The following is a 72,089-nucleotide window of genomic DNA, read 5'->3' on the forward strand; positions in this document are numbered from 1 at the left end:
GGGATCGAGTTTTGGTTGCCTCGACACTGTGACACAGACTGATTGTTCTACCTCCACCGAGAGGCCTGATTGAAGATGTTCAGCGGGCCATAGTGAACTTTTTCTGGTCAGGGCAGCACTGGATCTGAGCCCCTGCCTTATATTTGCCAGTGGAAGAAGGAGAACAGGGTCTTGTGGGCATTGCCTCTTGAGTGATGGCCTTTAGGCTGAAGACTGCACAGAGACTGCTTTATCACTATGGTGTGCGGTGGCTAGACACAGGCAAGCTCATCATGCAGACACAATAAAAACTGAGTGTTTAACTCTCGGAGTTAAATTAACACTCAGGAAGTTAAATTAACACTCAGGATTTTACTGTGCAGCTGGTCTTCTAGGGTACAGTAAGCAACTGTTTCTGCTGAGGCTGGAGGACAAACCTCTCACAGGCCTGTTGCCTTTCTATACATCTGTTCTGGATGCATGGAAGATCCTGAAGGCCTCCAGGGAGCCTGCTGCTATGGCTGGTCTGTGGCTGTTTGAGGAGCCACTGTTTTGCAACAACTTCATTAAGGCCTGGATCCGGTCCTCAGCCAGCATAAGATCTTCTCTGAAGGAGGCCAAATGTATAAAGCTGGGACATCTGCTGCCGCTCACGGGGACCCTGCAGCAACGCACCAAAGTCAGACCCAGGTTTTTGAGTCATATTATTGAGGAGGTGTTTGCGTCGCTTCCAGAATACCTGGGGGCATTTATGATGGAGAACCGTGAGCTAGCTGGCCATTGGGAGGACTGATGTGGATTATAGCTTTCCACAGTTGACTGTCTCTCCTAATGTGGGGGAGTGGCAGGAGGTGGAGGGCCAACTCCTTTCTTTCATGACCCTATGGCTGGACAACTTTGAGAACCTGGGGAAAAAAAGTCAACTTACATCCTGTGTGTGAAGGTGAGGCACTTTCAGCCTCTGCAGGCCATGAAAGCGTTGAGATGGTCAGAGTTTTTTGGCCCAGGCTCTTCCGCAAAAGGCTGCTGACGGTCCCTGTACAACCTACCTGTTGAAAATTTGTTAGTTAACGTCCAGTGGAGGATTGTTCACAGAGCGATAGCCACGAACAGACACAGAGCACACCTGGATCCTGATCACAGGAAGGCGTGTCTCTTTTGTTCACAGTGTGAAACTGAATGCATTTATTTGCCCGGTGTCCTAGGTTGCTGAGTGTGTTTGATTTGTTAAGGGGCTCATTATGGGGCTCGGGGGAGGCTTTTTCTTTTCAGTTGTTTGTGTATGGTTCCAAATACCTAGCCAGGAAGAAAGGTATGCACACAATTATAAATTTTATATCAGCAACTGCCAAATTAGCTATCTGGCTGAGCCGTAAGAACCGGGCCCGGGCGGTGGGCTGTGTAGACCCTGTGCTCGTTTTTAAAGAACCTGCTGAAGGCTCGGCTCAGGGTGGGGAGTATGCCTACTACAAAATGGTGGACAATTAAGAGGCTTTCAGCCTTACATGGCAACAGGGGGAGTATTGTGCTCAGTGGGAGATGATGAAGACCTGGTTTTATTTCTAATTTGTGTAACTAGGGTGAGTCCTGGCTGTATTGTTGGCTTATGTGATTTATTTATTTATTTATTTATTTATTTATTTTATGTAAGTTGTGTAAACACAACATCCATTGCATGTTGTCCGACTTGGGAGAGAGATCCTCCTCTGTTGCTCTCGCTGAGGTTTCTTCCTATTTTTTCTCCGTTAAAGGTTTTTTTAGGGCGTTGTTCCTTATCCGATGCGAGGGTCTAAGGACAGGATGTTGTGTTGCTGTAAAGCCCCTTGAGGCAAATTTGTGTTTGTGATGTTGGGCTATACAAGTAGTGTTGACTTGAGTTTAAAACCTGTTTGTTGTTATAAATCTACTCAGTGAGACTTCTTCTGCTTTTCTTTTTTTTCCCCATTTTATGAGCTGGATTACAATACGATGAATACGTTTGAATAGCAGCTGTTGGACTGGAATGTAAACTGAATAAATGTGCTTTTGAAAAATCAAAAAAATCTGCCTCGCTCTCGCTCTCTCTCTGTCTTGCTCTCTCCCTCCCTCCCTCCTAGGGGGTGGTGGGGGAGATGGTGTCCCTGCTCTGGTAGAATTACCATGGTATCCAGAGCCGTCTCTGTGCTGTCATTCTTCATTATCCTTCAGCAGGGAGAGCCTCTCAAGAAGTCTTCCAGGAGGGTGCGAGCGGGGTCAGAGGGGATAAATCGATCAGTATCTTATGAACCCGCTCACTGTTCCAGTCGAGGGGCAGAATTCACCATCCAGACGGACACTGGTGTTTAGTAAGACTGTTTGATGGTCCCAGGCTGTTCTTTCTTCAGCTCCTGGTGGTAATGCCTCTTTTTAGTTGCAGCCTGTTTGCAGCGAGCAATGAATACAGAGTCACCATAGACCATTATCTGTTAAAAACCGGGCTGTGTGAAGGAAAATTATATTTTCATTCATGCTTATTCCTTTTTTGCTACCTCAATGCCAACTCGATTTTTTGTCGAACGTGTAGACCTTTGCTTTGTTCCATTACGACATAATTACATTATCTCAGTTATATTTTCTTCTGATGTTCTCTGGATTTCCTTCAGTTTGCAACTACACTTCATTATTTATTTTAAAAAAAAATTTTTGAATTCATATTTTGTTTTTATTAGTTGACATTTCGTCTAGGCAAAGGCTGTGGGTTGGTTGCGCAGTGGCCTTTTGGTAAGCTGGACTCGATACCTTGTAAGTGGTTGTTGTAATCTCATATTTTATAATAAAGGGACCACCTGAGAAACGTTGCACCACCTCTGCAGTTGATGCTGGCTTGTGACATCCCAGAAACCAACATCACCCAGCCAGTGGCCTTGGAGAAAAAAACCTGACGCTAAAATGGAAATCGAATGATGATGCAACAAGTTCCAAGTCAGCAGTACCTGACAAAACAGACGGCGGTTAGAGGTCTGAGGCTGGACACCACCAGTCCATGTTACTCCACACTTGTTGAGAAGAACACCAACGCCATGCATCAAACGTCACAGCACCTCTGTTGAGTTTTCCTCTAGGAAAAAACAAATCTTTAAGGCTTGACAATATAAAAGATGGACTTTGCTTGAGTAAAGGTAAAGCTTTACGCACACGTGTAACATGAGCAGATTATATCATCATATTAATCATTATACCACCACCATCATTACGTCATACTGAACGCGACACACTCAGAACCAAACTCTAATTGGTCCAAATTGATTGCCTGACAAACCAGCGTCCCCGTGGGCCTAGCTCCAGAATAAATCACTGAGCTGGGCGTCACACATTCACTTAACATAGGAAAAGGTGGGTGGAGAGAGCAGATCAGAGAGAAAAGGTGGGTGGAGAGAGAAGAGCTGAGAGAAAAGGTGGGTGGAGAGAGCAGAGAGAAAAGGTGGGTGGAGAGAGCAGATCAGAGAGAAAAGGTGGGTGGAGAGAGCAGAACAGAGAGAAAAGGTGGGTGGAGAGAGCAGCGCAGAGAGAAAAGGTGGGTGGAGAGAGCACAACAGAGAGAAAAGGTGGGTGGAGAGAGCAGAGAACAGAGAGAAAAGGTGGGTGGAGAGAGCACAACAGAGAGAAAAGGTGGATGGAGAGAGCAGAACAGAGAAAAGGTGGGTGGAGAGAGCAGAGCAGAGAGAAAAGGTGGGTGGAGAGAGCAGAACAGAGAGAAAAGGTGGGTGGAGAGAGCACAACAGAGAGAAAAGGTGGATGGAGAGAGCAGAACAGAGAAAAGGTGGGTGGAGAGAGCAGATCAGAGAGAAAAGGTGGGTGGAGAGAGCAGAACAGAGAGAAAAGGTGGGTGGAGAGAGCAGCGCAGAGAGAAAAGGTGGGTGGAGAGAGCACAACAGAGAGAAAAGGTGGGTGGAGAGAGCAGAGAACAGAGAGAAAAGGTGGGTGGAGAGAGCACAACAGAGAGAAAAGGTGGATGGAGAGAGCAGAACAGAGAAAAGGTGGGTGGAGAGAGCAGAGCAGAGAGAAAAGGTAGGTGGAGAGAGCAGAGCAGAGGGAAAACGTGGGTGGAGAGAGCTGAAAAGGTGGGTAGAGAGAGCAGAGAAGAGGGAAAAGGTGGTGGAGAGAGCAGAGCAGTGAGAAAGGGTGGGTGGAGAGAGCCGAGAGAGCTACCGTCAGGCCATAGAAACAAGCCAACACCTCTAGAGAGATGGGACCGTTTGGTGGTTTCTGATAATGACACTAATGAAACTATGTGGGCTTTGTGGAATATTCGGGGCTCGTGGCAATACCATCAGCATGTGAGGAAAATATTTTATATTAAACAAAAAAAGACGAAAACAAAATTAAACAAAAAGACTATTCGATCCAAGTCCACTTGAATTAATGCCCTCACTAAAAACGAATGCTGATACGGAAGACAAGACAGTGGAGCACCATGGCTTGCTTCGCATGAATTAGTAGTGGTCCATAATCACAACAGTTCTCCGTATTATTGTTTTTAAACTTATGATCACTTAAGACTGAAACACGTTCTGCTAGAACGCTACCTGACGCAGACATGGAACACAATCTAGAAGTGGACCTTTTCTGCCCTCTGGTGGTTGGAGGTGTTCAACGCACAGAAAGACGAGCGCCACGGCTCAGCACGTACATATACATCTACTCCTAGAACCATGACTTCATACTATTATCCACACCACAGACCGGTGTCCCGTCAGAAATCACGCCTTCAAACTGGCAACAGGAAAACTGACTGAAAAAAAATTCAAAGCCTACCGGAGTGACTTCTGTATATAACTAGATATGACTCTAACTAGAACGACCAAGACGGTCGTTATGACCGTTTTTGGATTTTCAAAGTTTAATAATTTAGTGCGTGTGTGTGTGTGTGGGGGGGGGGGGATACAGACCTGCCGCTCCCTGAATTCTCCTAAAATTGCATATATTTGTATTAAAATTAGTTTTAGATCAATCATACAAAAGAGTTACGATAAGATCTACCTAAAACGACCATGGACTCGTCTGTGAATGTTCTCATTCATTCAGGTCATGGTTATCCAAAGGAGTTGAATCAAATGCAACTGGACTTGGTATAGTCCAGTTGCACTTGATTCAACTCCTTTGGATGACCATGGACTCGTAATTTGGGCGTGATCGTGCGCGCGTAATGTCAGTATTTATGACGTGTAGGTCGCGTCATTTCCTTCGTGAAGTTCATTGCGCTGTCCTAGAAACACACTAGTATTCAGGGGGCAAAGGGGTTTTACAGAGACGGAATGTTGTAAAAGGTTGTGCACCAGAAATGATATCTAGGACCTTCTAGGATCCTACCCTGGGTGGACAACCTGGTCAGCTAGCTACAGGAAAGCTACAGGCAGCGAACATTGCCGATCGCCGCCACGGTTTCTGCGCCACCCTTTAATTGAAGGTATTATGTGTTATAGATCAAACCAAACTGAGTTAAACTTATCTGGGAATTTAAGTATTAAGCTGTTACTGGCAAATTAATACGCTGCTATTATTTGTGCAAATCAATGTCTCTTTTTTTACGAAAAATATCCTATTTTGATAATGAAAGAAACAAAATTCCTGGCAGCAAAACATTTCACTTTGATACTTTCTTCGTGGTTATTAACTACAGGTTGACATTGCCCATCAGCAGATATGACACAGAATTAACAGAAGTTGAACACAAAATAATCCTTCACTTGGCCAGAACTAGAAAACGGGATTGCCATTTTAAACACGTAACCTACACTGAATATAAACGTCCAATATTACAACAAATTCTGGTATCCGTGGTAGTGCCATAGCAGCTTTTCTGTGCAAGTTTTTGCTTTCTAGTCATTTTCTGAGTCACTCCTGCTGTCACTGCTCTCAACTGTTGCAGTGTGTATCCTGCTGCATTTGGTTGCCAGTCCCTGGCAACGGCACCCTACGTAGCATGGAACTGCCTTCTTTGCACAGGAGCAGTTCTTCTGGCAGCCTTTGGCACATCCACATGAGATTGTCTTGTTCATCGACACAGGCCGGGCTGGCTGTATAGATGGAACCGGAACTGCATTTCCATTATCCAGAGACCATACAAATTCTGTGCATGAGGGAATTTCTGGTTTGGCGGTGTGTGCATTCTTCTTAATGATGGTTGCCAGAGCAGCCCTTTTCAGGTACAGGAGAAAGTCGTTCTCTGTTGGGTCGTAGTAGCTTTAAGAGCGTTGATCTGTTGTTCACGAACTTGTATGTTCTCAGTTTGCCCAGATCAGAATCCTCAAAGTGATCAGCTGTGGTTGTGTACACAGCTATAGTGAGGTCTCGTGCCTGGTTGAGGAGGTCATCTGTTATGGCATCAGCGGGGTTCTCACCAAACTCTTCAAGTGCAGCTGTGTTCAGACTCATGCTGCTCTTGAACCATGCCTTCTTTCCAGTGAAATATGAGTAACTAGTGGTATCTCTACCACTCAGACTGTGAAGGTCCCAGTGCCACAACCATGTCATGTATAGGCAGGTATGCATTCTGGGCTGTTCTGACCCACAGCTCTGGTAGATTGCTGAGGTGCATTGCACCATAATACAGGCACATGGTAATGATATCGGTGTCATTGGCATGGATGACAACTCTGTCAACTCCTTCATTCTGGACACTGTAGAGGGTGTGGAGTATCATCCTAGTATCAGCCTCCAGAGCAGGAACATCCATAACAGACCCCTCTGTGAGTACCATACTCTTCGTCTCTTCTTTGAATCCACCACCCAGGTAGAGATGAGTTGGGCCAAGAGCAGGCTCCAGTTGCACATTCTCATACCATTTCTCACAAAGGAATCTCAGAAGGTTTGTTTTGTTAGCTGACACGGCAAAAAAAAAAAACTCCTTTGGATCAGAAGCTGTGTACTGCTCACTGACTTCATATACTTTGGCTGGTTTTGATCAGGCAAATCTCTGTCCCTGCTCAGTTGACTTAAAGCTGGGTCCATTGTACCTGTCACAACAGAAGAGTATGATCTCAGTTCCGGCAGGCACATCATTCAACAGCAGGTTTTAGTATCACTCAGTGATGGTTCCAAATCTTTCACCTTTGTGAAAAGACCAGTGTCGTATGGCGCACATAGCATCAATGACTGCTGCTGTCTTTTTGTCATCTTGAGGCAGATCGGGGTTGCTGGTCACTTTGGTCTCCTCTTTCAGGATCTTCACTAGGCATGCCTTGGTACCAGTTCTCATACTGCCATCTTCCTGGAAGAGGGATGGTGGAAAGTCTTTGCACTCGTGGTTGCCCCTGAAGTCAACAATGTTGAGTTCTCCACCACTGGCAATGATCTGTGTCATACACAGAAGGGCAGTAACTTCATTGCTCTTGCCAGGTGCAGAAATTTTCCCTCCGGACTTCTTTGGTTTTGTGTTTTGTGTGTGGAAGGTGATAAGCTTCACAACACTTACCTTCTTCTGATCACTGGACAGTGACTCAGACAGTGCCTTCAGAACCAGTACTTTCACGCTCGTCAGGTTGTCCTTGACTGTGGAATCTGCACACTGTCCAGTTGATATGTTGATCAGGGATGGTGTGGCTGCTGTGAACGGGTTGGTCTCTACTGCTGTCATGACCTTGACTACCATCTCTGCATCCCTGGTGACACGACTCCAACCAGATTCATGGTGTGGGTTGGAGGAATGGAGGTGCAGCATAGACTTGAGCTCTGCAGAGATAGCTACAGTGAGTGGTTTTGTGTAGGCCCACTTCATTCAGGCAGCAGGGTTGAGTGTAATGCCATCCAGACCACTTGCCTCCTTGACATCGGCATTATAAGTCTGCTCCAGAAGCATGTCAGGAGAGACACCATTGTGATTGCCATCTGCTCTCCTCCCAACAAATCCACTCGCCATCAGTGCTTCATGTACCTCTGGGGCTGTTTCTGGCAGTTTCTTCATCTCAGCCAAATACAGAGGCAAAGACTGCTGTCCGTATTTGTAGTGGCCTGCTGCAGTGAGGTAGGGTAGCATTCGTGCTGATTCACAGAGATGTCCTACCCAGTCACCTTCTCGCTGGTAGTAGATAAACCTGTGGAGAATGTTTGACATCTCCAGGAAGATTGACCAGAAAACTGCTGTTGGTTGCTCATTCAGTGATTCCTGGAAAAGCAACATCTGCTCTCACAGGACTGATAACTGTGGACGTGTCATCTGGATGATCTCTAACTTCTGAGTGGCAGTGGTGTGTTTGTCAAACAACATCTTCAAGATATTTTCTACCTGTGACTGCCAGTGTTCTGTTTCTCTGTCTGCTGCCCATGCCTCAAATGCTTCCCAGTACAGGCTTCACATGGCCTCACTGAGGATCTTGAGGGCATGTATCGTTTGGTAATAGTTAGCCTTCTTACTAAAAATCTTCTTGGCAGTCCCTTCCTGACACAGACCAGCTGCAACAAGAAGATCCTCTGCACCTGCATCCCTGATGATCTTGAATTCATATGTAGCCTGATCTCCAGTGATGATAGTATATTTGTCTCCCCGTGCATGCAATGTCTTGACCAGCCATTTGGTCTCTTCTTTCGGGACAGCAGGATCAGTTGGAGATGCTGGGATGAGAGGAAGATAGCCAATGATGCTGACCTGTCTATGTGAGTGGAGGTCTGCACAGAAGGCAGAAAAGCCAGACAGTCCTGCTTCTGCATCTGGAGGCGCATCCAACGACTGTGAAGTTGTAACCATTCTTGCTTGGTACCACACAGGCAACAGGTCTTCAGCCGTACCATCTGAGGAAGTCACCAGACTCTCCAGCTTCTCAATGTGCTCAAGTGACCTGGACCTTTGCCTGTCTTTAGCTGAAATATGACACATGGGAGCAGGTGGGTCAGCAACACCAGAGAGAGACTTTCTTCTGTCAGAAGTGGAAGTGGGGAGGCTGGCGCCCTCCCGCACTCTCTCGGTCTCTTGGTTTTCAATTGTGATTGCAGTGGTGGCATTGAAACTCCCACCTCTAGTGTCTTCTTCCAGTTCAGATTGTCCATGGCAAACCATGGGGAATCTTGCAGTTTTTCGTTATGATCTCTGGGACGTAAACACCATCAGTTTCAACCTGCTGCATGACCTTCTCACTCTGTGCTGTCAGCTGACGCTGCAGACATTCATAACTGATCCCAAGACCCAGCCTGTTGTCCAGCATAATTAGTGATTTACTACGTGTCTGCCTGAATATGTGGTAGGAAGTGGCTATGCCCATAGGTGTTGGTACCCCAGAAACATGCTGTAGGATATGCTGTGACATAATGATAGCTTTCTCTGCTGTTGGCTGATCAACAGTGACTCTTCCATCTTCACTGAGTTACGTCATTAAGCAGCATGGCTGTGAAGTTTAAAGAGTGAGTCAGGAACCATGTCATTAGCAGATGTGGAGGATATCTCAATTAAATACTTCTCACGAGTTTGCCTCTTGCAATTCACACAATCTGCTCAAAGAATCTTTGCCGTTTGCTGCAGTGCATGGTATTTCTCATCCATATGATCTGCTTCTAGTCACCTCAGCTTCTCTAGGGCATCACCCAGGGGTACGCCTGATACATATGAAACCTGAACCACGTGTCTGGTTAAGGATTGAAACACGTGAACCAAAGTGTTGCTGTAGCTTCAGTGTCGGTGTAATCGATTGGTGCTGATCTGCAGTTTTGATGCCAAGCTCCCTCAGAATTTCTCGGTAATGGTCATGCAATTATTTCATTAGGAATCCTGACAGGTCATGGAAAAGAGGAGCCTCCAGCTCTTCCACGAGGCGACTAAATGCAACAGTATACAGGTTCAGCCTTGGCTTTCCAGAATGAACATGCTGAGCCTTGAAGTTGTTCATGCATGGTTTGTGGTAGGCTATATTATTGGCAACCATGTCATGACCTTGCCCAATCAGTCTCAGCGATACGTCATCTCTGCCCAGCTTCTTTGCTTTCTCCTCAATGGCCTTTTGATTGTTTTTTTGTGGAGACCTTGGAGGTTGGCTCCTTTCCCCGCAGCCACTGCTTATTGCAAATGACACAACACCTCTTCTTGGCTTCAAAATTTCAGTGTTCCACATGGTGTGAGGAGCTGCATCCTGGATCAAGCCAAATCTGCTGCTCTTGCACTCACATCAGCAAGACGTTTCTTCTCAGCATACTGGTAGCCCTTCTCATTTATATACCAGTTCCTACATTTCGGGTGCCACTTTGATGCACTGTCTTCCAATCATTTTTCTGACGCAGACTCATGGTGCAGTCTCTGGAAGACCTCATCTTGACGAGCATTCATGGCTTGTATAAACTGGGATTTTGTTGTGGGATGAATGAAGTTCAGGTCTTTAGCAGACTGTCCTTAACATATGATGCACTTTGTGTAGTAAGTGCTTTTCTCTTCTCAACTCTTCTCGCCAGGCTCATGAACTCAAGACACCTCCTCAGTCTGATTAGGCTGATGTGCTGCCACCATTAGGCATGTGCAATATTTGCATATATTTACTCACACGTCACTTTAAACCACTTCATTTTTGTCCACCACACCTTCACTGCATTTTTGCTGATGTTTTTGCACCTCGTAAATTGTATTTTATCGTTAACTGTATTGTATTGTATATCTTATACTGCTTATATTTTTCACTTATATTTAGACTGTACTTTTTTTCTGATTTTTCCCCTTTTCTCCCAATTTAGTGGCCAATCTATCCCTATTTTTTTTAGTTCAAACACCCACGCCTCGTACTGCATGCGTTCGCCAACTGCATCTCTCCGGCCGGCAGTCTGGAAGGAAACGCCTCGCCACTTCCGAGACAAGGCGACTCCAGGCCGAACTACTGCTTTTCCCCACACACAGACGAACACAAGCCGACTCCACCCCCCTCCCGAAGACAGCGCTGCCAATTATTGCTGCTTCATCGAATCCGGCCATAGTAGGATCTGACGAGACCGGGGCGCGAACCCTTGTACCCAGTGGGCAACTGTATCAACACAAAGCCGAGGCTTAGACCGCTACACCACCGCGGACCCGAGACTGTACTTTTGTATTTCTTATCTCTGTTATGTATGCACCATTTTGAGGTCGACATACCTGCAATGTCGTTGTGCTTGACACGATGTCAATGAAGTTGAGTCTTGAATCGGTAAAAGGATAAAGGTAATTTAGAGGAATATTGGGTTTCATATGTAAGGTGTACATGCACAAGATTAAAATGTGGATGAATAAAAGAGGCATTAGCCAAGATGTTGATAAAACATTAACAATGTTGGTCTCCACCGTCCAGTCTGCCCAGTAGCACATGTGCACGTGTGGGTAATGTTGCTGTGCAGGAGATATGAATATAGCACAAGTTAGTGTACTTTTACTATTCCTTGTGCTCTTCATTTAGAATGTCTGTGAATTAAGCTAAGATTTTTATGTTTGTTTTGCAAACAGTGCAAAGAAATGCACACATGTAACTGTTCTTCTATTTTAACTATTTATTGAAATTCTGCAATTTCCAAAAAGTGCAAAGGCGTCAGTGTTTTCAGACTGTAGTGCACATGTAATTCTATTCTCGTCGTACATACTGAATATTTCTCAGTCCTGCACATTTCTGTTGATTTTTCTTACGAGCACGGTCGTCATGTCATGTCCAGTCACATTACTGTCATGTCAGTACTGGAAACCCACTATCTGCAATCCTAAATTCCAAACATTTTTGTTTTTGCACTGTACAGAAGAATTATTCTTGCGTACACTCCTTTTCTTACTTGGCCAAACTTAACAGTATGTCATTTTGTCGTGTGATTTATTCCAATAAACTCTCATATTGTTCCACTATACGAACTTCCTTGGCAGATGGAGTCCTTCAGTTTTACTGACTGGTCAGCTTATGCCGCGTTCCTTGCTCAAACTGAACTGTGAATTCTAACTTAATGAGCTCAAACCTGTGGTAACGGGCAGCAGCCCTCATTCTCACTTTTATTTAATTTTTTATTTAATTTTATTTTTATTTCATTACAAAACTACCACCTTAACTTGACCCTACAAATGAATCAAACAAAACACAGGGAATTGAAAAAAAACTTTAATGTGTAAAGACTGCATTTATAAAAACAGCTGAACAAGTTTTACATAAAATGTAGTGTAAGAACAATATGAAAGCAAATATTTTCTAAAATCTGCATTAACATGAATCAAATACTTCTCATTTCACAACAAAGCTGAATAACAATAATAACAATAATAACATGACCCTTAGTTTATAGGGTAACCCTATAAAGACTAACGAGAACGTTGAATGTTCGAGGTCTTACCGGTCCTGCATCTTCCCCCTTCGTCTGTCTCACACCACCAGAACAAAAACCCCACTTTAAGAAAGAGTCAAACACTTTAAGAGTTTTCAGTCTAAATAGAAGATACACAACTTACAAACACTGAATTAACTTTTTACATTTGTAGCACTAATCTCACATGCGTTTGACAATACAACTGTATATGTCATGTTGACTAGACCTCGCTACTCCCTGTGCCGCTGCAGCCCCGCCTATCACAAAGTACCAGCAAGCAGAGGACCATCACACAGGATGCCGCACATTCACACTTCCCCAGAAAGCTGTGTGATTGGTCATACTTCGTTTAAAAGCCAATTAAAAGTTACTTGTGTTCAGACACCCTAAAATCAACATAGATAAGATTGAACTAAACTCTGGAACGCGCTCCATCTCATCTTCCAGCCACAACACAACCGCTTCTGGAGTACAAGCAAGCAGAACTATAATGCTGAAGAATTCCAGGCCAGTATCCATTACTAGCACGACATCGGGGATGAAAACACCAGAACTTGCAGGACATCTAACTTCTTACATGTTGACCTAAGCATTTGAGATGATCTACTGAAAGACACAACGTGTCCAGTAGTGTCTCTGATCCCTGTCCATTATAATAATGGAAACCGAGTGAGGCTTGGGACATCCTTTGTTCTTTGAGATCGTTTACAGAAACTGAAAAAATCATTTTGTATTCTTAGAGTCGCAGATGAGGGACTGGCATGGTGACATCACGGAAGAATCCATGCACAAGGGCATTTTTGGCTGACAACCTCTTGTTTGGATCGTAGTTCAGCATTTGCTGCAAGAAAAACATAGAAACATTATCTTTAAAACAGTGTGCCCTTCATTTTTTCCTCAATTCTCTAAGTATACACCAGCTAACTTTTGAGCTAAATATCCATTAGAACGTACTGTTGAGGTGAAGAGGATAAGATGTTCACTGGGAGTGATGAAGAGCAGGGCAGGATTAGGAACGAGTATGTTATAGGGTCAGCTCAGGTTGGACAGTTTGGAGACAAAGCAAGAGACAAGATTGAGATGGTTTGGACATGTGTGGAGGAGAGATGCTGGGTATATTGGGAGAAGGATGCTGATTATGGAGCTGCCAGGGAAGAGGAGAAGAGGAAGGCCAAAGAGGAGGTTTATGGATGTGGTGAGGGAGGACATGCAGGTGGCTGGTGTGACAGAGGAAAATGCAGAGGACAGGAAGAGATGGAAACACATGATCCGCTGTGGCGACCCCTAACGGCATGAGACCATACATAAACCCGTAGCTTTCATTTAGACCCAGGTGTACTTTGTACATATTTGAAGTCAAGGGCAGCCAGCAAACCGAGCACTGCCTTTACAGTAGAGGGCTCAGCTAATGGATTCAGTTTCAAATTCAACTTTCCAACAATGAAGCTGTATAAAGCTATGATGTGGACTTTGTGAGCACTGCAAGGGTATGTAACTGAGATGCTCCACGTGTGATGCACTACATTTACAAAAAGGTTAGGTCTCAGACATTACAGAAATGAGTGCGGGGCAAAGAAATGCATCCTTCTAAGCCTATGAAATAACTAATAACTCTGCACAACATGCAAAGATAATGGACCAGAAATTCTATGGATCATATAGAGGCATATTTCACAATTTTTTTTTCCTGACCCCAAGCAGATCTCTTCCATCTTCATCTAGAAGAGGCGCCACTTTGGATAAATCCTGCTGAGCCCATTTGGGGAAAGATGGCTTGTAGTCTGGCATGGATGTGACACCTGGCCAGACGGTGTCGTCTGGTGTACCCAAAGTGCGGAAGATACGGAATAGTTGGTCGATCTCCGAGTCCCCTGGGAACAGGGCCCGCCTGGTGATCTTAAGAAACCAGAAAGTGACATTATTAGCAAGATGCATTACTAAATTCAGCCTCTTAATCAACAGTGTTTTTTTTTCCAAAGCTGAAGGTGAGGGCGTTACCATTTCAGCAAAGATGCACCCCAAGCTCCAGATGTCTACAGCTGTGGAGTAGTATTTGCATCCTAGCAGAATTTCAGGTGCCCGGTACCACAGTGTTACCACCTAAAAAAAATGTTTTTTAAATCAATAAAGCAGCATGAAAGTACTGTTTTACTACTGCTGCTACTTTTGGCTGCTCCCATTAGGGGTCGCCACAGCGGATCATCCGTGAAAGTACTGTTTTAATTGTTCCCAAATGACCTTTTAGACACAAAACAATCACCCTACCTAACTGAGTTTATCTGAACATGGGTTTTCTCACCACAACACTCATGTAAAACTCACATTCTTGAAGTGTAATACTTGCACATGAGGGCAAGTTTCAAGCAAACGTATTGTTGCACTGCATCTCAAAATAAGGATAAAATTGATATGAAATGTGCACAAAGACAGCAATCGGAAAGAAGTCAATATTAACAATTGAATGTTAAATGTCAACTATCAACGTCCCTTTATAAATCAATGCTTTCTCAATGCTCCTGCAACAGTGGAAGTTCTCGCTCCAAACTTATGGTTACTGCTGCCGGGATTGTTTTGGAAATTTAAGTCTCCATAACACCCTAGTTCTGCTGCTCACAACTCTCATCCTCAGGACCCAGAATAGTGGTAGTTTTCTATTCTGCCAGGCATCTAGCCATCTGAACAGGGAGTTTTTGGACCTGGCACAACAGATGAACGTAATTAAATACTTTACAAAAAAGAAAACTCCTCAAGAGTCCTGAAGACGAGTCAGGAACCATCTCCCTCGTCTGACTCCAAATGAACTCTGCTTAAAAGGTAATTACATTTTTTTTACAAACTTGGTCCCATTTTTGTAGTTTTTTCCCATCATGCCTATCAGTAATATCACTTTACACACAAGCTTCATTTAGTAGATTTTGGACCTGGGACCACCGCCAGACAGAGCTTTACACCAGCCTCTATGTGAACCAAAAAAGACCAGGTTGTATAAAAAAAAAAAATTTTTTAAAAGAAAGGGGGGATTATCCTTAAATTAGTTGAAGGGACTTCTATGGCACGCTTCTCTTTTGTTAAGGGTTGGGCCTTTACAAAGCCACTGACATGCATAAGCAAACTCACAGTACACCTTACCTCATGAGTGTAAGTGCGGACAGGCACCCCGAAGGCTCTTGCCAGACCAAAGTCAGCCAGCTTGATCTCCCCCTGGGCATTGATGAGGAGGTTCTGGGGCTTTAGGTCTCGATGGAGAACCCTGTGAGAATGGCAGAATGCCAAGCCTTGCAGCAGCTGGAAGAGGTAACTCTGCATGGGTAAGAATCAAAAAGTAATATGAATACACTTGCACTTCACAAGGCATTCAGATTCAGACAACTTTATTTATCCCAGAAGGGCAATTCAGTGTCATTCAAAGGCATGTCAATAACTCAGGTAAGAAAATCAAAGAAGGTTGAATCAGTTCATCTGGATACAACGTTTATTGAAAGATATGTTGCATACATTGCATTGTGGGAAGATGGCGGCACGAATTCACATTTGCAGCGGGCTCACCCAGTACCGTCAATGCAGTGTCTATGTCCACGTCTGCATCTAAATTTTTGTCTTTGTTTGTTGGCTGGGAGAGCTGGCAATGGATTGGCGGCGAGAGCTTGGTCTGCTGCACTGTGGGCTCAGGGACCACAGCCTTGCCCGGAGCTGCACCTGAGGAGGTAACACCGACGGAGGTCTGACAGGATCCGGAAGCGGGGCAGGCTAAGCTAACTGCTAGCCCATGCAGATCGGCAGTTCCGATAATACCGAGGGCGGTCTGGCGGCAGCCTCACCTGGCGTTGACCGGTGTTTTTGATGTGGTCATGTGGAGTGCGGGGAGGTGTGTCAAGGGTGACTGGCTGGGAGAGTTGGCACTGGATCAGCTGGGAGGGCTTGGTCTGCTTCGTCTGGTTGCCACAGAGTCCACGGCCCTTGACTGGAGCTGCGCCCAAGGAGCTAACTGCTAACCCATGCAGACCGGCAGTTCCGACATTCATCCTGGCTGGCGTTCGTTCCCTTGGACAGTGATTTTTTTTTTTTTTTGCTTAGTTTGGACATATGTGTTAGTTTGAATATGTGTGTTCTTGTAGTTCTTGAATATGTTTTTGTCTGTATGTTGCACTGCTGTGGGCTGGGGGAAACGGCATTTCGTTTCACTTCATGTGCACAAGTACATGAAGTGAAATGACAAATAATGTGTTCCTGATTCCTGATTCACTCAACTGACTGCAGGTATCCCACCCTTATAAACAATACTGTTGCATAACGACCAAACCCAACGACCAGTTTCACATGCAAATATGGATGTGACAATTAACAATGCCATCTTATAATGCTGTGATTGCAAACATTCCCAAATCCTCTGTGAATAGTACACATGGCCATTGAATCTCTAGTTAATGGTCAGCTGGTCGTTGGTTTATGTCGTTATGCTACTGTATTGTTTATAAGGGTGGGGTACCTGCAGTTAGTTGAGACTGAAGAGGTCACTTAGATGATGATGAAACGTTTCTGTCAATAAACGTTGTGTCCAGATGAACTGATTCAACCTTCTTTGACTTCACAAGGCAGTTTGATTTTCCTTTTGGTTTCCAAAGGTATACATATCACACTAGCGATAACATGAACAGAACAAAGTATGTCAATGTAGATTTCTGTTTGTCGTCCGTAAGGTGTCTTTATGTATGCTCAAAAATCCAGGTAAGAAAATCAAAGAAAGTTGAATCAGTTGCAATGACTTGTACATTGGGGAAACCAAACAGACGCTGGCCAAGAAGATGACACAACACAGGAGAGCTAACACATCAGACCAGGACTCCACAGTCTACACCATCTACAGGCCAGTGGCCACTCTTTCAGGGATGAGGATGTGACCATCCTTGATAGGGAAGAACGCTGGTTTGAATGGGGAGTCAAAGAGGCCATCTATCTGATGAGGGAACGACCACCCCTGAGCCGGTGGGGGGAGGGGGGGGTCTAAGAGTACATCTGTCACCATCTTACAATGCTGTGATTGAAAACATTCCCAAATCCTCTGTGCATAGTACACATGACCATTGTAACTCTAGTTAATGGTCACACCATATTTGCATATGAAACTGGTCGTTGGTTTGGGTCGTTATGTCACTGTATTGTTTATAAAGGTGGGAACACCTGCAGTCAGGTGAGACTGAAGAGGTCACTTAGATGATGATGATGAAACGTTTCACTCAATAAACGTTGTGTCCAGATGAACCGACTCACCTTTCTTTGATTCAGGTAGTAAATTAAACACATAGTATGTATCATGTTTGTAACAGGATAAGAGTCCTCATGTTTACCTTAACCAGAGGTAAAGGGATACCAGTGACAGAGGAGGAGTCCATGAACTTCTTAAGGTCCTGATGGAGGAATTCAAAAACAAGGTACAGCTTGTTTTCAGTGTGGATGACATCACGTAGCCTGAAAAAGTATAAAACAGATCATCAGTGTGTTACAGTAATCTCTGACATACAAAAATTAACATGATAATCCTAGAAACATATTAGCTACAGTTTTACCATTTGGTACTTACTTGACTATGTTTGGGTGACTAAGTTCTTTGAGGAGTGAAATCTCTCGAATGGCAGTACTTGGTACACCTTCTGTTTCCCTGAACAAAAGACATGGCAGAATAAATTATCCAAGATCAATATTCAATCCCCTTTTTATAACAATGTGGAATATGGATTTGATTAAACTTGGCTTTTATGGTCAATTTAGTTTTCTTTTTGTTTGGTTAACAATTCCACAAAATTAGCCTTTTGTGGATTTTTTTGCTGGTCAGTTCAGTTCTTATCATTCATGAATGCCCATTTTTACTTGTATTACATTTTTATAAGTTAAGAAGAACAGTTAATCAGAATCATGTTTATTGGCCATGTGTGTCGCATGGATGTGAATAATTGGCACATGGCCAATAACATGTCCATGTTTATTGGCCATGTGCACATACATGGAATGTGTCTCTGGTTTCGTGGCTCTCTCAGTGTACTTAACACAGAATAACAACACTACAACACAACAATCTTCACATGTATACACAAGGATTGACTTATGAAGGTGAAATAAGAGGTGCAATGGCGCAGAGAATATATCAGAGATGCTGAAATAGATGTTACCAGTTAAGACCTAGCAGATAAACTAAACATTACTAAACGGACATCAACCAGTAAGAAAATAAACGATGAATTTGTAAACACCTCAGCTCAAACACCGGTGGGTGCGTGGGGAGGTTTCTTCGCTCGCCTCGCAATAGTGTTCAAATGATCAGTTTACGTTTCCTTGGCTAATACTACATATAGATCCATCCAAGCCCTGCTCTGGCAACAGGCCAGCGAGTGGACCACCCCCTTCTGCGGGAGGCATGACTGCAGAAGGTCCCTCTTATGAGCTCCGAGTAATTCTAGCTGATGGAGGGAGCGCGCTCAGACGGCTCCGTCAGCGTGTCGGAGCGGAGCCAACTGTCAAGTGAAGGGCGGGGCTACCGCTGCTTCTGATATGCCAACCGGATAGCGCGGCCGTCTGCTGGGCGCGTGAAAATGTTAACCAACTCAAGTGCGCTGTTTGACAGTTGCAAACACCGTCCCAGATATCGATTAGTTGATTTATAAACGTAATGCCGATTTAGGCTAACGGGGGGGGGGGGCGTGACGACGCTCGAAGCAGAATGTCCACCTGTAGAGCGAAAGCCCGGTTCGGCTGAGCGAGAGCGCGAGCGAGATCATGCCGGGTTGGTGTGTTCAGGTTAGCCTAGCTGCCCGCCGACAGCCGCCACTTACGTGTCTAGTCGGATTTTCTTGAGGGCGACCGTCTCTCCCGTGACTTTGTTCTTGGCTTTATAAACCACTCCGTACGTCCCCTCTCCGATCTTCTCCACCTTCTGAAACGACTCCATGTCCCGCAGCTGCCGGGCGGCGGCCGGGCTCCTTTGTGCTGAACCGAGTCAACTCACTCGCCGACAGCACGAGCGTTATCTGGGGCGCGCGTCCCTGTGGGATGTACCAGAAGAAGAAACGCGAACTAAGCACAGAACAAAGCGGGGCAACCGTCCCCGAGTCCCGAAAGGCTCAGCTTCAAACCGGCTGGTCCGGCAGCGGCAGCAAGACCCCGCCACCTCTAACGCTACGCTGGCTCCGAACAGATTCCCGCCTTACCGGCGGGGCATTCGCTTTCGGGTCGAGCGACACGGGCACTCCTAAGCGGGCGGAACTCTTCTCTGTTGAGTCTGGATTTTCTCGTCATCTCCGGTAGCATGTCGTCCAACCCACCGGGCTGCCATTGTACGTACAGACACGGTGTCCGTCTAGCAGCGTGTCCTATGGACAGTTGTCCAAGTGTGTAATGTTTTGTGTTTTAACTGTAACGCCACAACGCGCCATACAGCGGTACGTCCCGGGCTTAGAAACAGGCGCCCAATAACACTGACGCTGCCATGTGTTGTGACGTCACTGCGCATAGGACGTGCGTCCCCGGCTTGGAGATGCGGGACGCGCGGCAACGTCACGCTGCGCGATTCCGTTTCTGCTGAATTTCACAGCGGCAGATCAAAATGGTCCGAGCCCAAACCTGCTCTCGTCGATGTCTTGCTGAACCCCAGCAGTATGGCACCTTCATTGAAAATGCGACGAACAAAAAAGCTATAAAGTCTTTCGATATTTTAAATAAAGTACATTTTATTTGAACTCTGAAAATACTTAAAACGAATGGAATTTGAACTCCACTGTGCTGTACTCTCCCCCTGTATGACAATATACCGTAACGTGCATGCATAAGAAGAAACGCTGGCCGCTGGCTGGCTGGCGGGTCTGACCCTTTAGTCGAGCGGTTAGCGATGCCTCCTGCGGTGCGGGCGATACGGGTTCGCTTCCCGGCCGCGGCAGTTCCTGTAGTTGCGTTGTCCCCCGAATTCGCTACAATACAATGGTGGTAAATAAAAGTTTTTGGAGAGATAAAAACTTCGGAGACTGGGTGGACGCATTTCCGCACGTGCGTCGAGCTGACCGGGTTTCCGGTGCGGATCGGACACCGACTTGTCGAGCACAAATCGTGAGAAAGAGCAGTGAACAGAATGACCTGGAGACCACCACGGATCGGATCCCGGACCGGACTGCTTAGCCCGGACCCCAGGTCGGATTCTGGACCGGACCCCGCTGCGTGTTCTTGTCCAGTGTCGGCGCAAGAACAAATCTGACGGCCGGGCCTACGGTTTTCACGGGGGGGGGGCATGAGCATTAGGGCTGTCAAATTTACATTCTATATTTTCACATCATCACTGGGTAATTGGCAGGGGGGGCACAACTTTCATTTGGGGGGGCGAGGCCCGGCCAATGCCCCCCCCCCCCCGTAGCGCCGACACTATTCTTGTCGCAGTATTCGGCGTTAGTCCGCCCAGTGTAGTTTAAACGAGGTTCCTTTCTGAAGTAGGGTAACAACGGGTTTTCATTCTAACATCATGTTTAACCAACCCTAGGGTTTCTCTACCCTTTACACTGAAATTTGAATTTCAAATGTCTTACATTTTGATCTAACATTTTACATTTTACTGAGACGTCGATATGTCAGGTGCAGAATGAAATACTGAAGTCATATTGTGATGGTGTCACACCTGGCTTGGATCAGCTGAGAGGACAATGTGATGTTGGGCTACACAAATAAAACTGACTTGACTTGACAACGTTGTGAGTATGAGCGTCACGTGATTTCCTTCCTAGAAGTGGTTTGCAAAGGCTGAAACAGAGACATCGCCTCTCCCAGTGGAGGCTGTCTGGACGATGTGAAGCTTTGTCTTTGCCTTGCTTTCGTCTCTACATGGCAGTGGGAATGTGGCGTTCCGGCTGCCTGGCCGTGGGAAGGGCCCCCTTTGCAGCCCTGTTTGCAGCTGGGTTGACCTTTCCACCCCGCGTGTGAAAAGCCACCTGCAGTTTGATTTATTTGTACCTTTAATGTTTTGCGGAGCCTGTCCTGTCCGTGTTTTACGTGTCCTCGGCAGGAGTTTTATGACCTCGTCCTCTTGCAATACACGTATTAATGTTTAAATCGTGTAACTGACAATGTGTGTGTGTGCAGGCAAGGCCACACTTGGTGTTTTGCTGGGGATGTCCGACATTGCCACCAGCAGCGATGGTGTACAAAGTCCACTGTAAACACTGGGGACTCAAAGACCCCGCTTTTCTCCCCGGTCCCCGGTGCGCATGAGGGTGGGGATCAGTGACCACTCAGTTTAACATGACGGGGACTTTAAAGTAGTGTTGCTCACTGACGACGGCAGAGGTCAGTTAATCTGCAGAGCTGAGACGCACTCTCCGGCAGAGGAATGAGAGGCAGTGGTTTTCATAATCCTGCTTCAAGCCCACACTGCTGCCATTAAGTGTACGTGCCAGAGCTGCACACTAGCATGTAACGCGTCCACCTTCATGCTCAGGTGGAACCGGGAGCACATCGGTGAAATGCTTTTTGCTGGGAGTAAATCATTTTCAGACACTGAACATTTTCTCATTAGGCTTCAAATAAAATGTCCCGTTATTATGCTCAGTGGCGCCCCCAAGGGGTGGCCAGGGGTGGCCACGGCCATCCTGATATTATCCCTGCCCCCCCCCGCTGGCCCCCCCAGCCACGACTCGCATATGCAGAATATGCTTCTGATTATGCATAATATGCTTCTATCTGATATCTTACATTAGGTGTTGTTCATTTAAATCAATAATGTATATTTTTCTTAACTCTCATATTGACAGTTTTCCACTAGCCTATACAGTATACTACAACAGCAGCATAAAATTCCCCAAATTCAGTCATGGCTTTTGGTTTTGGTGTGCCACCCCAAGATTTTCAGTGGCCCCATTTGGCCACCCCTATGAAACATTTCTGGGGGCGCCACTGATTATGCAAGCTCAACGGTTAATAAACCCGCTTCTAGTGGATGCCTGCCACAGCAAGGCCCATGAAGAAGTTGGAGGGTGAGTATATACAAAGCTATGCTGAAGCTTTGTGCGGTGCTGGGTCAGGTGCTGTGTGCAGGGATTTCCTCAGCAGCTCTGCTGGGAGCACACGAGGCATCACATGCGCTTCAGCTTGGACGGTCTCACAAACAGAAGACATTTTCAGTCAAATATAATAACTTGACGGTATTTTTTTTTCAAATAGAAAATATAGTTTATCGTCCAGCATCATTATCATCGTGCGGACAGTTTTGGGGCAGAATTATAAAAAATCATTGGAACCTGATTGAATCTTTTACAGCAGAGCTTTTTTTTTTCTTAGTATTTTTTTTATTAATACATGGACGCTACATCACCTCTTCAGTCTGATGAAATGTTTCTCTCAGTATGAACTGATTCAACTTTCTTTGATTTCTTTACCTGGATTACTGAGCATGCATCAGGACTTCGATACTATATGTAGTATAACTACACAGGGTTTGAATTAAAGACAGCCCCTCTCCAGGAATTTAGTACCAGAACCATGTTACGTGCCAAGGTGAGCCCAACTAGATCTAGTTGGTACCATGTTACGTGTAGAGGTGAGCCCAACTAGATCTAGTTGGTACCGCTCCACCTCCCACACCAGCTCAGGCTCCTTCCCTGCCAGAGAGGTGCCATTCCACGTCCCGAGGACCAGTCTGCGATGCCGGAAGTCGGCACGCCTTGGTCCTCGCCTTTGCCTGCCGCCCGGCCTGCATTACACCCTACCCCAATGCTCATCCCAACGGGTGGTGGGTCCATGGGGTAAAGGATGAGGATGCCTGGGATGAGAGTCACTACCTCTAAGTCTGAGGCCATGTTTCTCTACCGAAAATTGGTGGATTGCTCCATCTGGGTTGAGGATGAGTTGTTGCCTCAAGTGAAGGAGTTCAAGTATCTCGGGGTCTTGTTAACGAGTGAGGGTAAGATTGACAGGGGTGAAGAGGGAGCTGAGCCGGAAGGCAAAGCTCTCAATTTACCCGTCAGTCTTCGTTCCAACCCTCACCTATGGTCATGAGCTTTGGGTAGTGACCAAAAGGGTGAGATGGCAGATACAAGCGGCTGAAATGAGTTTGCTCTGTAGGTTTCTGGGCTCAGCCTTAGAGATAGGGTGAGGAGCTCGGACATCCGGAGGGAACTTGGAGTACAGCCGCTGCTCCTTCGCGTTGAAGGGAGCCAGTAGTTGAGGTGGTTCGGGCATCTGATCAGGATGCCTCCTGGGTGCCTTCCTTTGGAGGTTTACCGGGCATGGCCAACTGGGAGGAGACCCCGGGGTAGACCCAGAACTCGCTGGAGGGACTACATATCCAATGTGGCCTGGGAATGCCTTGGGATCCCCCAGGAGGAGCTGGAGAGCGTTGCTGGGGAGAGAGACGTCTGGAGTGCCCTACTTAGCTTGCTGCCACCACAACCTGACCCCGGAAAAGTGGCTGATGATGAGATGAGATGAGATGAGATGAGATGAGATGAGATGAGATGAGGGTCTGCATTATGGGGTGGCTGAGACCCCCAATATCCAGCCATAGCCCCTCTAGATCTGCCCAAAATGAATGGGGGGGGGTGTCTCAGGGTCATTGTGTTGGGGAAAGGTACTCAGACACTTCTGATTCAGAAGTGTATTGCTAAAGTACAGTCTGTGTGATTTATGCCAGAGGTGTAACTTTGTAGTCAGTATAGCACAGGCCAGGTTGGTGCTGCACGTGGCAACTTTAAATGGTCTCGAGTTGCTTTAGCTTCTGTTATTCTGAGTAGTCATGTTTCAAACGTGGGGAAAGTTTTTGGTGCGTAATAGTCAAGCATTCACATCCTTAGTGATGCCATGCTTGCATCACAGACTAGGATCCATCCATCCATCCATCCATTATCCAAACTGCTTTTCCTGTTCTCAGGGTCATGAAGATGCTGGAGCCTATCTCAGCAGTCATGGGGTGGCAGGCTGGGAGACACCCTGGACAGGCCACCTGACCATCTCTAACACACACACACACACACACACACACACACACAGACACACACACACACACACACACACGCACACACACACACACACACACGCACACACACACACACACACACACACACACACACACACACACACCTAGGAACAATTTAGTACGGCTGATTCACCTGACCTACATGTCTTTGAGTCACCTGACCTACATGTGTTTGGACTGTGGGAGGAAACCGGAGCCCCCGGAGGAAACCCAAGCAGACACGGGGAGAACATGCAAACTCCACACAGAGGACGACCCGGGGCTCGTACCCAGGACCTTCTTGCTGTGAGGCGGCCACACTAACCACTGCGCCACCGTGTCACCAGGAATGAATTAAAAATAAATAAATATGGATAAAGGTTTCTTGATTACATTTCTTTCTGATTTTTACCCTTCCTCACAGAGGAGATTCTTTTTTAAGTAGTTTGGACTCAAACGTTTTTTCCCACAGGAGTTGGGATTGTTTTATAGTTAATTGGCACGTTGAGAAGTTTCCCCTTCTGGAGGGTAGGCAAACACTCTGTAGATGTAAATGGACTTTCAGTAACCGCTGAAGTATGAAGCCCCAGCCGCACCAGGAAGGGTGGGAGAAATGAAGGAGTCTGGCTGGGATTCTGAGTACTAGTGGGGCCGCTGACATGTTCCTCATGGTGTGACGAGTTACCTGATTCTCTCGTCACTATCACTGTCAAATCTGCTGTGAAATACATTTTAAAGATAGACTGATATGTGTTTAATTAATATATTACTAATCATGAATATTCACAGTTTCTGATACTTCAGCTGAGCAACGTGAGCAGAGTCGTGCTCTGTTTCTTTGTTGTTGTTTTCTTTGTTTCCAGAAAAGTAAATTAACTCATTAGTTTGAAAGCAGTTCTGTTCTCATCTAGTTGCACTCTGGGGATTTGAGGAGGGAACAATGAACACCCACAGACCCACAAAGGCAGCACGGGCGTATCTCCCTGCGCTGATCGCTCAGAGCAAACATTTTTAGACTTATTGTACAGCCTTGGGTAGAGAGCGGGACGTCGAGGAAAGGATGAGAAATAAAAGGATGCTATTGATTTGCCACCCACCAACTCATCTTGTGACCCCCATGCACACATAGCTGTAAGGTCAGACAGCAAAACACACATGACTCCAGCTTTACTCCCACGTTGACTTGCCCATGTCCCTGCTGGCAGCCAGCCCCACGCCCCACATGAAGCAAGCGTTCACTTGCCCTGCATCAGGCACAGTTACTCGGCTGCAACCGGTTACATTACACGGTCATGAAGTGTTCCCCAAACCACAAATCGACATGTTGATTTGAATCATATATAGACCATTTACATAATTCTGCTTTGGAAATCATCTCACCGGTTGTTTTCTGCTTAAGCAAGCGACTTATATGCATTCTTTCTGTCTTCTGGGGACCCATTTTCTGTTAGAGGTCACCACTGGTGTTCAGAGGAGCTCCATTTTCTTACCTACACGAATGTCGTGTCACAAGACTAGACTACTGGTATAAAGAAATACACTATTCTACAGTCATAAAGAACTTTGGTCCTGTGATTGTGTTGCTTGTCCCAGCAGGAATCCTGCAGTCCATACAGAGTCTAAACCAACACATCACTACAGGGGGAGGTTCCCATTTGTACACCTCTAATGATGTCAAAGTAGAGGGGTGTTTATTCAAGATCCAAGACTCTTAAAGCGTGTCACAATCCCATTCTCACTTCTCTGGAGGAGTTGTGTGGGGGTGCAGACTGGGGGTGAGGAAAAGGGTACAACTAATCTTCACTATGAGCACGTTAACACTGCTGCTGCTGCTGCTCGTCTTGGCTGTTGCTTCTGAAACTGCAGCGAGTGAGTACATCTTCCAACTGTTTGCCAAACTTGGATCAAACTTGTGGTTGTGTGTTTGCTTTGCTTATTGTCCAATTCTGTGACAATTTCCTCAATTTCAGTTTTCTAAATGCAATTATGTCCGATAAGCCCACGTCAGAAGAGTCATGCTCTCGTTGCACTTCCATTCTGAGCATGCCTTCTGAGGCCAGCACCGCAGCTCGGCACATTTCTGCCAGAGGCTGCGTGGCAGATTGCTTTTAAGTGCTGTGACTGATGGGAACAAACTCTGCAACATCACAATCGCTCCTCATTTGCAATGGTGCATAGGAATCTTCATCTTCGTGTTTCTTTGTGTGATGTTTTTGTACTCAAGTAATTGAACTGTAAATGAATTGATCTGTGATTTTACGTTAATTTCACGGCCAAAAAAAATCTATTTGCTGCAATAAATCAGTTTTTGAAAAAAATCTACACCAGCCAAATATTTGCTTGGTCATATAATTCAAAGTTCATTGCATTTGTTTCCCTTTTTGCCGATGATGTGGGACTATGTGGCTTTTAGCTTATTGCTCAGTGGGATGTGGAGTGATGGAATGTAAAGAAAGTACTCTGACATAACTGTCACAAGTTCCCAAATCACTGGCTGAGTGAGAGACTCCCCCAACGCGTGAGAGCTCTTATTCATCCAGTTGGGATTACTGGTGTTGGTGCTCAGCTGATAGTCACATGAAAAGGATTGAGGGAGATTTTAGAGATCGTGTGACTCACCCTGCCTAGAACCCCAACATTCCTTACAACCTCTTGTCTCCACAGAAAAAATGGATCTGCTATAACTTCCATCATTATACTCATCAAAGCAGTCCTCTTGATGGTTATGCATAAAATCTGACTCTATTTTTGTAAATTCTTACATCTTTACTTCTACCAGATTGCAACTTCAGGTGTCGTTTGGCAGACTGGAACATGGTCTGGAACTGGAATAGGGGGGAAGTCCTGTTAAGTACATCAGCAAAGACAGCTTGAGTAAATCTCGCAGCTGATGGATGTGATTTTGAGGGAAATATATAGGAATACAAATTTTAACAACTTTTGATGCTTTTTTTATGCAACTTTTAATACTGAATATGCAAAGAAAATCTGTCTCGTCGTTAAATCAAATTACCCGTTGTTGTTTCACTGGAAACAGAAAACCTAATTTTCACTCACCGTTGGAAGTTTAGGAGGATATAAAGAATAATAGGATGTTTCTGATGTTTGTAGTGCTTTATTTTTTGCAGAACCTAAAAGCCAGTTCACACACTACCGTTCATGGAACTCACGTATGTATCCTGTGTGGAAAGATGGAGATTCCAGATTCAGGGACTGCTGGTCTGGTGAGTTTCTACAACTCTCACTTGCTGCAGGTGTGACATTAACTTGGTAGCAAACTCCCCAAACTCACACAGTGTGCAACCTTGTCTCCAGGTGGGCAAGTGACCTTTGACATCAGAAACGATGCACCTGTTCTGACTGGAGCCAAAGCCACCTTCAACATTGACCTTCGTTTCCCACCAAACCAGACAGTGCTGGCTGATGGGCAGGTGGTCTGGGCCCGTAACTGCAGTGTTGATGGTACCCCAACTTCTCAAACCGTTTTACCCCACTGACCCTTCTTAACAGCTGTGCTCGTCCCGTGTTTAATTGTAAAAGGCTGACGCATGTTCCCCGGCCCTGCTGGTTTTCAGGGAGACGGTATCAAGAGGGTCAGGCTGTCTACCAGGACGCTGACTGGAATGGAGTCTTCCCCGATGGCTCATCATTCAACAGGGGGCAGAACAAGAAGCCCCAGTACGTGTTCGTCTGGAAGACATGGGGTAATTATTCTTTTGAGATTTTTGAGTCTCTTTGAAACTCAGGTTGCCCCTCTATTACATTATCGCATTCTTATCATTATCGCATTACAGTTGGTTTGTTTTTGGCTTTTTGTAACATACAATGAGTTGTAATGAATTTTGTGTGCATTTTAAGTTTTTTGTCCTCTCTGGCAGTGGCGCCCCCAGAAATGTTTCATAGGGGGGGCCAAATGGGGCCACTGAAAATCTTGGGGTGGCACACCAAAACCAAAAGCCATGACTGAATTTCAGGAATTCTATGCTGCTGTTGTAGTATACTGTATAGGCTAGTTGAAAACTGTCAACATGAGAGTTAAGAAACATATACATTATGATTTAAATGAACAGCACCTAATGTAAGATATCAGAGAGAAGCATATTATGCATAATCAGATGCATATGCGATTCGTGGCTGGGGGGGCAGCGGGGGGGCAGGGATAGTATCGGGGTGGCCGTGGCCACCCCTGGCCACCCCTTGGGGGCGCCACTGCTCTCTGGTGTCTAATATAAAATTCGTGTTAGATGAGGTGGTGGTTTATATCACATTATGCCTCACCGTCTTCCATGTTTTACTCTGAGTGGGTCATTCCCAATCACGTGACTTTTCATGGCCAACGAACAGCGCCGCCATGTTGGAGAGCAGCCAGGCCTTAGCGACCACCGCTAAACTGGAGTTCTCACCGTCGAGCTGCGTTTACAAGAACGACCTTTTAAGGGAAAGTGGGACAAACGTAGGGGAATAAAACACGGCCGTTGTGACCCACTCTGCGAAAAGCAGTTTGCGAAATACATTTGACAAAGTTCTGGCCTAACAGAAATTAACCACAGTAAACATGGACCCACGACAGCTGTAGTGTACGACTCAAGCCGCGGGACACGTTCTGCCCCTCTGACTGTCCAGAACACGTCCAGCGACACGGATCCATATGCCGCCGCCCCCCAACATGGCGGCTGCGCTGCCGTCACGTCATATGTGACGTAACATGAGACTAACCCCATACCTTCCAGTTAAGATCCATATTAATAAAAGCAAGAATGGCAATGTAACCGGTTATTTTCTTGCCCGGTGCGGGATTCGATACGAGGTGTACTGCACCACAAGGCGACATCACTAACTGCACCACAAAGCGACGTCACTAACTGCTCGGCTAAAGAGTCAGGCCCGTTAGCTAGGGACTAACGTGTCATATTAGTAGTTTACAGTAATAATCAAAATATCATCATGAACTTACTACTACTACTGTATTCATCATCACCATCATCATCATCATCACCACCACCACCACGTTTTTTATTAGCACTATTGTATTTGTAGTGTCATGTTTTATGCAGTTTACATTGAGATTGGTTGGATGTTTCCATAATAGCTTCCCAAAAACCCTTCAGTGTTGACAAAGTCCATCCTGCATGTATTTACCCAACTTCCCCTCGGGGATGAATAAAGTATTCTGATTCTGGTTTAGGTCGATATCGATAAAGATGATGTGGGCTTTTCGAAGGTGATCATCTAAGTTTCCACCCATTTTGTACTTTTAGTTTCAATCATACTGTAGCGAATTCGGGGGACAACGGAGCGACCGTAAGGCCATCGGAAGCGTAGGCGCCCTGAGGCGTGAAGGAGCTGATATGCTTAAGCGCGGGGTTCGCTTCCCGAAGGAGGGGGGGTAGTGTAACGTGCATGGATAACAAGACACGCTGGCTCGCGGGTCTGACCTTTTAGTCGAGCGGTTAGCGATGTCTCCTGCGGTGCGGCGATACGGGTTCGCTTCCCGGCCGCGGCAGTTCCTGTGGTTGCGTTGTCCCCCGAATTCGCTACAATACTGTCTAAAGTGAATTTGACCGTGTGGCAGTTTTGTTGTGTGACGTCTCACCCATGATGACGAGGCAAAAAATAAATGAATAAACCACTGTTCGGTAAGTGAGGAACTTGAGTATGAGACTGTGCATAAGGCACAGTGGCTGATATTGCCGGATATTGACAATACCTTTACCAAACTACAGACACAAACAGAAAAATCAACATGTTTTTTCGGTTAACCATCTGTTGTCTTACGGGTCGAAATGACCCATAAGAGTGTGTAACGGCAGGGAAAAGACTCTAAATGATCTTTATTCAACCTGAAATGTGATGACGTTTCCTAGAGGGACCCCAAATTTAGCAACAGTGAAACACTGTTTTGTTCATATTTCCACGAAAGCCGTACACCAATAGGGTACTAAGATTGTCTTAGGGTCACGTGTGACCCTAAGACATGTGTGGGTCATGTGACCCTATAAAAACGAGGGGTGTCCACTGATTAAATGCAGTCTTTCTGCACCGTGAATAGGGAAAATCCAGATAGTCACACAGTTTGTGATGAATGACAGGTTGTTTCTTCGTGCAAAATAGAGTTGGGGTTTAAAATTAAATTACGTGGCTTTAATGTAGAGGTTTAATGAAGGCGGGTCATAGATGACACTTAAGACAAGGGCAGTATACACAATGTATGGACAACACAAGGGTTAACGCAACTGAAATTCACTTCAAAAACTGTGAAAATGTTATTGCTCTATCCAAGGTCGTTACTGGCAGGTGGCAGACGGGCCCTCCTCCTCGCTCACTATCGGTACAGACAACGTCCCCCTGGGCTCCTACAACATGGAGGTGGTCATCTACCACTGCCGTGGCCAGGACAAGTTCATTCCTCTTGGCTACGCGTCCACAGTGTTCTCGATCACAGGTGACCACATCAAACCATTCTTTGACTGGAGTATTAAAATAAGAATAAATGATTCTGATTCTGATCTGATGATATCAGCTAAACATCTGTTGTCTCTACCATCAGACCAAATTCCTTTCACTATATTACTTGCCCAAGTCAACGATGTCAACCAGAATGACCAGAGCTTCATCCAGAACCGAGCTATAGCTTTCAGTGTCAAGCTACACGACCCCAGCCAGTACCTAAGTGACTCAGATATCACCTTCAACTGGGACTTCGGCGACAACAGTGGAACTTTGATCTCAAGGGAGCATACTGTCACACACACATACCTCTCACTGGGCACCTACAAGCCTCAGGTGGTCCTAACGGCAAGCATCCCGAATGGCTGTGCAAACCCCACTGCTGGTGAGATTTGATTTTCTTTTGTTTTGTTTTGTTCATACATTATCATATTACATCTGCTTGATTACTATCTATCAAAGGCTACAAAGATGCTAAACATCTACAGATGCTGAAAAGACCGAAAAGATGCTAGCAATTCTTCTTACCTATCTCCAGTTGTTCCAGTGGACGCCTCTGCTGTTCCAGAGGTAGTTGTGATTGCCTCCACCCCGGGAGCAGCCCTGACAGCCGACCCACCGGCACCAAACCAGGAGGGAGGTACCACTGCTCCTGATGTGCCTGTTTCTGAATCTGTTCCAATTGATGACCTCTCACTTGCTGCTTCTGTGCAGCCTGCCAAGGGAGCAGCAGGCGTGGATGATGGAGCTGCAGTAGCTAATCTGGATGCGGAGGGGGTGGAAGTGGCTTCGGTGGCCCCTGCGGTAGAGGATGCAGCAGCTGTTACAGTGGCAGTGGTCCCTGCCATCGTCGCCACCGTGGCAGACACAGCTGCTGCGCCAGGGGAGTTAGATGTTATTGCAGACGAGCCCAGCACAGCAGTGGCAGATTCGGCCACTGCCGCTTCTGTTATCCCTGCAACCGAAGAGCCAGCTGAGGTCAACGAAGCTGCTACAGACGCAAATGTGGCTGTTATCGACACTGCTGTTTCAGGCAACCCTGTTGCAGATGCGGAGGAAGCCACAGTTGACCTTGGAGCCACAGCCTCTCCGGAGGTCCCCGATGCTGCCACTGTTGCTCCCTCAGCAGAGGTCGCTGTAGTGCAGGAGCTTGATGCTGCTGCAGAGGTTGTCCAGGCTGAGGCAGAAGTTCCAGTTGAGAATACTGTTGTTCCTGCTTCCACCGAGAACGCAGCTGTTGCCGAGGCAGCCGCTGCTGACCCTGCTGCTGATGCTGAAACAGAAGTGGTGGAAACAGTCAACGAGGTTCCACCTGCTGCAGGTTGACCTTTGATGATCTCTAAAATGCCGCCGTCATTTTGAGGATCTCAGACTACGTCTTGATCCATTTAGTTTTGCTTTAGAGTTCTATGTTGTTGAAGGTACAATATCAATTGAAATGTAATGAAAATGGTTGCGCTGCCAGCAAAACGCAAACCACAGGATTGGAAGGTGCTCTCACTCTCAAATTAATCGAGAGGTATTTCAATACAAGTACGAACATCAAAAACAGCCAAATTCGAATGTCTAACGTTTCCTGAGGCTGTAAAAGGTAAAGATCTGAGTAAAACAAGCCCATATTTTTAGATGCCATCGGTTGAGAAAGACACAAAATGCTTATTTTCAATCTAAAGCTCAAACTCTTCAATTATACGGTCAAATAAATCACGGGTTGGGCCTTTAAATTGGCTAATCTCACACCTTTGATGGAATGTTATCTGAGGATGTATTTGTGGAATGATCTTAACAGCAGTCTTGGTGCTGATACACCATGCTGTAATTGGTTGTCTCTTCCTCGTTCAGGAGAACCTGCAGCCGCTGAGGAGACGGTTGCGGCTGAAGGGGAAACAGAAGCAGCAGTGGAAGTTGAGGCAAATACCAACCCGGCGCAGGTTGCTCTGGTTTTGGTAAAAAGACAAGCTCCAGCGTTGACGGCTGACTGCATGGTGTACCGTTACGGCTCGCTGGCCACCTCCGTGGAAATTGTCCGTGAGTCATGACAGTTTGTTCGCAATACATGATAGGCCTACTCTGATAACCCGCCCGCCACAATTCCGTTATGATAGAAAGTGTGGTTTCAACAGTGACCAGCCCGTCCCTCTTCTCTTGAATTTACCATGCAGAGGGTATCGAGAGTGCAGAAATTGTTCAGGTGGCCAGTGTCGTGTCTCTGACAACTGAAGTGGAGCAAAATGCTGTGGACCTCACCATCACCTGTCAAGGGAGGTAAGAAGACTGACCACAGCCATATGTAGTGTATCCGCAGGAGCGTTTTAGCTTTAGACCATAATAACATGCATGCAAGCGTAATTCTTTTATTATGCACAGCTAGCAAACTCCTGTTCATATCTGGCCAGGACTCTGCTCATTATCTCAATACATTTGCATCCTTCAGTCTGCCAAATGAAGTTTGCACTGTCATTTCGGATGCTGACTGTATCACACCCATGGAGACAGTGTGCAACGCTGCCATTCCATCTCCAGACTGCCAAATGATCCTCCGCCAGTTCTTCAACGACTCGGGAGTATTCTGCATCAACGTCTCTCTGACCAATGACGTCAGCCTCGCTGTGGCAAGTGCCAGAGTCAGCGTGACAGTAGGTGGGCAAGAGATCTGTCTTACAAGTCCGCAAGATTCACTGATCTGAGATCTCTGCTACTACTTTTCGTCACGTGTGTGCTACGTTTACAGGTCCGAGTGGTTCCCCAGCCGGCACTGTAGCTGCAGTCTTGGGCGTCTCTGCTCTCGCGTTTCTTGTTGGTGCTATTGCTCTGATGTACAGGTGAGTGTAGAACGCACCCCTGTGTGTTAATACAGCAGGACAGTAACACGTTTTGACTTGTAGGGAAGGCAGGTGAGCTGAACTGAGGTCCTCTCGTTCGTATTTCTAAACAGGCGATTTAAGCAGTACCAGCCCCTGAGAGAAGACCACCAGGGCGGCTCCACAGTCACATCAGTGCCTCTGTTGTTGTGGAACCTGCTGAGCCGACAGTCACCGGGGGAGAGCCGCCCGCTGCTGCAGGGGCGAGTTGTGTAACCGTTACAGCCAGCATCAGCATCACCGACGAGCACGTTGGCTTTACACACTCATCTAAATACTCCACCAACCGGTCCCCGGCGTCCAAGGACCAGGAGGATGCTGTTTCCATTGCAACCAGACTCAACAGCACGCGCTCACCCACGGGCTCCTGAAAATCTTCTGCTCGTTGTGTTTAATTGGAATGAAATCCTGTATACTCCTGTACAAGCAGCTGGAAACCACCCCTGTAACCCATGTCATGTTACACAACGATGACACCTCCCAGTAGACACACCACCACTCCATGTCATGTTACACAACAGTGACACCTCCCAGTAGACACACCACCACTCCATGCCATGTTACACAACAGTGACACCTCCCAGTAGACACACCACCACTCCATGCCATGTTACACAACGGTGACACCTCCCAGTAGACACACCACCACTCCATGTCATGTTACACAACGGTGACACCTCCCAGTAGACACACCACCACTCCATGTCATGTTACACAATAGTGACACCTCTCAGTAGACACACCACCACTCCATGTAATGTTACACAATAGTGACACCTCCCAGTAGACACACCACCACTCCATGTCATGTTACACAACAGTGACACCTACCAGTAGACACACCACCACTCCATGTAATGTTACACAACAGTGACACCTCCCAGTAGACACACCACCACTCCATGTCATGTTACACAATAGTGACACCTCCCAGTAGACACACCACCACTCCATGTAATGTTACACAATAGTGACACCTCCCAGTAGACACACCACCACTCCATGTCATGTTACACAATAGTGACACACCGCCACTCCATGTCATGCTACACAATAGTGACACACCTCCCAGTAGACACACCACCACTCTATATAATGTTACACAATAGTGACACCTCCCAGTAGACACACCACCACTCCATGTCATGTTACACAACGGTGACACCTCCCAGTAGACACACCACCACTCCATGTCATGTTACACAATAGTGACACCTCCCAGTAGACACACCACCACTCTATGTAATGTTACACAATAGTGACACCTCCCAGTAGACACACCACCACTCTATGTAATGTTACACAATAGTGACACCTCCCAGTAGACACACCACCACTCCATGTAATGTTACACCATAGTGACAAACCTTCCAGTAGACACACCACCACTCCATGTCATGTTACACAATAGTGACACCTCCCAGTAGACATACCACGACTCCATGTCATATTACACAATAGTGACACCTCCCAGTAGACACACCACCACTCCATGTCATGTTACACAATAGTGACACCTCCCAGTAGACACACCCCCACTCCATGTCATGTTACACAATAGTGACACCTCCCAGTAGACACACCACCACTCCATGTCATGTTACACAATAGTGACACACCACCACTCCATGTAATGTTACACAACGGTGACACCTCCCAGTAGACACACCACCACTCCATGTCATGTTACACAATAGTGACACCTCCCAGTAGACACACCACCACTCCATGTCATGTTACACAACGGTGACACCTCCCAGTAGACACACCACCACTCCATGTCATGTTACACAATAGTGACACCTCCCAGTAGACACACCACCACTCTATGTAATGTTACAAAATAGTGACACCTCCCAGTAGACACACCACCACTCCATGTAATGTTACACAATAGTGACACCTCCCAGTAGACATACCACGACTCCATGTCATGTTACACAATAGTGACACCTCCCAGTAGACACACCACCACTCCATGTCATGTTACACAATAGTGACACCTCCCAGTAGACACACCCCCACTCCATGTCATGTTACACAATAGTGACACCTCCCAGTAGACACACCACCACTCCATGTCATGTTACACAATAGTGACACACCACCACTCCATGTAATGTTACACAACGGTGACACCTCCCAGTAGACACACCACCACTCCATGTCATGTTACACAATAGTGACACCTCCCAGTAGACACACCACCACTCCATGTCATGTTACACAATAGTGACACCTCCCAGTAGACACACCACCACTCCATGTAATGTTACACAATAGTGACACCTCTCAGTAGACACACCACCACTCCATGTAATGTTACACAATCGTGACACCTCCCACTAGACACACCACCACTCCATGTAATGTTACACAACAGTAACACACCTCCCAGTAGATACACCACCACTCCATGTCATGTTACACAATAGTGACACCTCCCAGTAGACACACCACCACTCCATGTAATGTTACACAATAGTGACACACCTCCCAGTAGACACACCACCACTCCATGTCATGTTACACAATAGTGACACCTCCCAGTAGACACACCACCACTCCATGTAATGTTACACAATAGTGACACCTCCCAGTAGACACACCACCACTCCATGTAATGTTACACAATAGTGACACACCTCCCAGTAGACACACCACCACTCCATGTCATGTTACACAATAGTGACACACCTCCCAGTAGACACACCACCACTCCATGCCATGTTACACAATAGTGACACACCTCCCAGTAGACACACCACCACTCCATTCTTCAGCTAAACAGAACCAAGAACTCCCCTGTTGAATGAAGTATACAGTACGAGTGGAAGTAACCGCAGTGAAATGAAAGGGGCCAGGTCACCTGACGACTCTCGTGTATCTTACACTGTCTCACTTGTTACTCGAGTGTATTTATTTTGACCTTTGTTACTTGGCAGCACTTGTGGACTATAGGAACCATAGTAATTTATTTCATCTTTTTTGGCCTTTTGAAGAATCAACTGTAACATCTTGTGGCAACATTTATAATTTCAATTACTAGCCCGGTGTAAATCTGAAGGACTAACATCACTGCTCTTCCTGTGTGTGGAAAAGTGGAATAAAGTGGAGTCTTAACCACCCTGTTTTTTACCAGCCTTCATTTCCTTGTCTTTTCTTTTTTGATATATTTTATTAACGCCTGTGGGGCAATTCTTCTCTGCATGTAACCCATGCTAGCTGTGCAGCATCCAGGGACCAACTCCAGTTCATCTTGCCATGCCTTGCTCAGGGGCACAGACAGGAGTATTAACCCTAACATGCATGGGTTTTTGATGGTGATTTTTTTAATGTGATATTCAAATGGTGCCACGAGCATTTGTACTCTTTCACATTTAATATCCCCTAAACATCATTGATTTAGGTAAACAGCTCACAATTCCTTACTTTGTTATAATAAAGTCATGAAAAAACGTTTTTTTAACTTCAGTAACATGTACTATATCAAGTATTCTGTAGCATGTACTATATCAAGTCATACTGCAAAGGAATTTTACTACTAGTATTAAAATACCTTTTTTTTGTCCGGATTAGAGGCACAGAGGCAACAGTGGTGAAGATTCTCAAATCATTTATTGCATATTACAGAAGATGTCCAACACTGTACGATAACCAAGTCATGACATGAATATTATAACATGACACGGATGTGATCACCGCCCATTAGTCACCTACTGGTTGTAAATGTCTAGGAAGTCTAATGTTACTTTACTGGCCAGCAAATGTCAACACAAATTATCAGCTGATCAGCAATAAACGAAGAAAATCAACTGGTGAAATCGCCTTTCTTTTAATGATCCTCTCCCTCTTCTTCTCCTCCAACAGAATCAACACCCACCCCTTCATCATGGCGAGCAAATGTCAACACTACTACTATCAACTGATCAGCGATAAACGAAAATCAACTGGGGTGATTAATTTCTTTTAATACTCCTCTCCCTCTTCTTCTCCTTCTCCTTCAATGGAGTCGACACCCACCTCTTCATAATCTTTCTCTAGGGCAGCCATATCCTCTCTAGCCTCAGAAAACTCCCCCTCCTCCATGCCCTCACCTACGTACCAGTGCACAAAGGCACGCTTGGCATACATCAAGTCAAACTTGTGGTCAAGACGGGCCCAGGCCTCTGCGATTGCAGTGGTGTTACTCAGCATGCAGACGGCCCTCTGGACCTTAGCCAGATCGCCACCAGGTACTACGGTGGGGGGCTGGTAGTTAATGCCAACTTTGAAACCAGTGGGACACCAGTCCACAAACTGGATGGTGCGTTTTGTTTTAATGGTGGCAATGGCAGCATTGACGTCTTTGGGGACAACATCGCCACGGTACAGTAAACAGCAAGCCATGTACTTGCCATGACGCGGGTCGCATTTCACCATCTGATTGGCTGGCTCAAAGCAGGCGTTTGTAATCTCAGACACCGAGAGCTGCTCATGGTAAGCTTTCTCAGCAGAGATGACGGGAGCATATGTAGCGAGGGGGAAGTGGATACGGGGGTAGGGCACTAAGTTGGTTTGGAACTCCGTCAGATCGACGTTTAGAGCACCATCGAAACGGAGGGAGGCTGTGATGGAGGACACAATCTGACTGATCAGCCTGTTAAGGTTGGTATAAGTAGGACGCTCAATATCGAGGTTCCTCCGACAGATGTCGTAAATAGCCTCATTATCTACCATGAAAGCACAATCGGAGTGCTCCAGGGTGGTGTGGGTGGTCAAGATGGAGTTGTAGGGTTCCACTACAGCGGTGGACACCTGGGGAGCTGGGTAGATAGAGAACTCGAGCTTTGACTTTTTGCCATAGTCAACAGACAGGCGCTCCATCAGCAGAGAGGTAAAGCCAGAACCGGTGCCACCTCCGAAGCTGTGGAACACAAGGAATCCCTGGAGACCTGTGCACTGGTCAGCCTAAGTAGAGAGAATCGAAGCTTCGTTATTACAGCCAAATTAAATGACCAAACATTCACAAAATATATTTTAAACTTTGGAGGATACACACCAGCTTGCGGATCCTGTCTAGAACTAGATCAATGATCTCTTTGCCAATGGTGTAATGCCCACGGGCATAGTTGTTGGCTGCATCCTCCTTCCCAGTGATCAACTGCTCAGGATGGAAGAGCTGGCGGTAGGCTCCAGTACGTACCTCATCTGGAAAAAGAAGGCAGTTTTTCCTTTTATCAAGGAGGTGAAATTATTCCACCCTCAAATTGTGTGACAGATGACATTCCATAATGTAATACCCCAGTATCTACCCCTTTCTGCTTTACATTTGTCCATTTTAAGTTATCAGGTAATACAGCTCTTCGCCATGGTAACCAAAGATAGAACTACGAGACAGGTAGAAGTGAGTTTGGAGAAGCAAAATTTGTTGTGGCTAATGTTGCCTTCACATTACCGGTGGAAAAGCAACAGGCTACAAATAATTTCCAATGGACGTCAGTGACGTGAAGTACATGTACACCCAACCTACAGCAGTGATGGGCATGAGGAGCTTCAAAATAAAGTTGAGCTGGCTTCAGCTTACTTCAGTGCTCAACCAATCACAATTTTGAGAAAGGTTTTTCATCATTTCTCCTCTCTCCTGAAAGTTCTTGGTTCTGCCTAAACCTGCCTATTAGGAGCTCAGTGAAATGCTCTTGTCCCAGGGTGGCGGGGATGCAGCTAGCAAAAAAAGTTTACAGGGTTTTCTCTTGCAGCCTTCCCGAAGATTAACAACACGTACATTGTTGCTTCGACGGAAGTTTTCCAGTTGGTCAACTTTCTAAAAACAAAATTTCCTTATTCAACTTGATAACACGAGAGCCCAGCTCCCCTAACCGGTCCTCCGCCTCGGCTACGCAGGAGCTCAGCTTATCCAGCAGTTTTCAGTCCAGAGATGGACTGATTAGTTTCTGCGGTTTTAGAGTCGAGTTTACTGGAGAGGGCTTGATTACCGTTTCTTATCTCTTCAAGAATAAGTGCATCTCCTCTGCTAAAGTGTTCCTGCGCTGCCGTCATTATGCGAGCTCCTTGGTCACCAGTCCCGGTAATAGTTTTCTCTGCAGATGTTGGAAATTTGCTCACTAGCTGACTTAAGTGGTTTGTTCCTTGGTCTCAAGGGCATACTGCAGCTGTCCGACCGAATTAAAAGTGGGTTTGGGTGTTTACAAAGGTTTTAAAATGAACTTGCTTGGAGAGCACCTGGGATAGCATGTATCTAGCTTCGCTGCATTACGTGACCCCCAAGTCAATTTCTTTTCGCCTTTTTTTTTCTCCTAAATAAGGTTTTAGCAGATTTGGATGTCATTTGATTATTAGACTGCAAGGTCTGTATGAACCAATAACCAAATAACAGATCAAAAGAATAGACTAACCGATCTTACCAATGACAGTTGGCTCCAGGTCTACAAACACAGCTCTGGGTACATGCTTGCCAGCTCCAGTCTCACTGAAGAAGGTGTTATAGGAGTCATCGCCTCCTCCAATGGTCTTATCACTGGGCATCTGTCCATCTGGCTGGATGCCATGTTCCAGGCAGTACAGCTCCCAGCATGCATTGCCAATCTGGACACCAGCCTGACCTACATGGATAGAGATGCACTCACGCTAAAAGTGCAGAGGGAAGCAAAATCAGAGTGTTACAAAGCTGCGGCTAGCAGGTTTCTTCAAGTAGCTGACATAGCTGCTGTCATATTTAATGTGACAATTGTACTTATGTCAAGAGCAGCTTGCTGTAAAAAAACAACAAAAAAAACAAATTAGATATGATTTCTGCAACTACTGAATGTCATTTCCAAGTCAGAATTTTAAAACTGCACTCGTCTTTTGGATCATTAATCCAAACATAAAGATGTACTAAGCAAGTAAAGGAAGTAAACTGGTGGTTTGATGCCAAATTTCAGTTTTAACAATCCAAGTGCATGTGATTAAAACAATGACAAGTATGCATGCCTGTGGGCAGTTAATTTAAGTTATAGGTCATAACTGTGTCACACAATGATTATGTGTAGGCCAATGAAATTAGTACACTACTAATGAAAATGCAATTGCCTTAACCAATTCTAAAAGGGTAATAAAAATCAGCAGTTCTTAATAATTTATTCACTTCAGTCCTGAATTTATCAAATGACAGTTTTAATCAAGTTGTTACTGCATCCATCCTCAAATTTTAGTGCAGCGCAGCATTGTTTAAAAAATGGCATTCTCTCGGTTTAGTAAAAGGAAATTGATTTCGACGTGAAAAAAAAATGTTATGACGCACTTTGAACGGGGAGAGCTGGAAGCAGTCAGACCGGAGGAGGAAGTGACGTTGACTTTTTGATTTTAGCACAGGCTGGGTTGTGGCTAGATGGGGTACAGCCACGGACAGAGGTGATGTAAAATCTCGCAAAATATATATATTTTTTAAAAAGATAATGAATTTATTTTGATTTTATGATCTGTTATATTACAGTCTATAAATTAATAAATTATTATGTTGATATGATCTGATGTTTTTGTATATTGTGGAGAGCATGACATGCAATGCCATCCCTACCATCTGAAGGAAAGAGCCGAACCAAAGATACTTATACGTCTGACTCTGGCTGAACCATGCAAGGTATGGCAGTATGTGCAGATATCGGATGGTAATCAATTTAGGACTGTTTTACTTCGAAAGACCACATTAGGCATGTAACTAGCAGGACAAATGTTTGGTTATATGGTGTCCATGCACTGGCGATGAATCTGATACGCTGCAGTTTATTTACCGCCCCTCAGTCCTGGCGGAGCGTGGCAAACAGAATTAACATTTTAAATATAATGTTGGTCTCTATGGATAAATAGCTAGTGTCGCAGACACTAGCTAACGTTAGCTACCGCTTTATAGACTTTGCGCAGCGAGATTTTGCGTCACTTCCGTCCGTGGCTGTACCCCATCTAGCCACAACCGGTAGGCTGTGCAATTTGTCCCACTTTAATCCGAGCGGGACGTACTACGTCCTTGGCTTTTCATTTCTGCATATTTCAATGAAATGCGAACTCCGCCGGCCATGTACAAGCCACTAGCAGAGCAGGTGTATCTGAATCAAATACCGGTTTACTGCGCCTATCCACGCACCTTGTATGGTGTGGTGGTCGTGCTTTCTTACATCCCTCTCTGCTGAAGGTGAATTCCAGTCAGTCCACCATTTCATATTGCACGTGTCCCTGCTCTGTTGCAGGCCCCGCCACAAATAAGACGTCTCCAATCTTCACTTTTCACTTGGTTAAAAAAACAACAAACGACCAATATTCTTTGGCGCAGCAAAAAGAAACGAGTGAGCGGCGCGTTTTAGAAAACGGAACCTTTAAAACAAAAGCAATCAATAAACGGGCCGAAACCCGCCCGCCTCTGGTACTGATCCAGGCAACTTGGGTCCTTATCCGGTCAGCCGCACAGAAAGTGCCGCATTCTTCCAGGGCTTGCTGGCTCGCTGCGGAGGGGGCTGTCTAGAACGTTCCAGCACATGCCCGCCGCCACCTGAAGCCCACATGAACTGAGCCAACACTGACACCATCCTGCACAAAACGAGCCTGTGAAATACCCCCAACACCCAGCTATGCTTCGGAAACCCTTTTCACGACCAGAACCCGGGCGACGCCGGAGGTTACGACGATGGCCGGCGGCTGGATAAGCCAGCGGGCTTCGGCGTCGACTCACGGCCGTTTTAAACGGCTTATCGGCCGTTTCCATCAGATTTGTAGTGTTTTACGAGTCGGATTGACTATAGTTGACTTGACGCTCCGCGGCTCGGCGAGGTCTGTCCACACGTACCCCAGTACCGCGGTACCCAGACCCGGCAGAACAGGCTCGAGCATCCCGCCACCCCCGGCGGAATGCGCGGTTGGCATAACGGAAGGATGGACGGAGCTTCTGTAATGCCGGACCGTTAGCTAGTGCGCGACCACCGTCGCTCTGCGTGGCGGCTGCCCAGCGATGACGGTTTGCTCTTACAGAAAAGAGCTGATTTCACCATAAAATCTGCCTTACTTACCATTTTGAACACAGCAGGTTAAGAAAGGTGCGGGGGGGGGGATAAATTCAAGTTACCCTGTCCGACGGTTAAGGGTCGATGTAGTAACTACTGATGAACGGAGAGCTGCGTCAGTATTTATAGTCACAGCGAGTCGGGTTGCCAGGTCGGACACCCCGTTTCCAGCACACTCGGTACAAAGTGCAACTGAATTAGGAATTTTGTCAGGAAACTAAGAAATTTAATCAATGGCAGCTTCATCTAACGTAAGAGCAAAACAGATCCTTCTGTGTATATAGATTCATGTGCGGATAAAATGGGTTCTGTCCGAACGCTGTAGTGTGTACTGTATATAGTACACACTTCTATATTAAAATGTTAGTAAGCAGTACACACTTCTATATTAAAATGTTAGAAGTTTGGAAAAAATAATATATGCTACAAATGCCTAGATGTATGCTATTGTCGCCCAAAAATATCTAATATGGATCAACTGGGCACAACTCCGGAAGAAAAATGGCGACTTTATGTGGTTACCATGGCGATACGGAGGACAGCCCAAAATTTCTCTACCAAGATGGCGGACATTGAACTGATTCAACAGCCTTTGAAATGCAAGTTTGTTCTACAAGGTTTGTTTCTGGTTGTGGTATACTGACTACCTGTTCATATTATACTTACAGTGGCTTGCAAAAGTATTCATACCCCTTGAACTTTTCCACATTTTGTCACATTTCGACCACAAACATAAATATATTTTATTGGAATTTTATGTGAAAGACCAACACAAAGTGGCACACAATTGTGAAGTACAAAGAAAATTATACATGATTTAAAAAAAAAAAAAATTAAAACTGAAAAGTGCGGTATGCAAAAGTATTCAGCCCCCCTGAGTCAATACTTTGTGGAACCGCCTTTTGCTGCAATTACAGCTGCAAGTCTTTTGGGGTATGTCTCTACCAGCTTTGCACATCTAGAGACTGAAATTTTTGCCCATTCTTCTTTGCAAAACAGCTCAAGCTCAGTCAGATTAGATGGAGAGCGTTTGTGAGCGGCAGTTTTCAGATCTTGCCACAGATTCTCAGTTGGATTTAGGTCTGGACTTTGACTGGGCCATTCTAACACATGAATATTTTTTGTTTTAAACCTTTCCATTGTAGCCCGGGCTTTATGTTTAGGGTCGTTTTCCTGCTGGAAGGTGAACCTCCGCCCCAGTCTCAAGTCTTTTGCAGACTCCAACAGGTTTTCTTCCAAGATTGCACTGTATTTGGCTCCATCCATCTTCCCATCAACTCTGACCATCTTCCCTGTCCCTGCTGAAGAGAAGCACCACCAGAGCATGATGCTGCCACCACCATGTTTGACAGTGGGGATGGTGTGTTCAGAGTGATGTGCAGTGTTAGTTTCCCGCCACACATAGCGTTTTGCATTTAGGCCAAAAAGTTGAATTTTGGTCTCATCTGACCAGAGCACCTTCTTCCACATGTTTGCTGTGTCCCCACATGGCTTCTGGCAAACTGCAAACGGGACTTCTTATGGTTTTCTTTTAACAATGGCTTTCTTCTTGCCACTCTTCCATAAAGGCCAGATTTGTGCAGTGCACGGCCAATAGTTGTCCTGTGGACAGATTCCCCCACCTGAGCTGTGGATCTCTGCAGTTCGTCCAGAGTCACCATGGGCCTCTTGGCTGCATCTCTGATCAGTGCTCTCCTTGTTCGACCTGTAAGTTTAGGTGGACGGCCGTGTCTTGGTAGGTTTGCGGTTGTGCCATACTCTTTCCATTTCCGGATGATGGATTGAACAGTGCTCCGTGAGATGTTCAAAGCTTGGGTAATCTTTTTATAGCCTAACCCTGCTTTAAACTTCTCCACAACTTTATCCCTGACCTGTCTGGTGTGTTCCTTGGACTTCATGATGCTGTTTGCACCCCAATATTCTCTTAACAAACCTCTGAGGCCGTCACAGAACAGCTGTATTTGTACTGAGATTGGATTACACACAGGTTGATTCTATTTAGTCATTAGGTCAACATTCGATCATTCAGCAATCATCAGGCAACTTCTGAAGGCAGTTGGTTGCACTCAGAGAAAAGGGGGCTGAATACTTTTGCACACCGCACTTTTCCTTTTTTTATTTGTAAAATTTTTTTTAAATCATGTATAATTTTCTTTGTACTTCACAATTGTGTGCCACTTTGTGTTGGTCTTTCACATAAAATTCCAATAAAATATATTTATGTTTGTGGTCATAACATGACAAAATGTGGAAAAGTTCAAGGGGTATGAATACTTTTGCAAGCCACTGTACCTGCAGTACCACCCCACACCCTAAGAAGGTACAGTTGACCCCTAGGGTTATCAAGTTGATGAGTTGAGACATACACAGATTAAGTAGTGATAACTGAAATGACAACATGTGAATCTGTAGGCTGTTCCATGAGACTGAGTAAAATCAGTAAACCCGAATCGGGTGAAACTACATCTTTTCATAAAGAACACGTTATCACACTGGTGTATATGAAGAGCAATTGGGTATGTACCAATGAATACAAGCAACTGTATTTGGCCCTGTGATGGCCTGGCGGCCTGTCCAGGGTGTCTCCCTGCATGCCGCCCAATGACTGCTGGGATAGGCTCCAGCATCCCCGCGACCCTGAGAGCAGGATAAGCGGTTCGGAAAATGGATGGATGGACCAAGAAGAAGAGAAAAAAAAACATTTGCCACGTGTCTGTAGGTTTCATTTTTCAACCCAACGTTAACTGATTTCACCACAGTTCTCCTGTGTGTGGTTGAAGGCTTGCTGAGTTGGCTGGTGTAGTGCTGAGTTGGAATGGTAATCTGTCCTTCCATGGGGCATGGTGAAATACCACTGTCACAGATATAGAAGACAGGTAAAAAGATCCCCTGGCTTTGTACTCACAAGTCTCACCAGTAAGAGAATAATTACTCTTAAAATATCAACCACATTTATAAAGCATCGGCCACGGACAGCAAAACCTTCACAGCTCATCAGTGACCTCAAATCACAAGGTGTCAAGTTAGAGATGCTCGACTGTTATTGTCAGTCAGGTACATAACACCTGGGGATCCAATGCTTAGGACACGGTCACATCAACAACCACAGAAATGTAAAGAATAAAAAGTAACAACAGGTAAAGTCACTTTCCCCTCTCACTCTCTCTCTCTGTCTCCATTAACACTCACATTACAAGCACTGGGGTGAAGCTGTAACCCTCAATCATATTACAATCATTTACATTTCCGGGTACTTCTGCCTAATTCGGTACTGTCACTTTAAGAGACCGTGATCTACGTCAGGTTTCTGGGCGGTACTCTTCTGCATTACTTCTATGCGAGCTGGCAGGTCGCCAGTCGTTTCCATGATTGCAAGCCTGAACATTTTTATTTCTTATATTAGGTAAGCATGTGTAAACCTATCAGTACCATGTGTAACATATGTTGTGTTGAATATCTTAAGTACCCTGCAAAGTAAAAGTTTAAATGTCGTGGTTCATAAATATATTTGCAATGTTGATGTGACTAGCCTATGGTTGCTAGCCTTCGCCACACTATGTGTAGCTAGCTAGCGTTAGCCACAGCATGTGAATGTAAGTCTTTGCTATGCTGTGGTTTTAGTATCTTCTAGAGGTTGATGTATTTCGGAAATGTTTACAAATGTTCACATTAGGTTTGTTTCGTTTTGTTCAGTGAGTAGAAAATATTGTTGGTGGTAATTTTCTTAATGTTAATTTCAGTCGTAGTGTGTATTTTGCAATAGCAGTTAAACTGGTGCTCTTCTGCATTACATTCTGTGCAGCTGGCAGGTTACCAGTCGTTACCCTGATTGCGAGCCAGGACATTTTTATTTCTTATATTAGCAAACTGGTGTTTGGACACGGCCCACAACCTAGCCATTAAGGTTGTGTTTTCCCGCCATTCTACGTTGGGACCGGATGTGGCCAGCAGATTCATCCGTCCTAAATCGTCCATCATTGACTGCGTAGCGCCTCCTGTTGGCGAACTGGATAAACTGTGAGCCAGGAAACACTTCACGGGTTTATTCAATTAAGACTGTTCCAGTAGCCAGCCACTTCCTGGATTTATTCATGTAAAACTTCCAGTTAAGGGCCCCAACGAGATATCCTTTTGTTTATTGTCTTGTTTATTTGGGTGTTGTGCACAACAGGGGTATTGCAGCGCTGCAACTTATCAGTGTATAATTCATACTGGTATTTTGCATTTTTTTTGTGTATTTGCGAACCATCATATGAATATTGGTACATACTGGTATTCCCTATCTACATCTATCTAAAGTATAATTCCATGCAACTCTACTTACCTTGTGCCCCGTCCAGATTATTCACACACAGTCAACTCATACTATACCTGACCTTGAGGTAAAATTCTATCCTTATTAAAGAAGGGTTACAGAACCACCAGCTGTTATCTGTCAGCTGGTATTTTTATGCTACATAGAATAGGCTGCACTTTAAATGATTAAGCCACGATGCAAATCACGTGTAGAAAATCTATTTTCTCAAGGGGTGTTTTACCCAATATTCTTGGGAAAAAAATCTTTGAAAAATGAACATATCCTTAGGAAAATAAACTAGAAAACAAATAACACATGACAATGGATTAATCAAAATCAAGAATAAATCATGTCTCAAGATAAATAAATAAAAATGTTCTCGTAGTTGACAGGAAAGAATTAAAGAAACTATATTCTTGGTTATTCAAATGTTTTGTAGAGTTTGCAGGGCTTCAGACCTCCTTTAGGGACTGTGATCGACCTGAAGACACACATCGGGCCCAGTCGGTCATTATTTCTACTCATTTTCTTGCTTTCCCCTATTTAACCAAAACCACTATGTTCAGGGCGGTCAGCTAAGTAACAAGCCCCCGAGCTGCCAACTCACTCCGTTTCTTGCAAACACAATCACAACAGATCAGAATTGCTTGAATTTGCCAGGTACAGTAGGTGCACAGTGAATCTGATATGATTGATGAGTGCGTGCACATTACAAGAGAGTTATACGAGACCACATCACGAGGTTCAGGACAAAATGTGACAAGTCTCCATCGTGTATCGTGCAAACAAACATAAAGACTTATAGTTTCTAGAGCCTGAAGTTATGACAAGGCCGTGATGGGAAGTGGCATGGTGGATGATACCAACCCCTCACTCCAAAACAATCAATATGTGATTAATAATTCACATTATTTAAACAGATTTTTCAGACTTAGAGAGCTGGTGCATTATCAGTAGATCCGCATCGCATATGCTGACACTCGTGTCTACTTTGGACCTTAAAGTGAAATGTGATCTAGGATCAACAGTCACCTTAGAGTTTATCTACCCGAAGTGTATTATTCCTGTTCACTATAATTACATCAGAAAAAGCATGTACAGTTTATTCAAATTCAATTCAAATCTTACTTTATTCAGACACATAGGTAGGTCCATATTTAAAAAAACAACAACAAAAAACAAAATAAAAACACAACACAGGACAACAACACAAAAATATAGCTAATAGCAGCTCTCAAGCCCACAGTGATTAAAAGCTGTACAGGCATTTGTTCCAGTGTTTCCAGAAACAAGAGCCGTACCTTGTGTCACCTTGTGTAGGCTCAGGTAACAGCATTATCATTACGTTCTTGGAATCAATTAATCGGCACATAAATTCCTCAACAAAGCATGAAAAGTGGGAACATTACTAGTCTCAAACACATGACCTGCACTTGTCCATCTTGGAAGCTTGAGCAAGACTCTGAAGGCATCATTATGTGCTGCCTGCAGCTTTTTCGTTGTTGCTTTGCTATAATTGCACCACAAGTGGGCAGTATAGAGTGCGGTACAGTAGGCCCTCAAAAGAGCAGTTTTAACATCATCTGTACACATATGACACGTGCGTGCCAGCATATTGGCTTGTGCATACAGTCTGCAACACTGGCGCTGCACATCATCGTCATCACATGAATCATTCCTGATGATGTGAGCCAGATATCTTACTGTGTTCACCATGGTTACTGCTTGTTCTGCCAAGAACAATGAAGGAACAGTTTAGTTGTCCAGGACAGACTCTTTTCAGAAGGAGAAACTAATCTTGAACCTGTTGGCTTTCCTTTTGTCTAGTTTCGCTTCACTTCTGCTCGATGTAAGAGGAGGTGGCGCAGATCTTACTAATGCTCCTCCTTGACCTGGAGTAACAGAGGTGTTAGAAGAAGGGCATCTGACAGTGTTGTCCTCGAGACTGGCAGATGCAGAGAAATATATCCCAAAAAAGGTGGTAAACTGCCAAATCTGGCAACACTGCAAAGACAGCAGCTGAATGCATAAATGAAAAAAATACATAGATGCATTACTACATGAAAAAATACACATTCATTATTACATGAAAATATACATAGATTCAATACTACATGAAAATACATATTCATTATTCCGTGAAAAAAATACATAGATTCATCATTACATGAAAAAAATACATAGATTCATTATTACATGAAACTACATAGATTCATTATTACATGAAAATACATAGATTCATTACTACATGAAAAAAATATAGATTCATTATTACATGAAAATACATAGATTCATTACATGAAACTACATAGATTCATTATTACATGAAAATATATAGATTCATTACTACATCAAAATACATAGATTCATTACTACATGAAAATACATAGATTCATTACATGAAAAAAATACATATTCATTACATGAAACTACATAGATTCATTATTACATGAAAATACATAGATTCATTACTACATGAAAATACACAGATTCATTACTACATGAAAATACAGATTCGTCATTACATGAAAATACATAGATTCATTATTACATGAAAATACATAGATTCGTTACTACATGAACAAATACGGATTCACTATTACATGTAAAAGGCTGCTTGTTCACCTCCCCTGCTTATAGCAGAACTCACATGTACTTAGTGGCTAACTCCACCCTGAGCACTGGTTAACAATAAAATGCCGTTTCTATTCTTCAAACATGACTAATATAGAATACTCTTTAGTAGTCATTTTGTACATACATACAAATGAAATGTACTCTGCATTTAAGCCATGCTAGCCATGTAGCACCTGGGTACGAACACCAGTTATTTCTTGCTGTTGCCTTGCTCAGGGACACAGGCAGGAGTATCAACCCTAACAGATCATCAGCAACCACATCAAAAAGAATGTATAAACATTTATTGAGAAGGTATCACATATCATATCTCATGGTGCTAAGCTTTAGGCTAAACAATGCCATATATTTTTACTAAACATGTTGACATGAGTAGTAAACCATTTCTTTGTTTGCTGAATTGAAATCTAGCTTTTTAAAATGATCAGAGTGTCAAACCAGACTGGACAAAGTGGGTGAGGACACATCATTTGTCCCATCATCAGTCTCAAATCACTTGCAGGTGTTGGCTTTCCCTGCCGGTGCTGCAGCCTGAACTCAGCTGCTGCTGATCATCTGCAAGCGAGTATAAACGCAGTAGTTGTGGGGTATAAAAGCAGTAGCTATGGACTATAAACGCAGTAGCTGTGGAGTATAAAAGCAGTAGTTGTGGAGTATAAAAGTAGTAGCTGTGGAGTATAAAAGCAGTAGCTGTGAAGTATAAAGGCAGTAGTTGTGGGTATAAAAACAGTAGTTTTGGAGTATAAAAGCAGTAGTTGTGGGTATAAAAGCAGTAGCTGTTGAGTATAAAAGCAGTAGCTGTGGAGTATAAAAGCAGTAGTTGTGGGGTATAAAGCAGTAGCTGTGGAGTATAAAAGCAGTAGCTGTCGAGTATAAAAGCAGTAGCTGTCGAGTATAAAAGCAGTAGCTGTGGAGTATAAAAGCAGTAGCTGTGGAGTATAAAAGCAGTAGTTGTGGAGTATAAAGCAGTAGCTGTGGGATATGAAAGCAGTAGCTGTGGGGTATAAAGCAGTAGCTGTGGGATATGAAAGCAGTAGCTGTGGGGTATAAAGGCAGTAGTTGTGGGTATAAAAACAGTAGTTTTGGAGTATAAAAGCAGTAGCTGTGGGTATAAAAGCTGTAGCTGTGGAATATAAAAGCAGTAGTTGTGGAGTATAAAAGCAATAGTTGTGGAATATAAAAGCAGTTGTTGTGGAGTATAAAAGCAGTTGTTGTGGACTATAAAAGCAGTAGCTGTGGAGTATAAAAGCAGTAGCTGTAGAGCAGGGGTGCCCACAATTTTTTGACTCGTGAGCTACTTTTAAAATGACCAGGTAAAATGATCTACTCATATTAAAAATAATAATAAAAATACTCAATACATGTTTTACATATATATGAACATTTATATGCAGTGTGTGTATTTATATACATGTTGTGTTACATATACAGTATTGCAATGGATTTGCATTTATATTGAACCTTACACAGGCAATAATCATACCAAGCATTTGCTACTACACTATGTTGAAATTGCATCACTGCAAGAACCTTTACAGCTGTGGTAAATAGATTTGTGATCTCTACCTCTCTACTCTGAGGATGACCTGCACTGGAGGGAGTCAGACAGGGTTGCACAGTTCGGACAGTAGCTGCTGTTAGCCAACCTCAAGCAGGCCTCCAAATGATCATCTGTCATGGTGGAACGGTATTTGGACTTGACAATCTTCATGTGAGAAAAGGCTGACTCACACAAATAAGTAGAGCCGAATAATGCCGTCAAGGAGGTTGCGCATTTCCTCATGTTTGGGTACTTGTCCTCTGTAAGTAAGTTCCAAAACTCTCCATGCGCCCTGGACTTAAGCTGAATGTCAGCCTGTACTGTCAGCATCTCATCCTCCACTGCAGACAAGTTCAGGTGAAACAGTGTTGCCATTTTTGAGGCGAGGGAATCCACCTCTGTATCTTCCCCAAATGGGTAGCACATAAATGTAGCGATTGGCTCAAGCAAAGCAAAGTCTTGAAACCGTTTGTCAAAGTCTGACCAGACATTTTCAATCTGCTCTGTGTAGCGTGCACTGTCAAGTTGTGCACACGCCCTCCCTTGCTTCTCCAGCTCTGCTGCGAGGTTTCGCAAGTTTCCCAAATCACGGCGCTGCAACTTTGAGGACAGAAGTTGCATTTTCCGTTTGAAAGCGTTAACTGAGCTGATCATGTTTACCACGCTTTTGTCTTTTCCTTGCAGCTCTAAATTAAGCTCGTTCAACATGTTGGTTAAATCAGTTAAAAACGCCAAGTCTAGCAGCCACTGATTGTCATTAAGTTGCTTGTGTTCCGCATGTTTAGTGATAAGGAGAAACTCCTTAATCTCCGGACAGAGCTCTCGAAATCTCTGCAAGAATCTCCCTCTACTAAGCCATCTCACGTCAGTGTGTAGCAAGAGGTCAGAGTATTTACAGTCGGCCTCTTCCAAATGTGTACCAAACAACTGTCTTTGAACAGACCTCGCTCGAGTAGAACAGGCGATTTTGGTTGCCACATCCATGATCTCTTTCATGTTTAGCATTTTTGCGCATAATGCTTGTTGGTGTATTATGCAATGGTAATTAAGGAAGTCAGGGAAATCATCGTCCTCCCTGCACTTGGCAATAAATCCATTCGAGCGGCCCACCATAGCAGGCGCACCGTCCGTGGCGATTGACACCAGTTTACACACTGGGAGCTGGATTTTATCCATAACGTTTTTGAAGATCTGAAAAATGTCCTCTCCCCACGTGTGTTCCTTCATGGGTAGTATTGTTAACAACTCCTCTTTTGCGGTCATATCTTGAAACACCACCCAAATGAAAATGCACAATTGGGCCATATCACTTATGTCCGTAGACTCGTCCAATTGTAGTGAGAAACACTCGCAGTCCATGATGTCCCTCCAAAGCTGCTGTGTCAAATCATCGCCCATCACTTCACAGCGCCTTGTGATGGAATTGCTTGATAACTGGGGAGCTTTGATTGAAGATATTATTTCTGATTTGTTTTTAAAGTCCCGAAACAACGAATCTGCTGCCTGAAGGAAGGCCTCTTTTATCATCTCTCCATCTTGGAAGGCTTTCTTATGCTTAATGATGGAGTGACTCACCCGTAAAGATGCTTCGGTGGCTGCCTTTGCCTTTGAATGCGGCTGCGTGAAAAGTGACTGCTGGGCAATTAACTGCGATTTTAGTTCCCTCACCTTTCCCTTTCTCAGCTCGCTTTTCGGAGGGAAGTCATTGTCACAGTTTTTATGAACAGTTCGAAAGTGCCTCTCCACATTTCCTTTCTTTGGGATAGCAATGCTAGACTGACAGAGGAGACAAACGCATTTGGAATAAGACATGGTGAAAAAAAAGTCCTCCTCCCATTCCACATGGAAATGGTACGTTTTTTGTTTCTTGCTAGGTCCGGCTCCCCCACGCATTTTTGTTTTGTTTAACTTTTTAGTAGAATTTTTTTTTAGAGAGTTGAACTAGCTAGCTCGATACAGTTCTGCATTAGCTCACGTTGTGGGCATGTGAACTTCAAGGTACGTTAGAGAAGGGCTCTGGTTGTTATGGTAACCTAATGTAACAAAGTTTTAGGTTCCGCTCTAGAATCTTTGGTTTTAGGCAACAGCAGACTGGCCGTCCTTTACGTCAATCAAAAGGCAAATGCCAAATGGAGGACAGATGATAGGCTAATGTCTTGGGAAAAAAAAGAAGTTTTTTTGGAATGTCATGGAGATCTACCAGCACTGCCTTCACGATCTACTGGTCGATCGCGATCGACGTAGTGGGCACCCCTGCTGTAGAGTATAAAAGCAGTAGTTGTGGGGTATAAAGCAGTAGCTGTGGGATATGAAAGCAGTAGCTGTGGGGTATAAAGCAGTAGTTGTGGGGTATAAAGCAGTAGCTGTGGGATATGAAAGCAGTAGCTGTGGGGTATAACAGCAGTAGCTGTGGGGTATAAAGCAGTAGCTGTGGGGTATAACAGCAGTAGCTGTGGGATATAACAGCAGTAGCTGTGGGGTATAAAGCAGTAGCTGTGGGGTATAAAGCAGTAGCTGTGAGATATGAAAGCAGTAGCTGTGGGGTATAAAGCAGTAGCTCTGGGGTATAACAGCAGTAACTCTGGGGTATAAAGCAGTAGCTGTGGGGTATAACAGCAGTAGCTCTGGGGTATAAAGCAGTAGCTGTGGGGTTGTTCGCTGGCTGTAGGGCATCAGGGTGTATATGTGTGCACGACACGTTCATTCATTTGTTAGTTCAAGCTCAATTGTCATCAGTTGAGTTTTTGTCAGTTACTAACGGTTTGTTTTTTTGTTTGCTTTGTTCATTCTTACATGTTACATGTAGCTCCACACTGTAAATAATTTGTATTATATGGAAACAGTTTGAGTTTACATGTAGCTCCACGCTGTAAATAATTTGTATTATATGGAAACAGTTTGAGTTTACATGTAGCCCCACGCTGTAAATAATTTGTATTATATGGAAGCAGTTTGAGTTTACATGTAGCCCCACGCTGTAAATAATTTGTATTATATGGAAACAGTTTGAGTTGACATGTAGCTCCACGCTGTAAATAATTTGTATTATATGGAAACAGTTTGAGTTTGCATGTAGCTCCACGCTGTAAATAATTTGTATTATATGGAAACAGTTTGAGTTTACATGTAGCTCCACGCTGTAAATAATTTGTATTATATGGAAACAGTTTTTAGTTTACATGTAGCCCCACGCTGTAAATAATTTGTATTATATGGAAACAGTTTGAGTTTACATGTAGCGCCATGCTGTAAATAATTTGTATTATATAGAAGCATTTTGAATTCGCCTCCTACATTTTAGCCACTCAGGCCAGGTTTCCCCACACAGACTTCACATTACGCTCCAAACAGCTTTCTTCACCTGGTTCTAGACGAGACAGATAACCACATCCTTCCATAGATGTACTTCAATAGTACTTCAGGAGGCTGGGGTACCCATGTTGTCAGGTACTCCATAGATGTACTGCATTAGTACTCCAGGAGACTGGGGTACTCATGTTGTCAGGTACTTCAGTTTCCACTCAGGCAGGTCTGAGACCTGGAATAACAGGTGCATTTGCAGAACAGAAAACCAGCAGGACAGATGGATCCTGAGGACCGGACTGAGAACCACTGATGTATTCCACAACTCTTGGTCTTACATGGATAATCACAACAGTCCTGCCTCATCAGCAGCCACCAACATCATATATCATTTCTGGTCATAGACCTCTGACTGCTCGGTGCTTGTTGCTTCAGCAGTACTGGGAGGGAGCAGACAGAACTTGTGCAGGAGTAAGTCACAACACAGACTGACAACGTGTGTGTGTGTGTGTGTGTGTGTGTGTGTGTGTGTGTGTGTGTGTGTGTGTGTGTGTGTGTGTGTGTGTGTGTGTGTGTGTGTGTGTGTGTGTGTGTGCCATGAACACAGAAATTTTCACAATCAACCACTGTTGTCCATTCAAAGAGGGAGGTTGCTATCAGGTATGTCAAATCAAAATCAAATCAAATCAATTTTATTTGTATAGCCCAATATCACAAATTACAAATTTGCCTCAGTGGGCTTAACAGCAACACAACATCCTGTCCTTAGACCCTCTCATCGGATAAGGAACAACTCCCTAAAAAACCCTTTAACATGGAGAAACAATAGGAAGAAACCTCATGTTGCAGTGGTCACATGATGCACTGCAGTGCAGAGGAGAGGCTGACATCACTGCAGCAAAACCCCACATGGCAGCAGCCTAATGGGCAGGAAGGAGAGGGAGGGCGGAGGAGCAGGGAATGAAGGATGGAGAAAGCTGTTTCTGAAAGAAGCATGAGCGTTAAATCAACTCTCAGTGGTAAACAGTAGTACATGAAGTTCATGGATGACAACTGCCTCTTCCCAAAAGCTCTGTGTTGCATTACGTAGTGTAAAGCAGGAAGCCCCTTGCTCTGTCATTGTGTTCTGACATGGAATGTGTTGTCAGCATGGAACCATCCTATTGTCCAGGAGCAGAGGGCAGCTGCAGCACCCGGCACCAACTCCACCTCTTCTTTCCCCTGCCTTGCTCAGGGGCACAGGCAGGAGTATTAACCCTAACATGCATGTCTTTTTGATGGTGGGAGGAAACCCATGCAGACACGGGGAGAACATGCAAACTCCACACAGAAAGGACCTGGGACAGCCTGGGGTTGGAACCCGGGAATGTCTTGCCACTGTGCCACCATATATACCTATCTATATCTATCTATCTATCTATATCTATCTATCTATCTATCTATCTATCTATCTATCTATCTATCTATCTATCTATCTATCTATCTATCTATCTATCTATCTATCTATCTATCTATATCTATCTATCTATGTCTATATCTATCTATATTTATCTATCTATAGCTATCTATCTATATCTATCTATCTATCTATCTATCTATATATATATATATATATATATATATATATAGATATATATGTGTGTGTGTGTGTGTGTGTGTGTGTGTGTGTATAAAACTGTGTTAAATGAAACCGTCAACGGAAGGGAAAGTGCTCAACAAACAAGGAGCAACATGATCCAGTGATTCAAGTAATTTATTTAAATCAGGAACACTTGTCCTTTCACTTCATACACTGGTGTAGGTGAAATGATACGAAATGCTGTTTCCCCCAACTCACAACAACACAACACAAACACAACAACACACCCAAAAACTACGAGAACGCACACACCCAAACCAACACACACCCAAACCAGCACACACCAACACACATACCCAAACTAACGCACATACCCAAACCAACACACATACCCCAACTAACGCACACACCCAAACTAACACACACATTCAAACTAACACACATATCCAAACTAACACACATACACAAACTAACACACATACCCAAACCAACACACACACCCAAACCAACACACACCAACACACACACCCAAACTAACACACATACCCAAACTAACACACATACCCAAAACTAACACACATACCCAAAACTAACACACACACCCAAAACTAACACACACACCCAAACTAACACGCATACCCAAACTAACACACACATCCAAGCTAACACACACACCCATCCAAGCTAACACACACACCCAAACTAACACACATATCCAAACTAACACACATCCAAAACTAACACACATATATTCAAACTAACACACACATCCTAACTAACACACATATCCAAACTAACACACATACCCAAAACTTACACACATACCCAAAACTAACACACATACCCAAACTTAACACACATACCCAAACTTAACACACATACCCAAAACTAACACACATACCCAAAACTAACACACACACCAAACTAACACCCATACCCAAACTAACACCCATACCCAAAACTAACACACATACCCAAAACTAGCACACATATCCAAACTAACACACATACCCAAAACTAACACACATATCTACACTAACACACATACCCAAACTAACACACATATCCAAACTAACACACATACCCAAACTAACACACATATCCAAACTAACACACATACCCAAACTAACACACACATCCAAACTAACACACATATCCAAACTAAACAAAAAAACACTGTCCAAGGGAACGAACGCCAGCCAGGACGACTGTGGGAACCAGCGGTCTACATGGGCTAGCAGTTAGCTTAGCCTGCCCCGCTGTCAGACCGCCCACGGCGTTTTCTCCTCGGGCGCAGCTCAAGGCAGGGGCCATGGTCCCCGGGCCGACCGGACGAAGCAGACCGAGCTGTCCAAGCCGACACAGACGGCACAAGCCTGTTTCATGCTACATGCAAACATCAGCGGTCAATAGAGCTAAACGGCAAAGATTATAACACATCTATAACTGTCTCTCCATGCACATCACGTGAACAGCGTCCAGTGGGGATGGAGGAGGTGCCTACGCTGTGGATGTGATGTTCAGACTTTAATAGAGAATACCTCTTTAAGAGACGCAAGGGGTTATGGGGCAAGTAGGAGGAGGAACAAGCATGTATGCAGGACACACAGCATGGCTGTATGAACGACAGAACGAGAGTGGTAAAGTAAAGCCCCAGTTATTCGTTCACATAATCGTCCCGTGTATTTGTGGACATTACAATGGCGACAAGGATTTTGTGGATTAAAAGGAGCTACCTTGCCATGGACCGAAAGGATTGTTGAGTAGCCTAATAGTGATCAGTGATGGCTGCTAACTAATGTTTAGCATCCCGGCGTGTAAACGGATTAGCTCGCAGCTCAGACCAGAACGTAGCCTACACTCACCGCATCTAACCATCGCCAGCATGCTCTCTGCTACAACTGATTCATTCTCCGTTTTTGACGTTCAGGGTGGAGCACCTGGATCATCAGGATCAAGATGGGGAAGATGGAGGGCTCGGTTTGAAAATTTCCTACGCACCATGGACATCAAGGAGGACACTCGAAAACGTGCCAAGTTACTTCACTACGCCGGGGAACAGGTATACGACATTTCTGTCACATTTCCTGATAGAGGAGAGGATAAGGACTTTAATAAAGCCAAACAGGCTCTTGCTGCTTATTTCTCACCAAAGAAAAATGTGGACTTCGAAGTTTACAAATTCAGACAATCTACTCAATCCGAAAATGAAACAGCTGGGGAATACTACGTTTGCATATGCACACTGGCTGCATCCTGTGAGTTCCCTGCTGCTGATGCAGAAATCAGACGGCGCATCATACAAAGCTGCAGACCACACAAGCTGAGAAGGCAAGCTCTCGCCGATCCCACAATGACACTGACAAAACTCCTGGAAATAGCCAGGCTGAATGAAGCATCTGAACAACAAGCACTTGAAATGGAAAAACAAATAGACACTGGTTTAGATGGTGTTTTAGCATTGCGCCATCAACAGCGAAAGAGCCAGCAGTGAGCCCGGCAACCAACATCAACAGCCCGAAGTGCACGCACACATGAGTGTTTCAGTTGCAGTGGACCATTCCCTCACCAAGACGAGTGCCCAGCATATGGATATGCATGTTGCAACTGTGGTAAAAGAAATCAATTTTTGAAAGTGTGCCAGTCACAACCGAGACAAAATGTTAACTCGCTCTCGTCAGACGGCCCCTCAAACTCTGCCTACTCACCTCATCCCAATGAAGACGGGAAAGGCTCCTCCTCCGTGTACCTCTTCACACTGGGGGACCCAGCCGTCGCAGCGCCAAAACGGACCATTTAGGTAAATGGGTCCTCACTCGAAGTGCTAGTGGATACTGGAGTCTCTGTCAATGTAATGGATTTTAGCACTTTTCAGTCACTACCTAACCCTGCCGTATTGCAGAGCACGTCAGTCAGGATTTTTGCATACAGCTCACACATGCCTTTGCCAGTGCGTGGGCAATTCCGCTCACAGCTCAGCTCCTGAGACAGGGTGGTCTCAGAGACATTCTATGTGGTTGACAAGTCAGCGATTCCTGTTTTGAGTTGTCAGACTCCGATTGCCCTCGACCTAGTCCGCCTGGTCAACAGTGTAGACATGCCAATAAGGCCTCAGGAGAGGTACTATGAAGTTTTCCAAGGCATTGGGAAACTCAAGAACCACCAGGTAAAGATCCACATCGACACGACTGTACAACCAGTAGCTCAGCCACACAGACGCATCCCGTTCCACATGAGGTTGCTAGTTGAACAAGAGTTGGAGAAACTAACGGCGATGGACATCATTGAACGTGTTGAGGGCCCAACACCCTGGGTCTCACCTGTGGTAGTAGCCCCTAAGCCTAAACAACCAGGAAAAATCAGACTGCGTTTTGACATGAGATGTCCGAACGAGGCCATCAAGCACGAAAGACACCTCACTCCCACTGTGGATGATATCCTAGCAGACCTGAATGGTGCAAAAGTGTTCTCCAAACTCAATCTAACTTGAACTCCACCCTCACTCCCGCTACATAACGACCTTCACTACACACATGGGCCTGCAACACTACAAGCGTCTCAACCTCAGGATATCCTCAGCTGCGGAGATTTTCCAAAACACCATCAGAGAGGCACTATCTGGCATCCCAGGTGTTTTGAATGTCAGTGATGACATGCTGTGCCAGCCAACAGGAGCACGATGAGAACCTGGAGAAGGTCATCACACGCCTCAGAGACTGCAACCTGACACTAAAAGCTGACAAGTGTGAATTCAACAAAAACAAGCTGGAGTTCTTTGGCTGTGTTCTCAGACCAAGGCATTTCAGTGGACCCCAAGGGAGCTGCAGCAGTCAAAGAGACCACAGCCCCACAAAATCCAGGAGAGGTCCGCAGTTTCCTGGGCCTTGTCACATACTGTGGTCGCTTCACTCCAGATCTAGCTACCCTGACACAGCCCCTCATAGAGCTCACAAAGAAGGACCAACTGTGGAACTGGTCCCCTGCACACCAGGCCGCATTCGACACACTCAAAAGTACCCTGAGCAGCGACACAGTCTTGGCCTGCTTTGACCAATCAAAACACACAGAGGTTGTCGTGGACACAAGCCCTGTAGGCCTTGGGGCTATTCTAACCCAAACTGACTCTGATGGTAGACTACACACACTCGCTTACGCCAGCAAAACGTTGTCACCTGTGGAACAGAGATACTCACAGACTGAGAGGGAGGCCCTAGCTGTGCACTTTCACAGTCGTTACAGACCACAAGCCGCTCGTGTCCATGTTCAACAAGCCATCGTCCTCCCCTCCTCCCAGAATCGAAAGCTGGTTGCTGAAACTGCAAAACTTCAGCTTCTCTGTGGTCTACAGGGCAGGTGCCGGTAACCCAGCAGACTATTTCTCCAGGCACCCCGTTTCCACACCTGAGTCCAAGGACACACATGCCACTGAGCTGGCTGAAGCCCATGTGCGCTTCATCATCAACCACAATGTGCCCCGTGCAATGACACTACAGGAGATTCATGCTGCCACACAATCTGACCCATGTGTTATGCTCGCGCACCAGAACCTGACCCGTGTGGCGAAACCCAAGACAGACAGACACGAGATGACTTGAACATCTACAAAGGGGGGTTTTATTGTGGGAGGGAAATTTATAGTGAAAAAAGCGTTCTGTTAGTGGGATGTGTGAATAAACTATGTGTGGTGTCCCATGGTTTGCGTGTATAACTACACTACCGTTCAAAAGTTTGGGATCACCCAAACAATTTTGTGTTTTCCATGAAAAGTCACACTTATTCACCACCATATGTTGTGAAATGAATAGAAAATAGAGTCAAGACATTGACAAGGTTAGAAATAATGATTCGTATTTGAAATAAGATTTTTTTTACATCAAACTTTGCTTTTGTCAAAGAATCCTCCATTTGCAGCAATTACAGCATTGCAGACCTTTGGCATTCTAGCTGTTAATTTGTTGAGGTAATCTGGAGAAATTGCACCCCACGCTTCCAGAAGCAGCTCCCACAAGTTGGATTGGTTGGATGGGCACTTCTTGCGTACCATACGGTCAAGCTGCTCCCACAACAGCTCAATGGGGTTCAGATCTGGTGACTGTGCTGGCCACTCCATTACCGATAGAATACCAGCTGCCTGCTTCTGCTCTAAATAGTTCTTGCACAATTTGGAGGTGTGTTTAGGGTCATTGTCCTGTTGTAGGATGAAATTGGCTCCAATCAAGCGCTGTCCACTGGGTATGGCATGGCGTTGCAAAATGGAGTGATAGCCTTCCTTATTCAGAATCCCTTTTACCCTGTACAAATCTCCCACCTTACCAGCACCAAAGCAACCCCAGACCATCACATTACCTCCACCATGCTTAACAGATGGCGTCAGGCATTCTTCCAGCATCTTTTCATTTGTTCTGCGTCTCACAAACGTTCTTCTTTGTGATCCAAACACCTCAAACTTGGATTCATCCGTCCACAACACTTTTTCCAGTCTTCCTCTGTCCAATGTCTGTGTTCTTTTGCCCATCTTAATCTTTTTCTTTTATTGGTCAGTCTCAGATATGGCTTTTTCTTTGCCACTCTGCCCTGAAGCCCAGAATCCCGCAGCCGCCTCTTCACTGTAGATGTTGACACTGGTGTTTTGCGGGTACTATTTAATGAAGATGCCAGTTGGGGACCCGTGAGGCGTCTGTTTCTCAAACTAGAGACTCTAATGTACTTATCTTCTTGCTCAGTTGTGCAACGCGGCCTCCCACTTCTTTTTCTACTCTGGTTAGAGCCTGTTTGTGCTGTCCTCTGAAGGGAGTAGTACACACCGGTGTAGGAAATCTTCAATTTCTTAGCAATTTCTCGCATGGAATAGCCTTCATTTCTAAGAACAAGAATAGATTGTCGAGTTTCAGATGAACGTTCTCTTTTTCTGGCCATTTTGAGCGTTTAATTGACCCCACAAATGTGATGCTCCAGAAACTCAATCTGCTCAAAGGAAGGTCAGTTTTGTAGCTTCTGTAACGAGCTAAACTGTTTTCAGATGTGTGAACATGATTGCACAAGGGTTTTCTAATCATCAATTAGCCTTCTGAGCCAATGAGCAAACACATTGTACCATTAGAACACTGGAGTGATAGTTGCTTGAAATGGGCCTCTATACACCTATGTAGATATTGCACCAAAAACCAGACATTTGCAGCTAGAATAGTCATTTACCACATTAGCAATGTAAAGAGTGTATTTCTTTAAAGTTAAGACTAGTTTAAAGTTATCTTCATTGAAAAGTACAGTGCTTTTCCTTCAAAAATATGGACATTTCAATGTGATCCCAAACTTTTGAACGGTAGTGTATGTGTGAGTGTTTTTAGCCTATGTGTGGTGCGGTATGTAAATGACCAGGAGGTGTTGAAAAAATGTGCGTGCACCTGGCGAGAAAGTCCAGTCCGTGATCCAAGAGGGGTTATCCGAGAAAGTCCAGGTCCAAGATCCGGGAGGTCGAGTCCGAAAGGAGGGGTCCAGATAGAGGGACAAGGGGGGAGATCGCAGGAGAGGTCCGGGGAGAAACGTGAAGGTCGCTGGGGACGAGGGAGACGCGGGGAGCCGTGGAAATCGCGGAGGGAGAGTCTTGGGAGGCAACAGAGACACGAAGATAAGACACTGGGGAATAAACAGAATGCAAGGAACGCTGGAGGGCTTGTCAGAACTTCACCGCAGGGTTCAGTACGTCGAAGCACAGAGAGACGTTCTGGGAGGCTTCTTGTAGAAGGCTGCCTGATTGCCACAGGTGTGCCTGATGGATGATGGCAAACACCTGGTGCAGTGCAGCGCTCGTCTCCTCAGAGCGCGAGCCGAGCGCTCGGATGTTTCCGGCACGTCCGAGCTGGGGGAGTGGCTTGAACGTGCCGGGGAGGCAGCTCGGGGCGGTGTAACCACAACAGGACCCCCCCTCCTACGGGAGACACCGGGCGACCGTCCGATGGCGTTGGGGTGGGCCCGATAGAACTCCTCCAGGAGTGCGGGGTCGGCCAGGTAGGACCGGGGAACCCAGCTGCGGTCCTCGGGCCTATAGCCAACCCAGTCCACCAGGTATTGGTACCCACGCCCCCGACGGCGTACGGCGAGCAGCTGGTCGACATCCCAGACCATGTCACCACCGTCGAGGACCCTGGGGGGTGGAGGAGCTTGGACAGGGGGCTGGTGGCTACCGGTTTGAGGCGCGAGACATGGAAGACGGGATGGATCTTGAGTGAGGTAGGGAGATGGAGACGCACCGCCGAAGGGTTGATGATGCGGTCGATGGTGTAGGGACCGACGTAGCGGGGAGCCAGCTTCCGGTTGAGGGTAGGGAAGGGCAGGTCCCGGGCCTGGAGCCGTACCTTCTGGCCAGGTCGATAAGCTGGAGCTGGCACTCTCCGCCAGTTGGCGCTGCGCCGGGCCCGCTCTGTAGCTCGCAACATAGCGGCCCGGGCGGTCTTCCAAACGCGCCGACATCGGCGGAGATGGGCCCTCGTGGACGGGACTGCCACCTCCAACTCCTGATGGGGGAACAGAGGGGGTTGATAGCCAAGAGAACACTCGAAGGGGGACAAACCGGTAGCCGAACTCTCAATGGAGTTGAGCGAGTACTCCACCCAGAGCAGGTACTTGCTCCAGGAGGCGGGGTTGCTGGTGGTAACGCAACGCAAAGCCACCTCCAGGGCTTGATTGGCCCGCTCTGCCTGCCCATTGGTCTGGGGGTGATACCCGGAGGAGAGGCTGACCGTGGCCCCAATCCCCTTACAGAAGGCCTGCCATACCTTAGAAGTGAACTGGGGACCACGGTCAGAGACAATGTCCAGGGGAATCCCATGGGGTCGGACGACGTGGGAGACGAGAAGGTCCGCCGTCTCGGCTGCAGAGGGGAGTTTGGTGAGGGCAACAAAGTGGACGGCCTTGGAAAACCGGTCGACAATGGTCAGAATGGTGTCATTGCCTTGGGACACGGGGAGGCCAGTTACAAAGTCCAAGGCAATGTGGGACCAAGGTCGGCCGGGGACAGGAAGGGGGCGCAGGAGACCTGCTGGAGGGCGATGGAAAGCCTTGCTGCGGGCGCAGGTGGTGCAGGCCGCCACGAACTCTCTGGTGTCTGCCTCCATGGTGGGCCACCAGAAACCCCTGCGGATAAAGGCCACCGTTCGGTGGACACCGGGGTGGCAGGCAAGACGGCTGGAGTGGCCCCACTCCAGCACCTGGGGCCAGACAGAGGGAGGCACAAATAGCCGGTTCCGGGGTCCATTGCCTGGGTCGGGCTGGGCGCGCTGGGTCCTTCTCACCACCGATTCGATGGCCCAGGTGACGACACCCACCACCCGGGCCGGGGGAAGGATGGTGTCTGGGGCGTCAGGGGACCCCTCGGGAAACAGACGGGAGAGGGCGTCTGCCCTGACGTTCTTGGTGCCCAGGCGGTAGGTGAGGGTGAAGTCGAACCGGCTGAAGAAGAGAGCCCAGCGCGCCTGCCTGGGGTTGAGCCTCTTAGCCGTCCGCACGTAGGTCAGGTTCTTGTGATCGGACCATACGATGAATGGCTGCCCTGCTCCCTCCAGCCAGTGTCTCCACTCCTCTAGGGCGGCGTGGACGGCCAGCAACTCCCTGTTGCCGATGTCGTAATTCTTCTCCGCAGGACTGAAACGCCGGGAGAAGAAGGCACACGGGTGGATCTTCTGGTCCTCCTCCGACCGCTGGGAGAGGACGGCTCCGATGCTCGTGTCCGATGCGTCCACCTCCACGATGAACTGCCTGCACGGGTCCGGGTGGGCGAGCACCGGAGCCGTTGTGAACAGCCTCTTCAGGGCCAAGAAGGCAGCTTCTGCCTCCGAGGTCCAGGAGAAGGGGCGGAGGTTGGAGCTGAGTGCAGTGAGGGGGGCGGCCACACGGCTGAACCCCCTGATGAAGCGCCGGTAGAAGTTTGCAAACCCCAGGAAGCGCTGGAGTTGCGTCCTGTTAGTGGGCCGTGCCCACTCCTCCACCGCTCGGGTCTTCCTGGGGTCAGTGCGGACGAGCCTCTTCTCCACGATGTGGCCAAGGAACTCCACGGAGGCGGAATGGAACACGCACTTCTCGGCTTTCACGAAGAGCCTGTTCTCCAGCAGCCGTTGGAGGACCAGGCGGACATGCTGGTGGTGTTCCTCCTCAGTCCTGGAGAACACGAGGATGTCATCCAGGTACACCACCGCAAACGTGTTCAGCATGTCCCGGAGCACATCGTTGACCAATGCCTGGAAGACGGCCGGGGCGTTGGTGAGGCCGAAGGGCATAACGAGGTACTCGAAATGCCCAAGGTGGGTGTTGAAGGCCGTCTTCCATTCATCCCCTTCCCGGATGCGCACCAGGTGGTACGCGCTGCGCAGGTCCAGCTTCGTGAACACCGTGGCGTGAGTGAGTGGCTCGAATGTGGAACTCATAAGGGGGAGTGGATATTTATTTTTCACCGTGATGTTATTTAGCATTTGATAATCTATGCAAGGCCTCAGGCTGCCCTCCTTCTTTGCCACAAAAAAGAAGCCCGCTGCCACCGGGGAAGACGAGGGCCTTATGATTCCTGAGGCAAGGGACTCTGTGATATAATTGCGCATAGCCTCCTTCTCCGGGACGGAGAGGTTATACAACCGACCGGTGGGAATGGCGGCCCCGGGAAAGAGCACTGTCTTTACTAAATACAGGGGCTAAATCGTGATAAATGGGAGGAACACCAGTGAGATCCGTGGGAGGAGGCACGGGTCTGAGGCGGCTGGACGGGGAGTGGGCGGAGCGAAGGCAGTTGGCATGACACGCAACGCTCCAACCCAAAATCCGTCCAGTAGACCGAGATGTAGGGATCGTGCCGTTCCAACCACGGTCTTCCTAACACCAGGGGCGCTGTGGGGGCATGCAAAACCAAGAAACGGATAGCTTCCAAGTGATTACCCGAAAGGGTGAGGGAAGCAGTGCTATGTGTGATCTTACCAAGTGAACGACCATCTAGGGCTTGGGCTGTGAGGGATGTGTCTAGGGGGACGAGTGGAATGCCGGCCTGCCGGGCCAGCAAGATGTCCATCAAACACTCGTCCGCCCCCGAATCCAGGAGTGCACCAACAGACAGTGAGTCGTTACCCCAGGTGAGAGTGACCGCAAAAAGGTGGTTGTGCTCCTTCTTGGGCTGGGGCTGAGGAAGGGTCGTCAGGCTCACTAGGACACCCCTCACTAGTGAGCCGGGTCTTTTTGGGCGAGTCGGGCAGGCCTTGATGTAGTGGCCCGACCTCCCGCAGTAGAGGCAGAGGTGGCCACGCATCCTCTGCTCCCTAACCTCCAGCGGGAGCCGTGACCGACCCAACTGCATGGGCTCCTCCTCCGGCCTGGATCCAGAAGCCACCCAGGGTTGCGAGGGGGAGTGTGAGGGTGGAGAGAGCCCACGGGATGCTGACCCAGGGAAGGCACCGGTAGAACGGACGGGGGTTGGTCTTTGGGAGGGACCAGCGCGCGGGGCGCATTCCTGGCGCCGCTCCCGCAGCCGTTCGTCCATCTGGAGGGCGAGGGTGACGAGCTCGTTGAAGGAGGCAGGGCGGTCCCGAACGATGAGATCTTTGATGGGGTCGCTCAGCCCCCTCCTGTACGCGCTCTTGAGCGCAGTGTCATCCCACCCACTGTCTGCCGCGAGTATCCTTACCTCCAAGGAATAATCTGCCACCGAGCTGGCTCCCTGTTGGATGGAATGGAGGCGGCCGGCAGCGTCCTGCCCGTCAGCTGGGTGGTCGAACACCAGATTGAACTCGGGGCGGAAGGCACCATAGTCCGAGGCGAGCTGCTCGGTATGGCCTACCGCCGCTATGGCCCAGCTGAGGGCTTTGCCGGTGAGGAGGGACATGACAAGGGCTACCTTGGTCTCTCCTGTCCTATACCTGGCTGGCTGGTGTTTGAACAGGAGCTCACACTGACCAAGGAAACCCCTGCACAGCTCGAACTCCCCACCGAAGGCCTTGGGGCAGGGGAGGTTAGGCTCGCACCGGGGGTCCAGTGGGGGTTGAATCGGAGGAGGGGGAACGTCGGGACCAGGAACGGGGAAATCGGAGGCCGAGCTGGGGGCAGAGACCGAGGCCAGGGCAGGGTGGTCGCTCATCCCGGAGACCGCTGTGGAGAGTGCAGCGATCTGCGCGGTGAGGGAATCTAACGCGCTCGTCGCGGCCTGGGAGCCGGACTGAAGATCGCTGATCTCTCCGGTGACACGGGTGAAGGCAGTAGTAAGCTCTGAGCAGAGAGAGGCAAGTTGGCAACTGTGACTTCTTACTACTGCCTCTAGGGGGACAGGGCTCTGGGGCGTCACAGGGACCGTCTGCTCCTTGGGTTTGCCTGGGTCCATAATGGTGTCGACGTTCTGTTATGCTCGCACACCAGAACCTGACCTGTGTGGCGAAACCCAAGACAGACAGACACGAGTATTGACTTTTGCTCCTTACCAAATGGAGAGTACCCACTTGTAGTGATGGATGATTACTCAAGGTTCCCTGAGGTGGAGACAGTATCCACCACATCCGCCAGAGCTATAATACCAAAGCTAGACAAAATCTTCTCAGCATATGGCATTCCAGAAGTCGTCAAGAGCGACAATGGTCCACCGTTCAACTCTGAAGAGTTCTCCAAGTTTGCTACGTACCTGAGATTCCACCACAGAAAGATAACTCCATACCGGCCCCAAGCAAATGGCGAAATGGAAAGATTCATGAAGACCCTGAAAAAAACACTCAGGATTGCAACACTGGGGCAAAAAAACACTCAAGAAGAACTGAATCGCTTCCTGCGAACATACAGAACAACACCACACTGCTCCACTGGGACGCCCCCTGCCACAGGAGTTTTCAGTAGGCAAGTGGACTGGACACTGCTCAGTGTCCCGTCAACAGTCCTGGACGAGCTCATGAGAGCCAAAGACACACAAGCAAAAGAGAAGATGAAAGGGCACCATGACAAACGCTTCTGTCGTGCCTCCTCTGCTCTGAAAGTGGGAGACCATGTGTTGGTCAAAAGATGCGACCAGACAACAAGTTCCAATCCCCTTTCCATCCTGATCCGTTCCAAGTCATTGTAGTGAAAGCAACAATGGTCACTGCACAACGTGAGCAGCGAGTGGTGACAAGGAACACATCACACTTCAAGCAAGTGCCCCCCTCACCAGCTCGACCTACGCCCACCGCTACAGAACACCACAGCATCATGCCTCAACAGACTGAACCCATAAGTGGTCCTAGCGAGTTTGCCCACACTGACACGGACAGGGCACCCCCAATGGCACCATCAGGTCTGGAGACCCCTGGCATCCCCCGCTACCCACGGAGGGTAGTTCAGAAGCAGCCAGAGTACCTTAAAGACTTTATACTAAGTTCAAAGAAAAAAAAACTGTTTGTAGTCACAGAAAACCGTTTGTTTCTGCTGTTGCATACAGAAAGAAAAAAAAGAAACATTGTTTAGTCAAAGAAAAAATGTTTTGTTTAGTTTGATATCTTCCCCTTTTGCCAAGTATGTTTTGTCATTTTGTTTGGGAATGTTGGAGGGATGTGATGTTCAGACTTGAATAGAGAATACCTCTTTAAGAGAAACAAGGGGTTGTGGGGCGAGTACGGAAGTAGGAGGAGGAACAAGCATGCATGCAGGACACAGCATGGATGTGTGAACGACAGAACGAGAGTGGTAAAATAAAGCCCGTTATTCGTTCACACAGTCGTCCCATGTATTTGTGGACATTACACTGGACATACTGCATATACGCATACTGCATACCTACATACTGAACATTAAGCGATCACATGTACTTGTGTGTGTGTGTGTGTGTGTGTGTGTGTGTGTGTGTGTGTGTGTGTGTGTATATATACATACAAAGCATGTAAAATGATTTTAACTGTAGACAGCAGGAGCAGGTTTGAATAAGTGATGCGTGGATGGAAACACGGATGTACTGGCACAGTTACAAATATGCATGTACTACTCCAAAAGAGTAACCTGTAGTTCATAACTTTGTTTGCATCAGCAAATGGCCTCCAGAATCAAATGGCATTCTTGGAGAGACCTCTCGGAGTGTACGCCTCCATAGAAAGAGCCTTTCAGCTCCACCTGCTCTCTAATGCCACCTGTTGGGACCGAGACCCAACAGCCCAACAAATGGAGTTAAAAAGGTTTTCCAGACCCCTTGGCTGCTGCGATATGAGTAACATTTACCAATAACACGTGTTCACACATTTAGTGATTGTAGCCACATATTCATGGGAGTTTGAAGCTGGGTTGAGCATGGTGTCAGAGACAGCTCCGCTAATGAGTGTCCTGATAAGTGTGTTCCTGGTTACATTGTATCAGCTGGACGCCACAAGGTGACTTCTGGAAACCATTGTTTTGCTGGATCGTAACAGGTTCAGGTGGACTCCTCTGGAGCACATCTGCACCGTCTATGGAAAAGTGAACGGCACTTGTGGGTCCTGTTTGCCATCGTTTTGTCCTTAAAATTTGCTCAGTAATAAAGTAGCGATAACACACAGCACAGCTGTTTTATAACTTGCTATATTGAGAAAAAAGATCATGCTGCAGCCGTGTGGAAGTTGCATCCTTCTCTGACAGCCACACCAGCAAATCTGTAGCCTGCCTGGAGCTCCGTTTTCCATGTTCATAAATAATGCCTCGGATTACATCTTTACATAGTATTTAATGTAAGCATTAAGCAATCTAACATTTTTACTGCAACTTCAAACCCCACCAGAATCCATCTAAACATATGAAGAAATATATAATCACTGCATAATTCAATGCACGTTGTTCAAACACACACACACACACACACACACACACACACACACACACATGGTTACGAGTCTTTCAACATCGCTGAGGCGTTTTTCCATTGAGTTGAAATGCCGGTCGATACAGAGTCCTACATCTGTGCCTTCAGATGACTCACCACTTCACAAGTCTTTAGAGAAAGCTTGGTTCAGCAAGCTTATCTGCCCCATCAGTTTCCTTCAATACTATCTTATTCAGAATAAGATGGCATGAACACAGCAGTTTCCTTTATATTGGAAACTGGCATCCCAACAAGCCTTTAAATACACACTTATGTTCAGTCTGTGTTTGTTTTAACCTGGCTTACAGTATTATTGGTTTATTTACTGGTATTATAGTATTATTGGTTTATATTATTGGTATTATAGTATTATTGGTTTATATTATTGGTATTACAGTATTATATTATTGGTGTATATTATTGGTATTATATTATTGGTTTATATTATTGGTATTATAGTATTATTGGTTTATATTATTGGTATTATAGTATTATTGGTATTATAGTATTATTGGTTTATATTATTGGTATTGTGTTAGTATTAGTTTATTTATTGGTATTATAGTATTATTGGTTTATATTATTGGTATTATATTATTGGTTTCTATTATTGGTATTATAGTATTATTGGTATTATATTATTATTGGTTTATATTATCGGTATTGTGTTATTATTGGTTTCTATTATTGGTATTGTGTTATTATTGGTTTATTTATTGGTATTGTATTATTATTGGTTTATATTACTGGTATTGTGTTGGTTTATTTATGGGTATTATAGTATTATTGGTATCATATTATTATTGGTTTATTTATTGGTATTGTGTTATTATTGGTTTATTTATTGGTATTGTGTTATTATTGGTTTATATTATTGGTATTATATTATTATTGGTTTATTTATTGGTATTATAGTATTATTGGTTTCTATTATTGGTATTGTGTTATTATTGGTTTATTTATTGGTATTATTGGTTTATTTATTGGTATTGTATTATTATTGGTTTATATTATTGGTATTGTGTTATTATTGGTTTATTTATGGGTATTATAGTATTAATGGTATATTATTATTGGTATTATATTATTATTGGTTTATTTATTGGTATTGTGTTATTATTGGTTTATATTATTGGCATTGTGTTATTATTGAATTATTTATTGGCATTGTGTTATTATTGGTTTATTTATTGGTATTGTTTTATTATTGGATTATTTATTGGCATTGTGTTATTGGTTTATTTATTGGCATTGTGTTATTATTGGTTTATTTATTGGTATTGTGTTATTATTGGATTATTTATTGGTATTGTGTTATTGGTTTATATTATTGGTATTGTGTTATTATTGGTTTATTTATGGGTATTATAGTATTATTGATATTATATTATTATTGGTATTATATTATTATTGGTTTATTTACTGGTATTGTGTTATTATTGGATTATTTATTGGCATTGTGTTATTATTGGTTTATTTATTGGTATTGTGTTATTATTGGTTTATATTTGAAACCTTATCAGTGGTATTTGGTTCCTCACTGGGAGAAAGGAGTGAAACAATGAGATGTGCTCATACAACTTGAAAATTGGGGAGAGGGAGCGAGAGAGCGCAAGAGCGAGAGAGGGAGGGAGAGAGAGAGAGAGCAAGAGAGAGCAGGGGGAGAGGAAGAGGGAGGGGGAGAGGGAGGGAGAACGGGGGAGAGCGAGAGAGGGAGAGGGAGATTGACCACATGGTAGGCTGATTGGATTATACAGCCACAGCTAATGCAGGACATTTATTATAGTGCCAGACGTCTGCAGCCACTGGTCTGTACCATGCAGTCTTACACAGGGAGAAAAAACGTGTGTGTGTGTGTTTGAGAGAGACAAAGAGATGGGGGAGGGAAGGAGATCAATATTTTAGGATTCAGGTTTCCTTAGCAGAACAGAAGATTGGGAACACACTTGTGAGGACAGTGTGTGAGGATAGTGTGTGATGATAGTGTGAGGATAGTTAGTGAGGATACTGTGTGAGGATAGTGTGAGGATATTGGGTGAGGATAGTGTGTGAGGATATTGGGTGAGGATAGTGGGTGAGGATAGTATGTGAGGATAGTGTGTGATGATAGTGTGTGAGGATAGTGTGTGAGGATAGTATGTGAGGATAGTATGTGAGGATAGTGGGTGAGGATTGTGGGTGAGAATAGTATGTGAGGATAGTGGGTGAGGATAGTATGTGAGGATAGTATGTGAGGATTGTGGGTGAGGATAGTGGGTGAGGATATTGGGTGAGGATAGTGGGTGAGGATAGTGTGTGAGGATAGTGGGTGAGGATAGTGAGTGAGGATAGTGGCTGAGGATATTGTGTGAGGATAGTGGGTGAGGATAGTATGTGAGGATATT

The 72,089-nt window shown here is 45.7% G+C and overlaps 3 protein-coding genes across 4 annotated transcripts; 1 reads left to right on the forward strand and 2 right to left on the reverse strand.

Moving 5' to 3' along the window:
• Positions 1-12,002: 12,002 nt before the first annotated feature.
• On the reverse strand, positions 12,003-19,449 carry cdk2 (cyclin dependent kinase 2). Of its 2 annotated transcripts, XM_056272945.1 has the most exons (8): positions 19,419-19,449; positions 19,044-19,253; positions 17,798-17,875; positions 17,565-17,685; positions 15,349-15,519; positions 14,218-14,319; positions 13,912-14,115; positions 12,003-13,060 (listed from the first exon to the last, which is right to left on the reverse strand). In XM_056272945.1, the coding sequence occupies exons 2-8, from the start codon at positions 19,157-19,159 to the stop codon at positions 12,956-12,958; spliced, it is 897 nt and encodes a 298-aa protein (XP_056128920.1). In that variant the 5' UTR covers positions 19,160-19,253; positions 19,419-19,449; the 3' UTR covers positions 12,003-12,955. The 2 variants fall into 2 exon arrangements, with proteins under 2 accessions (XP_056128920.1, XP_056128921.1); XM_056272946.1 differs by lacking the exons at positions 17,798-17,875; positions 19,419-19,449 and having other exon boundaries at positions 19,044-19,367.
• A 6,552-nt stretch (positions 19,450-26,001) lies between these two features.
• pmela (premelanosome protein a) lies at positions 26,002-33,720 on the forward strand. The gene is made up of 12 exons (XM_056300287.1): positions 26,002-26,065; positions 27,325-27,420; positions 27,512-27,658; positions 27,772-27,900; positions 30,477-30,638; positions 30,744-31,028; positions 31,182-31,964; positions 32,489-32,671; positions 32,806-32,908; positions 33,078-33,283; positions 33,375-33,465; positions 33,579-33,720. Exons 1-12 carry the CDS (start codon positions 26,002-26,004, stop codon positions 33,718-33,720), a joined length of 2,391 nt encoding a protein of 796 aa, XP_056156262.1.
• Positions 33,721-37,110: 3,390 nt separating this feature from the next.
• Positions 37,111-42,620, reverse strand: LOC130106900 (tubulin alpha chain-like). The gene is made up of 4 exons (XM_056273210.1): positions 42,543-42,620; positions 39,909-40,131; positions 38,546-38,694; positions 37,111-38,454 (listed from the first exon to the last, which is right to left on the reverse strand). The coding sequence occupies exons 1-4, from the start codon at positions 42,543-42,545 to the stop codon at positions 37,474-37,476; spliced, it is 1,356 nt and encodes a 451-aa protein (XP_056129185.1). The 5' UTR covers positions 42,546-42,620; the 3' UTR covers positions 37,111-37,473.
• Positions 42,621-72,089: the final 29,469 nt, after the last annotated feature.

Source organism: Lampris incognitus, chromosome 2, assembly GCF_029633865.1.
Source record: "Lampris incognitus isolate fLamInc1 chromosome 2, fLamInc1.hap2, whole genome shotgun sequence".
NCBI classification, from domain to species: Eukaryota; Metazoa; Chordata; class Actinopteri; order Lampriformes; family Lampridae; genus Lampris; species Lampris incognitus.

Bases quoted from the DNA above. Each gene is read 5' to 3' on its own strand.
- cdk2 (XM_056272945.1), bottom strand. From the start codon at position 19,159: ATGGAGTCGTTTCAGAAGGTGGAGAAGATCGGAGAGGGGACGTACGGA. The intron at 17,686-17,797 runs GTAAGTACCAAA...ATACTTTTTCAG, and splicing joins AGTCACCCAAACATAGTCAA to GCTACGTGATGTCATCCACA. The intron at 14,320-15,348 runs GTAAGGTGTACT...CATTTTTTTTAG, and splicing joins TCCGCACTTACACTCATGAG to GTGGTAACACTGTGGTACCG.
- pmela (XM_056300287.1), top strand. From the start codon at position 26,002: ATGAGCACGTTAACACTGCTGCTGCTGCTGCTCGTCTTGGCTGTTGCT. The intron at 32,672-32,805 runs GTGAGTCATGAC...TTTACCATGCAG, and splicing joins CACCTCCGTGGAAATTGTCC to AGGGTATCGAGAGTGCAGAA. The intron at 33,284-33,374 runs GTGGGCAAGAGA...CTACGTTTACAG, and splicing joins CAGAGTCAGCGTGACAGTAG to GTCCGAGTGGTTCCCCAGCC.
- LOC130106900 (XM_056273210.1), bottom strand. The intron at 38,695-39,908 runs GTAAGATCGGTT...TTCTTTTTCCAG, and splicing joins CCTGGAGCCAACTGTCATTG to ATGAGGTACGTACTGGAGCC. The intron at 38,455-38,545 runs GTGTGTATCCTC...CTCTCTACTTAG, and splicing joins TAGACAGGATCCGCAAGCTG to GCTGACCAGTGCACAGGTCT.